General features: G+C 43.7%; 2 protein-coding genes and 2 pseudogenes across 3 annotated transcripts; 3 read left to right on the top strand and 1 right to left on the bottom strand.

Moving 5' to 3' along the window:
* The first annotated feature begins 6,296 nt into the window (after window positions 1-6,296).
* LOC102124883 (26S proteasome regulatory subunit 10B) lies at window positions 6,297-7,815 on the top strand. Its single transcript, XM_005561266.4, is given in 2 exon segments — window positions 6,297-6,636; window positions 6,639-7,815. Coding segments are annotated over 2 exon segments (1,140 nt in total). The 5' UTR covers window positions 6,297-6,308; the 3' UTR covers window positions 7,451-7,815.
* A 4,303-nt stretch (window positions 7,816-12,118) lies between these two features.
* On the top strand, window positions 12,119-23,623 carry LOC123567444 (3 beta-hydroxysteroid dehydrogenase/Delta 5-->4-isomerase type 1-like; annotated as a pseudogene).
* Window positions 23,624-43,637: 20,014 nt separating this feature from the next.
* LOC135971463 (glyceraldehyde-3-phosphate dehydrogenase pseudogene) lies at window positions 43,638-60,226 on the bottom strand (annotated as a pseudogene). The gene has a single exon (XR_010587697.2). The product of XR_010587697.2 is annotated as a glyceraldehyde-3-phosphate dehydrogenase pseudogene (transcript).
* Window positions 49,012-56,867, top strand: LOC102129873 (3 beta-hydroxysteroid dehydrogenase/Delta 5-->4-isomerase type 1-like). The gene is given in 4 exon segments (XM_073997902.1): window positions 49,012-49,060; window positions 49,063-49,169; window positions 52,870-53,040; window positions 56,067-56,867. Coding segments are annotated over 4 exon segments (1,128 nt in total).
* Window positions 60,227-66,615: the final 6,389 nt, after the last annotated feature.

The following is a 66,615-nucleotide window of genomic DNA, read 5'->3' as shown; positions in this document are numbered from 1 at the left end:
TCTTAGGAATAATAAAAATGTTGCAAAACAGGATCATGGTGATGGTCACACAAGTCTAAAATTGTACTGAAAATAATTTAACTGCACACTTAAAATAAGCGAATGTTATGTCAATTATACTTCAGTGAAGCTGTTTAAAAATAAAAGAAATTTAGTACTGTGGCCCCCATCAGTCTTGCCCTTTGTTTAATTTCTCAGTTTCTTTAGGGCTTTTATTTATTGGTTCCACTCAGAGACTCCAAGAGACACTGGCTGAAATCTGCAGCCTCCAGAACACTCAACAGCTGAGGGAATGTGCAGCCCCATCCTTAAGGCGATGGGGATGTGTAAGGTGTACTCTAGCATGTGCTACAGAAGACAAAGTTGTGTGATGCACCTGGGTGGTTTCAGATAGCGCTCCACAAGTCTTGGCAAGACCTATGGCCTGTAGCTATCAGAGAATAAGCTGCTATATCTTGCCACACAGGGCCAACCTTTTCTAGGCAAGTGGGTTTGAAGCATTCGTAGTCAGGTCCCAAGTAGCAGTTGAATGTCTACAACATGGGAGGAGGGCAAGACTGAGAGTCAGGTTTCAAAGCAAATCATGTACAGAATATTACTTCCAACAACTGCAGAAAGTATTCTTTTCAAGTGTTTATGGGATGTTCACCAACACAGACCATGTTGTGCTGCACCATAGAACAAGTCTCAATATATATCCAAGGATCAAAATCGTACAGGGTATATGCCATGGCTACAATAGTATTTAATTAGAAATTCAAAACAATAAGATATCTAGAAAATTCCCAATTTTAGAAAACAAGCAACATACTCTGTTGGTATGGGTTACTTGGGTCAAAGACAAACTCACAAGAAAAAATTCAAAACATCAGTAACTGAATGATGATAACCCATCAAAATGTTGGACACAGCTGACATAGTGCTTAGAGAGAAATTTACAACTTTAAATTCCTGTAGTGGAAATGAGCAAAGAACTAAAGTCAATTATATGTGCTTTTATAATAAGAACCCTGAAAAAAAAGAGTAAAACAACCCCAAAGTTAATAAATATAAGCCAATAATAAAAATAAAGAAAATCATGGAATAGAAAAATGAACAAACGATAGAGACAATCAATGGTCAATTCTTCTGTACTCTATGCACAAAAATTCAGTTCAGAATGATTTTATATTTAAATATAGATCCAGAACCACAGAGATCTTAGAAGAATAAATAAGAAAATGTAGGAATAAAATGAGAATTCTGTGGGAATAAAAATTAGAAAGCAGTTGCTTACCAGGAAGATTGGGGGGAGGGCAGGGAATTAGCTAAGAACAGGCAGAAAAGAACTTTCTGCAGTGAAGAAAATGACCTATACATTTTTTGGGTGCTACTTACATGGACATATATAACTGTCAAAGTTCATCAAACTGAGCACTTGAGATCTGGGCATTTTAATGAATATAAATTATACCTCTTTTTTTAGGTAGAGGAAAGTATCTTGGAGAGCTCATGGTGGTGAAATTTGGGCAGTTCTCAGGCATATGCTCAAGGATCGTTCACAGCATCTTCAGTTCATAAATTTGCTGAGAATGGTTTTGTACCCAAAAATACGGGAAAAGTTCAAACATCTATGATAACAGTCATTCGGGCATACAACCACAAATCCTCACTCTTCTGGTACAGTGTTACAGGCCAAGAAGAATGAGGGTTGTGACCAACTCCGTATACCACTGGAGGCTATATGAGCAAACAGAAAACTGTTCTCATGAAAGCAGGATGTTGGAAAACTGACAAACTACATCTGCTGCCAGAAGGGGTGCTGAGGGCAATCACGCCCCCAGTGCAGTGTTCCTTGTGATTATCTGTAGAAACATCTGAAGCCTATTGTACAAAGAAGAAATTATGTGTATCTGGGATAAATCAAGCAGCTGACCAGCCATTACCTCTCCCTCCCCGTTCTTTCTACCTAATAAATACAAAGGGCTATAGAAGCTCAGGGCTGCCTTTGCTCACTAGACGCAAGGAGGCCCCAACCCCTTGTTTTAAAAGATATCCTTTTGTCTTTGTCTTCATTTCTGCATTCATCCCCCTTCATTCACCCCATAGTAACTGACAGTGACAAGTGGTGCCTGGGACAGAGGCGTGAGTAAAGAAGGTGTGCTGGAGCAGAGAAAGTGAAACTGACAAGACGAACGAGAATCCCCAGGAAGAGTCTGCTGGCAGATAGAAGGTCAGTGCCTTAAAGAGGTACTGAGATACAAGGTCAGCACCCTAAATAGGTTCTGGGGTATAAGGTCAGTGCCCTAAAAAGGTACTGGGAGCGGGATGTTTTCTGAATCAGGGTAACATGGGGCAGAATGTTTCTATTCAGGAGCAACATTATGTGCATTTCCTTAAAGTTTTACTTAAACAATCTGGTGCTCAGGTTAGTTCTCAAACACTAAGATGCTGCAGGAGGTTATGCATAACCCATGGTTTCCACAGACAGGTACTCTTAATGCAGAAAATTGGGACAGAGCAGAAGAAGGATTAAAATGGGCTCATCAAAAAGGTCTTAAAGTTGATCCTTCTGGAGTTTAGTCCGTACTGTCCTCCTGCCGTTCTTTCTTTCTTATTCTGGTAGACAGCAGGAGTCAGGTTCTAAGTCTAAAAGTTTGAAAGAACATTTTGTTCCCCACCCACAGCACCAATTGAAAATAAAAAACAGGAGGAGGAGGATAAAAATTGGCCTATATCACCCCCTCCAGTAGCAGAAACATCTGTACTGCCTCCTTCAGTAGCAGAAATAGAGACCCCAATACAAAGAAATTTATGCTCTGCTACTATTGCTGGAGAGCCCTTAGGACCTTGCACTTTTCCCATTTCTGTAAGGCCCGATCCAAATAATCCGCAGCAGTTAATTCATGAACACACCCCACTAGAGTTTAAGTTGCTGAAGGAATTGAAAACTAGTGTAGTTAATAATGGAGTACAAAGCTCATTTACTTTAGGATTGCTAGAATCTATATTCGGTGCTATAAGCCTTCCACCATTTGATGTAAAGCATTTGACTTGCACTTGTTTGTCTGCTGGTGCATACCTGGCATGGAATTTAAATTGGCAAGAACTGTGTGCAGACCAGCCTGGACAGAACTGTGCTGCTGGACGTGGAAACATTTCAGAGGATATGCTGTAGGGTAATGGCCCTTATTCAGACCTAGAACATCAAATGGCACTCCCAGATGCTGCTTATAAGCAGTGTGCCTTGGCTGCTAAACATGCCTGGGCCACAATTCCAGAGGAAGGGGTCCCAATACAATCTTTTTTACATATCATGCAAGGATCGCAGGAGCCCTATGCACATTTTCTTGCAAGATTACAAAAGGCAGTGAAGCGTCAGATTCCTCATACCACGGCTGCAGAAACCCTAACCTTAACTCTAGCTTTTGAGAATGCAAACATGATTGTAAATGTGCACTGGCACCTGTGAGATGTACAAAAAACTTGGGAAACTTTCTCAAAGCTTGTCAAGATGTGGGAACTGAGCTTCATCACTCTATAATGACGGCTCAACCAATGGCCAGTTTAGTGGTGGACAAATCTAAAAAAATGCCAAGGGGCAAATCCTAAAATGGGAAAATGTTATAATTGTGGAAAAATCAGACATTTCAAAAAACAATACCATCAGACCTCTGGGCAGAAGGGATCTTACAATGCAGCTCCCCTACCCCTACCAGAAAAAAACACCAGGACTTTGCCCTCATTGCAATAAAGAAAATCACTGGGTTAGTCAATGCTGCTCAAAATTTCATCAGAATGGCACCCCCCTGTTGGGAAATGAGAAGGGGGCCTGAACCCAGGCCCCACAAACAATGAGGGCATTCCCAGTCCAGGCCACAACCCCACTTCAGGGAGGGGTTTCTGGAGGAACATTGATTCCCTATTCCCAGAAACACTCAGAAATGCAGGGCTCGATCTCCCAGTCAGAGAGAGGGTTATGTTAGTTGGAGAAGACAAACTCACCAAGATTCCCACTGATATTTGGGGACATCCGCCAACAGGATATATGGGATTAATTTTGGGCAAAATCTGTCTTAACTTACAGGGAATTACTGTAGTCCCAGGAGTTGCTGACTCTGATTATGAGGGAGAAATTCAAGTAGTAGTAATGTCACAAGACCTTTGGGGTTTGAACTGGGAGAATATATTGCTTAGATATTGTTTATTCCCTGCAAATTGCACCCTTCCCCACAAAAGGAAGAGCAAGTAATTCAAGGATCTGGGAGTACAGTTAGGAGGGAAATTTATATATCACAACCCATAGCATCTAATAGACCCACCTGTACAGTGAAAATTAAAGGAAAGAAGTTTTATGGGCTTATGGATACGGGAGCTGATGTGTCAGTAATATCTGAAAATAATTGGCTCCCATCCTGGCCCTTACAATTAACTTCTACATCCCTAGTGGGAGTAGGAACAGCTCAAAGTGTTTAACAGAGTGCTGAGATTTTACCCTGTCTTGAACCGGATGGACAGTCACGTACTTTTCAACCTTACGTTGCAAATATAGCTGTTAATCTATGGAGTAGGGATGTACTTACAGCATGGGATATGAAACTTACAAATAAAACTATTGACAATCCAGGATTTAAAATGTTAAAGAAAATGAGATATCAGAGCTGAAAGGGCTTAGGAAAGTCCCTACAGGGAAACCTTGATCCTATATCTATAACTGGGCAAGGCTAGGTCATCAGGATTTCTGACAGGGGTGATTGATATTTCTCCTCCACCCCCTGCTTTGCCACTAGAGTGACTGATTGACAAACCTGTATGGGTGGATCAATGTCCCCTATCTCAGGAGAAACTCACTCAACTCCATCAGCTAGTAAAAGAGCGATTGGATGCAGGACATATTGAAGAGGCAGTTAGCCCCTGGAATTAACCAATATTTGTAATTCCAAAAAAAAAGTCAGGAAAATGGCAATTGCTACATGATTTAAGAGCTATTAATGCACAGATTAAACCAATGGCTGCATTACAGTAAGGTCTGCCACCCTCAGCAGCCATTCCAAGGGATTGGCCTCTTATAGTTACAGATCTTGAAGATTGTTTCTTTACTACACCCTTACATGAGAAGGATAAGCCTCGATTTGCCTTCTCTGTGCCTTCTATTAATCAAAGGGAGCCTGTCTCTTGTTATCAATGGAGAGTTTTACCCCAAGGCATGCTTAACAGTCCTACGCTATGTCCGCATTTTGTAAGGCAGGCATTAAAGGAGGCTTAAAATGTTTCCTACGGCTTACATCATTCATTATATGGATGACATTCTTTTGGCCACTCCTAAGGAGTTATTACACCAATCATTCAGAGAAACAAAACAGACTTTGATTAAATGGAATCTCAAAATAGCTCCAGAAAAGGTGCAAACAACTTCCCCATACCAGTACTTAGGCACTACTGTTACTAAAAGAAGTGTTCGACCTCAGAAAGTAGTTCTCTGTAAGGACAGGTTGGAAACCTTGAACAATTTCCAATAATTTTTAGGGGATATTAATTGACTGTGCCCAATGCTAGGTATCACTTCTTATAAACTCAAACACCTTTATCGGACCCTCCAAGGAGATTCTTCATTAGATTCTCCTCGGCCTCTTACTAAGGAGGCAGAAGCTGAATTACAGTTTGTAGAACAAATCCTTCAGTAGAGACATGCCTCCTGGCTACAGGTGCAAAAGCCTTTGCTTCTGTTTATTCTTCCTACCGCCCATTCTCCAACAGGACTTTTGGGCCGGTTCATAGACGAGTCTGTAATGGTAATAGAGTGGCTCTTTTTATCCAATCAGACAGTAAAATCTTTACAACTTTTTCTTTAATTACTCAACATATAACAATTGGTAGGCATAGATCAAAAATGCTTACTGGATATGATCCAGACAAAATTATTGTTCCGTTAGATTCCCAACAACAGGTTGCAGCATGGGAAATGTTGACTGCAGGGCAAGTAGCTCTTGCAGATTTTGTGGGAATAATAGACAACCACTATTTATCAGACAAAGTTTTGCAATTTTACAAACTTCACCTTTTTATCCTCCCTGTAATTACTCATCACAAGCCTATTCCAAGAAGCCAGACTTATTTTACTGATGGCTCTTCCAAAGGCCCTCAGCTATTTAAGGACTCAAACAATAAAAACCCCTGGAGTTTCAGCTCAATGCTCAGAATTAATAGCAGTTATTCAGGTTTTATAGCTCACTGCTTCAACTCCTATTGTCTGTGATTCAGCCTATGCTGTAAATGTAGCCAGTCGCATTGAGACTGCCACTATTAAAAGGACCCTAGGGCTTCTCATCATGGCGGACCCTAGAGATAAGGCGCTTCAGGACTACCGCAAGAAGCTGCTTGAGCACAAGGAGATCGACGGCCGTCTTAAGGAGTTGAGGGAACAATTAAAAGAACTTACCAAGCAGTACGAAAAGTCTGAGAATGATCTGAAGGCCCTACAAAGTGTCGGGCAGATTGTGGGTGAAGTGCTTAAACAGTTAACTGCAGAAAAATTCATTGTTAAAGCTACCAATGGACCAAGATATGTTGTGGGTTGTCGTCGACAGCTTGACAAAAGTAAGCTGAAGCCAGGAACAAGAGTTGCTTTGGATATGACTACACTAACTATCATGAGATATTTAACATGTCTCATGAGGACCCTGGGAATGTTTCTTATTCTGAGATTGGAGGGCTATCAGAACAGATCCGGGAATTAAGAGAGGTGATAGAATTACCTCTTACAAACCCAGAGTTATTTCAGCGTGTAGGAATAATACCTCCAAAAGGCTGTTTGTTATATGGACCACCAGGTACGGGGAAAACACTCTTGGCACGAGCCGTTGCTAGCCAGCTGGACTGCAATTTCTTAAAGGTTGTATCTAGTTCTATTGTAGACAAGTACATTGGTGAAAGTGCTCGTTTGATCAGAGAAATGTTTAATTATGCCAGAGACCATCAACCATGCATTATTTTTATGGATGAAATAGATGCTATTGGTGGTCGTCGGTTTTCTGAGGGTACTTCAGCTGACAGAGAGATTCAGAGAACGTTAATGGACTTACTGAATCAAATGGATGGATTTGATACTCTGCATAGAGTTAAAATGATCATGACTACAAACAGACCAGATACACTGGATCTGGCTTTGCTGCGTCCAGGAAGATTAGATAGAAAAATACATATTGATTTGCCAAATGAACAAGCAAGGTTAGACACACTGAAAATCCACGCAGGTCCCATTACAAAGCATGGTGAAATAGATTATGAAGCAATTGTGAAGCTTTCAGATGGCTTTAATGGAGCAGACCTGAGAAATGTTTGTACTGAAGCAGGTATGTTCGCAATTCGTGCTGATCATGATTTTGTAGTACAAGAAGACTTCATAAAAGCAGTCAGAAAAGTGGCTGATTCTAAGAAGCTAGAGTCTAAATTGGACTACAAACCTGTGTAATTTACTGTAAGATTTTTGATGGCTGCATGACAGATATGGCTTAATATAAAAATAAAGTTAAAGAAAATAATGTATGTATTGGCAATGATGTCATTAAAAGTATATGAATAAAAATATGAGTAACATCATAAAAATTAGTAATTCAACTTTTAAGATACAGAAGAAATTTGTATGTTTGTTAAAGCTGCATTTATTGCAGCAAGTTACAAAGGAAGAGTGTTGAAGCTTTTCATATTTGCTGTGTGAGCATTTTGTAAAACATTGAAAGTTGTTTGAGATAGTGGTATAAGAAAGCATTTCTTATGACTTATTTTGTATCATTTGTTTTCCTCATCTAAAAAGTTGAATAAAATCTGTTTGATTTAGTTCTTCTACAAAAAAAAAAAAAAAAAAAAAAAAAAAAAAAAAAAAAAAAGACCCTAGACCCAGAGCTGTTTAACTCGTTTCGAAGACTTCAGCAAGCTATTCACTCTCGTGCTGCTCCTTTTCATATTTCTCGTATTTGTTCTCACACACAACTTCCTGGGCCACTATGTTTAGGTAATGACAGAGCAGGTAAACTGATTGGTTCTATATTTCAACAAGCTCAAGCTTCTCATGCATTACTGCATCAAAACACTTCTGCCCTTACTCATATGTTTCATGCACCTCACACCCAGGCTCAAGCTATTGTGCAAGCCTGCCCCACTTGTCAGCATGGCCCTGGTGATACACCTGTAGAAGGATGTAGCCCACGAGACTTAGCTTCAAATGAAATCTGGCAGATGATGTTACACATGTAGCAGCCTTTGGCAAACTTAGCTATGTTCATGTGACTATAGATACTTACTCTCATATGGTACATGCCACATGTCAAACGGGAAACAGCTGACCGTGTCCAATGACATTGTTTATCGTCATTTGCCCATATGGGGGTGCTTAAACAAATAAAAGCTAACAATGGACCTGATTGTGTTAGTCACGCTTTTCAAAATTTTTTACAGTTATGGGCAATCACTCATAAAACAGGAATTCCTTACAGTCCCCAAGGACAAGGCATTATAGAGTGGGCACATCAAACATCACAATGTATTTGAAAAGACAAAAAGGGGCAGTAGGAGACCAGCTACCACCTCAAACAAAATTACATTTAGCCTTATTTACTTTAAATTTTTTGACTCCTGGTACAGATAATGAGAGTCCAGCAGAACAACACTGACAAATATTACAGGGAAAAAAGAAAGTTTACCAAAGGTATTATGGAAATCCCAGGAAAAAGGACAATGGCAAGACCCAGTACATTTACTGATGTGGGGATGAGGGTATGCTTGTGTTTTTACAGGAGATGGACAAATCATGTGGGTGCCCTCAAGATGTGTGCGATCATGGAATGGGAGACTGGAGGGACCCATGGATCCCAAATCTGGGCCTGGTTCCCCCAGGACGAGCCATGAGCCAGTTGAATCTGAATGCAAAGACACAGCAAGGGCCAACCAGAGTCACACAGACATCAACCCCCATAACATGTGGACAGATCAATAAAATCACACAGGAAGCTGAGAAACTGCTGGAGCATCAGGGTCAGGCAAAAACCCCTGACTCCATGTTTAAGGCCATGCTAGCTGTAATATCCTATGCAGTATGTTTTCCCTGTGTAGAGGCAAAGGCATATTGGGCATATGTTTCCACCCGCCCACCAGAATGACCTGTACTCTGGTGTGACACTCCTCCTGAGATATATTATGATCAAGGAACACAGGCACCAGGATCCCTAATTCCCCCTGACATAGAGCAATTAGACTCTCAGAACAATGGTATCAATTATACGGCTCCTTTGGAGGGACTTCCTTTATGCATCACCCAGGATACATCGCTCAATCACAGTTGCCTTACAATTCAATCCCAGGCATGGTTGAGTTACCATGGAAAATATATGTACCTATTAGGCCTTAGCTCTATGAATATTACTGGTATAGCTAGTAATCACTCCTGGCCCAATTGCCCAAATTGTATTAATTATACAGAATGGGCTCCCTTTGATCATTCTAACCCCCTCCTTGGACCCAGTGTCTTGGCCCCCTAGCTAGACAACAGTCCATGCTAATGGAAGACATTATTGACTGGGGTCCCCATGGTCATTTTGTTGGGAGAGATGAGCATCAGACCTCATGGCAAGAACTTCGCTGGCACTGGTGGTGAAACTTTAACATCTCTTCACTACACCATCTTGGGATTCAATCCCAATCTCCTGTGCAAATTGCTTGATACCACGAAGGCTTTAGCCCACGTTTGCCTCAATGGCATTATCAAGGAAAGAGAGGTCCAATTCAGAAGTTGATATGGAAAGCAGCAGTCCCATTTATGAATAGCAGCGTTTGGGTGAGAACACTATTCAATACTAGTAACAGTAAATGCAGGTCTAATGTTACCCTTGTAGAAAATATTACCACTCAATTTACAATTTGTGTTTTTAATCCTTATGTTTTTCTAGCAGCAAAAAAGGATCAACTCCAGATGGACAATGCCCAGTTGACTTGTGATTCCTGTCAACTGTATCATTGCCTTAATCATAGCACAGTACAAACACACAGTATATCCACCCTAATAATTCTAGGTCACATTCCTGGATTACGAGTTCCTGTAAATTTGTCTGAGCCTTGGGTGGCCACCCACACATTACATCTCATAAAACTCTTTTTAACTCAGCTTACTCATGGTGCTCATAGAGCCTTAAGCATGATAATTTTTGCTATAGTCTCCTTAGTTACATTAATAACCTCTGTTGTGGTGTCCTCAGTATCAATGCACAGCTCCATTCAAACAACTCAATATGTAGAAAACTGGACTTGCACAGCCGACCAGGCATGGATGTTTCAAAATAAAAGTAACACCGAGATACAAACAGAAGTGGCAATGTTAAAGACTACTGTTCTGAGCTAGGAGAACAAGTAGAAAGTTTGCAGTTGCAGCAGGAATTGCATTGTCATTTTAACCATACTCATATTTGCATGACCAATTTGGAATATAACAAAAGTGAATATCCATGGGACCTTGTAAAGGCCCATTTACAGGGAGCTTTCACATCCAATGTTGCTTTTGATTTAATGATTTACAAAGTAAAATCCTTAACTTGAATAAGCAGACTCAAGTGTTTCAGCCCTCTTTAAAAGCTTGAACAGAATTCCAACAATGTTTAGAAAGCCTTAACCCTTGGAACTACTTCAAACAGCACCTCAATGCCTTTTTTATAACTCTTGGATTAATGTTACTATGTTTCTGGGGTTTTTTTGTTCATAGTCTGCAATATCAGCTGGACCACCAAATGGCAATTGAGAGCTGCACAACCTGCAATTACCTTTATTCAATTAATGCAAAAACAAAAAGGGGGAGATGTTACAGGCCGAAAAGAATGAGGGTCATGACCAACTCAGTATACCACTAGAGGCTATTTGAGTAAACAGAAAACTGTTCTCATGAAAGCAGGATGTTGGAAAACTGACAAACTACATCTGCTGACAGAAGGGGTGCTGAGGGCAGTCACACCCCCAGTGCAGTGTTCCTTGTGATTATCTATAGGAACATCTGAAGCCTGTTGTATAAAGAAAGCAATTATGTGTACCTGTGATAAATCAAGCAGCTGACCAACCATTACCTCTCCTTACCTGCCCTTTCTACCTAATAAATACGAAGGGCTGTAGAAGCTCAGAGTTGCCTTTGCTCACTAGAAACAAGGAGCCCCCTGACCCCTTGTTTTAAAACATATCCTTTTGTCTTTGTCTTCATTTCTGTATTCTCCCCACGTCGTTCATGCCATAGTAACCAACAGCGACAGTACAGGCCATATAATTAAGTGACTATCACTAGATAGCCTTCCTTCAATGATGTTCTTCATCTAGGAACCCAGAGTTCTCCAGGGTAAAACGGCAACTGAGGTTTTGGATATATTGAGTAAGAAAGAAAGTCACCTCCATAAAACTTAGTAATTGGAGCTGTCACCACTACAAATTTCTAAACTTTGCAAGACTGCAGCAGGATTTCAAATGATACTCTGAGAGAGGAGAGAATGAGCTCATGTGGATTTCCCTCCAAATGTATTTACTGCACAAAGGCAAAGTTCACATTACACTTGGAGATTTCTCTCAGTCTAGTTTAAGATCACAGATTGTGGATCCCAGACAACTGGTATCAACACACCAGTGTCCTGTTAAGGCTAAACCTAAGACTCTTTACCACACTGCAGCCTTAGAATTGGACTTCTCTTCCTGTTGCAGGGAAGAATTAGAGATATATATTAAAGGTCACTTTTCTTCTGAGAAAAGGGATGCTGGACGAGACAGGAGCAATGAGTGTGTGGCAGGAGTTCAAAGTGATAAGGTGAAAGCCAGGAGCCACAGAGCATAAAGCTCCAGGGCTGCCTTAAGGGATGAAGTGACCAGCACCCTGGCTCTTCTGTCCAGCTTTTTAACAATCTAACAGTTAGAGTTTCTTTATTTTCTTTCAGCTACTCCTGGAAATGGTGAAGACATGGAATTTTTGCAAAAAAATGGTGTGGAGGAAAATAAAGCCTCTGTGTGAGTATATAACCATTTGACCTCTTTTTTAACCCTCTCCAGGGTCACCCTAGAATCGGATCTGCTCCCCAGCATCTTCTGTTTCCTGGAGTGTGTTGTCTGCTACTTTGGATTGGCCATGATGGGCTGGAGCTGCCTTGTGACAGGAGCAGGAAGGTTTCTGGGTCAGAGGATCGCCTGCCTCTTGGTGGAGGAGAAGGAGCTGAAGGAGATCAGGGCCTTGGACAAGGCCTTCAGACCAGAGCTGAGGGAGGAATTTTCTGGTAAGCAAACTTGATTCATGGGTGTGTGGCTCCATTTTAAACTCTGCATGGGTGTGGGGAGGTGGACCTTTTCTAGCAAGTTACAGAAAGTTGTAGTCAAATCTAAGCCAATCCCACATCCACAGTCATCATAAAAAGAATATTAAATAGTATAAAATGGCATAGTGTGAAAGACACTGGATGGGGTGTCCAGAGACTGGATTCTGGCCCTGACCCAGAACTTGAGAGGCAGCCACTTTGGACGCCAGGCCCATTTTCTTCTCATCTAGAAAATCCCACAACAGTTATTTTTCTTGTCTACAACTGTTTTATGTTCTGAGGCTTTTTGTCTTGGCAATTGCTTTGCAACATTCACAAAGGATGCCATTGACTTGGAGACCTCACCAGTGGGTCCCTGCCTCTCTAGACCTCCCTGAGCTTTGTTTTGTTTTGTAGCATCCTTGGCATCTTTAGTGAAGGCCAAATAAAAAGAAGTGAAGGTATAGGCAAGTGTGTAAGTATGTGTGTGTGTGCCAGAGAGCGAAACAGAGAGAGAAAATGAGGGAGAGAGAAAATCAGAGAGAGAGAGAATGAGAAAGACAGAGAATGCATGAGAAAGAGTGAGAAAGAGAGAGAGGATAAGAGAGAGAGAGCATCAGTGAGAGAGAAAACTCGTGCACAAGTGCACAGCACAGAGCAGAGACAGTAAGAGGCAGTATGAGGCCAGATATGCCTCATTTCGATTTTTCATATATGGCTTTATTTTTTAACCATTTGTCTCTGTTGCTCAATCATCAAGAAATTGCAGAATTTGGTGTAGCAGATCCTTGTGCAAATAACCCCATGAGGGGTATAAAAGGGGTTGTATCCAACTGAACAATGAACCATCAAGGTCCTGAAACATAAAGCAACTTGCCAAGACCATCTAATTAATGTGTAGCACAGCTCAGACCAGAGCTTCCTTCAGAGGCTTCGTCACTTGACTCCAGAGCTGATGCTTGGCAAAGTGGGTCTTCAGTCTCTCCCTTTGCCTCCCTGGGTGCCCAATTCCCTGTCCTCCTCCCCAACCCAGGAGATTGGGTGGACTGTGTGTCTTCATGTGGGCTCTGGCAGTATAGAGACTCATGACCTGCCCTCAGAGAAGCCCCCACTTGACAACATTCAGGGACCACACCCAACACTCTGTTCCTCTTTTGCTCTTCTCAGACCTCTTCCAATTTCCTCCACCCTCTGTTTTAATGGTGTCTTTCACAAACAAATATTAACACAAGACCAAGATTAAATGTTTGTAATCCTTATGTGTCACCAATATTTACAATCTAACATGTAATACCAGAAAAAAGCAATGCTCAGCCTAGAGGAATTGTTCCTTATGGTGAAAAGGCAGGGGATATAACGGATGCACAGTGACCTGTACGAAGATAAAAACAGAGAATCCTTTCAGTGTTCTTTCTGTGCCAGGCACTGTGCTACATGTTTTACATGTGCTGACTCAATTGTTACTCATAGCAACCCTATGAGATTGTTAATATTATTATCCTCCTTTCTTACAGACTAGGAGACAGACACAGAGAGGTTAACTAACTCACTGGAAGTCCCAGAGTTAGAATATGGCAAACCTGGATTTGAGCCCCGAGAGTCTAGTGCAGCATCTGCACTCTTAAACAGAGTTAGTCTAGCAGCTTGAGGAAGGAGCGAACTATGGCTCCATCAAAAAGTCCCCATTCCTAGTTTCTAGATCCCTGTGAACTCGCTGAGGAAGAGCCTTTTCTCTTGGCTTTAGACTTCTTCAACTTTGAAAAGGCAATTCCTTTGAGCCAGTCTGTCTGAAGTTGGCAGCAAAGGGGAAGCAGAGGAAGGGAGCAGGAAGTGCAGAGGTGGAAATAGAACCAGAGAAAATTCCACTCTCAGGCTGTCACCCACCTCCTCCCCAGCAGCCTCTTCCCTGCCTCCCCCATTGCAGGGCCTCCTTGGAGTTGCCTGGCAATAGGAAGGGGCTGGGAGTAGACAAAACATGACAGAGGCATCAGGAGAGTAAATGGTCCCATCTGAACCCCTGGAAGGAATTGCTCCAGTCTTGAATTTTTCACTCTGAATTTTACTCTCACTGTTCTTTGGCCTTTGTTGCCAATTTCAGTTGAACTTTCTCAGAAAAGTTTATTTAAACAGCCAGTCCTGTACCTGGTGTACAGTGTACGAGGCTTGGAGGTGGGGTGGGCAAGTTTGAGTCTCCACTAGAAACATGACCTTAGATCTGTCCCTTAACCTCTCTGATCCTAAGTTTCCTCACCAATAAAGTGGGACTCAGAAAACCTATCTCATGAGATTGCTGTAAAAGGAAATAAGAAAGCTGTGAGTGGTATGCAGATTGTAAAGCACAAACAAGCGTAGAGTATTTATCCAAGCTCCATGTACCACAGTGTTCATGGCGTGGGCTAATTCCAGGTGACAACTTTACTGTTAGCATCATGTCTTGGGGATTTCAGAGGAGCCTGAAGACATTAAAGTTGTAACCACTGCCCTCGGTTAGACAGCTGGAATATTAGTTCATTGGTCGCTAACTTTCAGCATTGTTTTCTGCTTTTGATATCTTATAAGAGTTTTTCATGGAAATTCCTCATTTAGGCCCATCCACAATTCCCTAGTAATGGCTCCACTCTCCTCCCAATTGCCCAAGCAGGAAACCACAGGGGTGATTTTGTCTTCTTTTTCTCTCAGCCCAGATCCAGTAGGTATCAAGACCTTCAAGGTAAGGTCTGAAATTCAAACCTGTTGTATCTCTCCCCTCCTCTGCTTCCACTGCTAGACCCTGCTTCCGGTCCTCATTGAAACTTTGGCATAGATACTCTGGTTAATCTCTTAATTATCTTACTTTCTCATATCCCCTATACCAGTCCATTTTATATCCTCAAGCCAAGGTTGACTCTCCACATCATAATTCTGCTTCTGTTTCTCTCTCTCTCTTTTTTTTTTTGGAAACAGGGTTTGGCTGTGCCACCAAGACTGGAGTGCAGAGGCATGATCTCTGCTCACTGCCACCTTCACCTCCTGGGCTTCATTCATCCTCCTGCTTCAGCCTCCTGAGCAGCTAGGACTATGGGCACGCACCACTAAGCCTGGCTAATTTTTGTATTTTTAGTAGAGACGGGGTTTCATGAGGCTGTCCAGGCTGGTCTTGACCTCCTGGGTGCAAGCAATCAGCCCACCTCAGCCTCCCAAAGTGCTGGAATTACAGATGTGAGCCACCATGCCCTGCCTGGTTCTCTACTTATTCCAAATATAAATAAAGGGTTTCTCTGACGTGGTGCTGGAGACCCAAAATCATGATCCCGCATTACCTACAGAATTAAATTCAAACTTTTTCTTCTTATACCCAACTCTCCACAATCACTCTACTCTCTCTAAAAATTTTGGTGAGCTTTCCATGACTCTAGAAATGCTTATATTCTGGGCACACCTGAGAGCTCATTGCTCAGATTACTTTTCTGAAATGAGATGGGGTAGAAACAGATGTTTGCTCTTTCCCAATAAATTGCTACATATTCTGACTTCTGTGTCTTTGTTTACTTGTTCCTTCCATGGAATGTACACCCTGCACCCCAACACCATGACTCTAACCATTCCCGAACACCTATGTAACATCATCTTTATCAGGAAACTTCCAAGCCAGTTTCAGAAATGTTCCGATCACCTGACCCGTGTTCACACAGAGCTCCAGAACAAGACCAAGCTGACAGTGCTGGAAGGAGACATTCTGGATGAGTCATGCCTGAAGAGAGCCTGCCAGGACATCTCAGTCATCATCTACACTGCCTGTATCATTGATTTCATTGGTGTCCCTCACAGAGAGTCTATCATGAACATCAATGATAAAGGCACAGTAGCTTGGGAGAAAACGGAGCAAGATGAGAAAGATAAACAACAAAGGAAGGGAAGTCCCTCCACTGAACACCTGCTGTGCTCTGGGCCAAGTGTCTTTGCTGATCACTACCAACTGGGGGAGTTCAAAGCTGCTACCTTCAGTTTTTTACATGAGGAAACCAGTGCTAGAGATGGCAAGTAACTTGTCCAAGGCCCCCCAGGTAAGTAAGTAAGTAGGAGAATTAGACTTTAAACTCACTCCTGTGTGACTCTAAAGGCCACTCTTTCTATTGTGGCTCCAGTCAAAAGTCAACTAAACTCCAACTTCAGATTCTTGATATCCAGCCACTCTTTGCCTCTGTGGGACAGAATCAAACCTTCCAGGTGCCACCACAGTCATCATTTTAAATCTTGTATGTAGGCTGATGACATGCAATAGGGGTGTGGCTTGCTTCTTCAGTGTTTCACTGCTCAGACCTCTACGGGAGCATATAGAGAGGCAGGTTGTGGGACTCCGACTCTGCCTGGGGTGAATGTTTACAGTTCCTGAAACCCCAGTGGGTGTGTGTTACACGGTGCTCTTTTAGTCTTGCTCTTTTAGTTTTGACATCTATAGGCAGCTTGTTTTAACAAGCTACAGTAGACCCTCTACCTTATCGGAAATTCAGAGGGCTTTCTATATCTCGCGTTGTTGCTTTGGTTACCAACGCAATTGGATCACACCTGGGCTGGCAGAATGAGTGCAAGGTTTTATTGAGTGGAGGTAGCTCTCAGCAGCTGGGGGATGCCAGAAGGCGAGGGTTTTTCTCTGGAGTCAGCTGCTGAATTACCTAACTCTTAACCTACTGCCCCAGGAAAACTCCACATCATTTTGCCAGTGGGTGTGTTTCTCCCAAAGTCCAGCTGCCCATGTATTCCTCTGCTGATGTGTTCCTCTGCTGATGTGTGCCCCTCCTGACATCCAGCATCGTCTGTCTTCTTCTGCCAATCTGCTTCTCTCATTGCCCAGCAGCTTGTGCATGTGCCTGTTGGGGTCTTGGGTGGTTTTTATAGGCACAGAATGGGGGCATGGCAGGCCAGGGTGGTCTTGGGAAATGCAACATTGGGGCAGAAAATGCTTGTCCTCATCTAGGTTCCTGGAAGTGGAGGCCTAGCCAGAGACCACACTCTCCTTCACCCAGCACTTCCCTTCCCCACTCCCATATCATTTAAAGGGACCATGCTCTTCCCTTCCCAGCACTTCCATATCAAGAACTTTCAGAGCCCTCCTGCCCACCTCAAAGAAATTCTCTCAAGAGAACTAGCAAAGCTGGTTCACAGAGGTCTGTCAGGACAGAATTATCCAGCACATGCTTTCTCACAATATTTTCTTAACAAAAGAGTCTCCCAGTATGCAAAATACCATCTCTTCATCTCACTGCAGGGCCTGCTATTACAGAGCCGTTTCATGCTATGTGCCCAAAGTGCACCTTCATTTAATCCTCATCCCTTAAAGTCTTGGTGGTCTTCCTGAATTGCAGCTTTCCAAACCACTTTAAATTCAGACACATTTCCTTAAGGAATCTTGTCATGCAGTCTCACCATCTGATTCCCAGAGTCCAGTCTCTTCAGCACCACAACACCCAACCGTGGGCCTGGCCCTCCACATTCAATCTACTCTGATGCCTTTTCTAACTGAACTAATTGATTTTGAGTCTCCAGCACCGTCAAAAAAAAAAAAAAAAAAAAGAAAGAAAAGAAAAGAAAGAAAGATAGAAAAATCCCTTCCAGTTTCTATTTACGCATACCTTTCAGTACCCCTAGAGTACAAGTGGGGTGTTAAGAATAACCAGTTTTTCATTTGAATTCTTAACTCTCCACAGCTCCCAATGACAAGAACTGTGAAATGACAGGAGAAGTGTTAGAGGCATCTGTTTCCTAAACCATTATCACTCCAAGGCTTAGAAAACATTTCACAATGTTGGTCATTTCCCCCTTGAAAGTAAACTACTTTCTCTGCCACCAGATTAATTGTTGAAAATATGAGGCTGTCTCTCCAGAAACTCAAATTCCACAGAGACTTTAAACTGGGCCAAAAAAAAGAAAAAGAAAAAGAAAAAATAATAATCCTTACCTAGGAAATTCCTTGCTTCTTCAAGGGAAGGCACTCCGAGCACCTCCATGAGCTTCACTTCCACACAGCTCAGGGGATGCTGCCAGGTCCTCCCAGTGCAGGTGTTACCAGCAGAGGGCACACTCTTCTCCCCAGTCCTCCACCAGGCTCCACAGGAAATGCCAGGGTAGGGCTTAAGGGAAGGTTTATCACCCTGACTTTACATAACCAGGTAAACAGAGTCACAGCCAGAATTGGAAGCAGCTTTCCCAGGGAACACACAATCAGGAAAAGAGTGTGGGTTTCCAACACCTCCCCACAAGCCACTGTTTGCTCAATGACTCCAGGAATGGTCCTTGTGACTAAGTTTTATCAGTCCACTCAAAATGAGAAAAATACCAGCAATTGTATGTATATTTAAGAGTATATTTAAGAGTGTATATTGCTTATATACAACTGTGTATGGGTATGTGTGTGACATAAATTCTTCCACTGCCCTTTTCTGCCTAAGGACTGGGACTGTCCATATTCTCAGAGTATAGCTTCCTGATTTTTCAGTTTTTAATAATCTGCCTTTAATGATACTGATGTCACATTACAATTTTTCACATCATTATTTGACAAAATATAAAGTGATAACTCTAGGTCCTTTGCCAAAATTACAGTACACACACACACACATACACACACACACACATCCATACACCCAAAAGTCTAGAAATTCTTGCTCTCCAGAACCCATATGTCAGTTTCTTTTCATTTTGGTGTTTTTCCTATGGCTGTAGCATGGCCCAGTCTCAGTCAGAGTCACAGAAGAATGGACCCCGAGTCTGTTATAACCACTGCACTTGAGAATGAATATCTATGCATGTGGTTGGGGCGCCTTAGTTATATTTCCTGACACTGACAGCATGCTTTTTGTTGGTAGTTACCCAGCTTCTGTTGGAGGCCTGTGTCCAAGCTACTGTGCCAATCTTCATCTACACCAGTACCCTAGAGGTAGCCGGGCCCAACTCCTAAAAGGAAATTATTCAGAACGGCCATGAAGAAGAGCCTTTGGAAAACACATGGTCCACACCGTACGCATACAGCAAAAAGCTTGCTGAGAAGGCTGTGCTGGCGGCTAATGGGTGGACTCTGAAAAATGGTGGCACAATGCACACTTGTGCCTTAAGACCAATGGTTATCTATGGGGAAGGAAGCCCAATCCTTTCTGCTGGTATAAATGAGGCCCTGAACAACAACGGATCCTGTCAAGTTTCAGCAAGTTCTCCAGAGTCAACCCAGTCTATGTTGACAACGTGGCCTGGGCCCACATTGTGGCCATGAGGGCCCTGCAGGACCCCAAGAAGGCTCCAAGTGTCCAAGGACAGTTCTACTATATCTCAGATGACACACCTCACCAAAGCTATGATAACCTTAGTTACACCCTGAGTAAAGAGAGAGGCCTCTGCCTTGATTCCAGATGGAGCCTTCCTTTAGCCCTGATGTACTGGAAATAGTGGTTCCCTGCTGGAAATAGTGAGCCTCCTACTGAGGCCAGTTTATACCTATGGACCACCCTTCAACCGCCACACAGTGACATTGTCAAATAGCGTGTTCACCTTCTCTTACAAGAAGGCTCAGCGAGATCTGGCGTATGAGCCGCTCTACAGCTGGGAGGAAGCCAAGCAGAAAACCGTGGAGTGGGTTGGTTCCCTTGTGGACCGGCACAAGGAGACCCTGAAGTCCAAGACTCAGTGATTTAAGGATGACAGAGATGTGCATGTGGGTATTGTTAGGAGATGTCTTCAAGCTCCACCCTCCTGGCTTCATACAGAAGGTGACAAGGGCACAAGCCCAGGTCCTGCTGCCTCCCTTTCACATAACAGCCAACTTATTGTCTTCCTCATGTCCTCAAAACCTGCCCAGTCCCTGGCCCAGCCAGAAGCTTTCTGTCCTAATCATATACCAGAAGAAAGACGATGTGATTTGCTTTTTCCAAAACTCAGTGGCTGATTCTGAACAATTGTGGTCTCTTTTAACTTGAGGGTCGTTTTTAACTACTAGAACTCCATTTCTCCTCTTAAACGAGAAAGAATCTTTTCTTTCAAATCTCCTACTTCTTCACACAGTTCAATATAAAGAGTAATAAATGTTTTAATGCTTAACCTGGAGGGAGGCGTAGTTTCTGTTAATACATAGTTCCCTCCTTTTCTTTTCATTTCCAGGTATCACCATCTTTAACTTAGGAGAGTAGTATGAAGCCAGGGTTGTGGGGTGGGCAGAGTAGTGGGAGCATCCGGAAGGGCGATGAAGACTGAATAAGCCCTGCTATGTTTCAGGCATGTACAACATGACCTACATATGACATATATTCCCTTACTCAGTACTCATCAGAAACCTATCATGTGGGGGTGACTATTCCCATTTTACCATTGAGGAAACCTGTTCACAGTTACACTAACAAATTAGTGGCTAGGCCTGTTACCAGGAAGTTGGCCTTGAAAGTCCTTATCTTTCCATGGAATTATGCAGCCTGAACTGGTCTTACCAATGGTATAGCAGAGCACTGGAGCATGGGGTGCTGATACTTGGGATAGTCCCAGCTTTTTGGGGTTACCTCTTTCTTGACCAGTCCGGTACAGGGGAATCTCTAGAACCCAGGAGAATCCCTGAGGGGTGTCTGAAAGAGTTTGCATGTCTTTCTTAACGGCCCTTAGCAGGGCAGAGAGAAGCAAAATTGCACCAGGCCTCCACCAGCTTCAGTGCCAATTTCCTTGAAGGTCTCTAGAACACACTGGCTATACGTGTGTTGGCCATTCTGATCATACATAACCCTGCATTTCACCCTTTCAAATCACACAATGAGCCACACCATGGGTTCCTGGGCAAGTAAATAAAACAAGTGTGAACTTCCCCCAAAATATACTTTCTACTCAGCCCAAAATTAGAAGTCTACTATCGCACATCCCCAGGTTTAACTGTCTCTCTCTTCTTTCTCCTTCTCTTCTTTAAATCATATCCTTTCTTCTTTTATTCTTCCACATCCTTAGCCTCTTTCTTCCCTCCATCTCCTCTTTAATCACTGGTTCTCTCATTCTTCTCAATTTCCCTGAAGAGTGGAGGCCAATAAAGACAAGTTTGGTGACTTCCAGTGATGACATAGTCATTAACCAATCAATGAAAACACTGTCAAAAGAAACACTGTCATGTGCACCAGGGACAGAGTTGAACTGAAGCAGATGAGTAGGTTGCTGTGGGTCCAGAGTGTGGGGAGAGGAAGCTGTCTCCCTCTGGACCTTTGTGTATCACAGCAATGATAAGAGTCACACCCAATATCAAGATGGCTTTTTTCTTACACAGGAAATTAACAGATCATTACTCAGTTGAATTTGATTACCACAATGGAGTTAGTTTCAGTGTTCATTCTGAAAAGAAAAGGGAACCATATTCTGGCCCAGATGAACAGGTTACCACCATCTTCAAAACCCCAAGGAACAGATGATCAGCACCAGCATCAGGGGGGAATGGCCCCAGGCAGTGTGGTAATGTGAAAAATGCAACACCCAGTGGTCACTTCCAAGATGGCCAAATAGGAACAGCTCCGATCTGCAGCTCCGAGCGAGATCGATGCAGAAGACGGGTGATATCTGCATTTCCAACTGAGGTACCTGGTTCATCTCACTGGGACTGGTTGGACAGTGGGTGCAGCCCACAGAGGGCAAGCTAAAGCAGGGTGGGGAGTTGCCTCCTCTGGGAAGCACAAGGGATCGGGGATTTCCCTTTCCTCACCAAGGGAAACCGTGACAGACTTTCGTGGAGAAAAGGTACACTCCTGACCAAATACTGTGCTTTTCCCGCAGTCTTAGCAACCAGCAGACCAGGAGACACCCTTCTATGCCTTGCTCAGTGGGTCCCATGCCTATGGAGCCTTGCTTACTGCTAGCGCAGCAGTCTAGAGGAAGATATACTGGCAATGCTGTAGCTTGACGGAGGGGAGGGGTGTCTGCCATTGCTGAGGCTTGAGTAGCTCACAGTGTAAACAAAGAGGCTGGGAAGCGTGGACTAGGCAGAGCCCACTGCAGCTTAGCAAGGCCTACTGCCTCTATAGATTCCACCTCTGGGGGCAGGGCATAGTAGAACAAAAGGCAGCAGACAGCTTGTACAGACTTAAATGTCCCTGTCTGACAGCTCTAAAGAGAGCAGTGCTTCTCTCAGCACGGCATTTGAGATCCAAGAACAGACAGACTACCTCTTCTAGCAGGTCCCTGACCCCTGTGTAGCCAGACTGGAAAACACCTCCCAGTAGGGGCTGACAGACCCCTCAAACAGGCAGGAGCCCCTCTGGGATGAAGCTTCCAGAGGAAGGATCAGGCAGCAATACTTGCTGCTCTGCAGCCTCCACTGGTGATACCCAGGCAAACAGGGTCTGGCGTGGACATCCAGCAAACTCCAACAGACCTGCAGCTGAGGGGTCTGACTGTTAGAATAAAAACTAACACATAGAAAGGAATAGTATCCACATCAACAAAAAGGACTTCCACACCAAAACCACATCTGTAGGTCACAGTCACCAACATCAAAGACCAAAGGTAGACAAAACCACAAAGATGGGGAGAAACCAGAGCAGAAAAGCTGAAAATTCCAAAAAAACAGAGTGCCTCTTCTCCTCCAAAGGATCACAGCTCCTCACCAGCAAGGGAACAAAACTGGACAGAGAATGAGTTTGACGAGTTGACAGAAGTAGGCTTCAGAACTTTGGTAATAACAAACTTCTCTGAGCTAAAGAAGCATGTTCTAACCCATTGCACGGAAGCTAAAAGCCTTGAAAAAAGGTTAGATGAATGGTTAACTAGAATAAACAGTGTAGAGAACATATTAAATGACCTGATGGAGCTCAAAACCATGGAATGAAAACTTTGTGATGCATGCACAAGCTTCAACAGCCAATTCAATCAAGTGGAAGAAAGGATATCAGTGATTGAAGATTAAACTAATGAAATAAAGTGAGAAGACAAGATTAGAGAAAAAAGAGTGTAAAGAAATGAACAAAGCCTACAAGAAATATGGCACTATATGAAAAGACCAAATCTACATTTGACTGGTATACCTGAAAGTGACAGGTAGAATGGAACCAAGTTAGAAAACACTGTTCAGGATATTATTCAGGAGAACTTCCCCAACCTAGCAAGGCAGGCCAACATTCAAATTCAGGAAAAACAGAGAACACCAAAAAGATGCTCCTCGAGAAGAGCAACCCCAAGACACATAATCATCAGATTCACCAAGGTTGAAATGAAGGAAAAAATGTTAAGAGCAGCCAGAGAGAAAGGTTGAGTTACCCACAAACGGAAGACCATCAGACTAACAGTGGATCTCTCAGCAGAAACCCTGCAAGTCAGAAGAGAGTGGGGGCCAATATTCAACATTTTTTTTTTTTTTTTTTTTTTTTGAGACGGAGTCTCGCTCTGTTGCCCAGGCTGGAGTGCTGTGGCCAGATCTCAGCTCACTGCAAGCTCCGCCTCCCAGGTTTACGCCATTCTCCTGCCTCAGCCTCCCGAGTAGCTGGGACTACAGGCGCCTGCCACCTCGCCCGGCTAGTTTTTTGTATTTTTTAGTAGAGACGGGGTTTCACCGGGTTAGCCAGGATGGTCTCGATCTCCTGACCTCGTGATCCACCCGTCTCGGCCTCCCAAAGTGCTGGGATTACAGGCTTGAGCCACCGCGCCCGGCCTCAACATTCTTAAAGAAAAGAATTTTCAACCAGAAACTCATATTCAGCCAAACTAAGCTTCATAAGTGAAGGAGAAATAAAATCCTTTACAGACAAACAAATGCTGAAAGATTTTGTCACCACTAGGCCTGCCTTACAAGGCTCCTGAAGGAAGCACTAAACATGGAAAGGAACAACCACTGCAAAACCAGCCACTGCAAAAACACGCCAAATGGTAAAGACCATCGACACTGTGAAGAAATTGCATCAATTAATGGGCAAAATAATCAGCTAACATCATAATGACAGAATCAAATTCAAATATAACAATAATAACCTTAAATGTAAATGGGCTAAATGCCCCAATTAAAAGACACATACTGGCAAATTGGATGAAGACTCAAGACCCATCAGTGTGCTGTATTCAGGAGACCCATCTCACGTGCATAGACACACATAGGCTCAAAATAAAGGGATAGAGGAAGATCTACCAAGCAAATGGAAAGCAAATGGAAAGCAAAAAACAAAACAAAACAAAACAAAACAAAACAAAAAAAACAGGGACTACAATCCTAGTCTCTGATAAAACAGACTTTAAACCAACAAAAATCAAAAAAGACAAAGAAGACCACTACATAATGGTAAAGGGATCACTTCACCAAGAAGAGCTAACTGTCCTAAATAAATATGCACCCCATACAGGAGCACCCAGATTCATAAAGCAAGTCCTTAGAGACCTGCAAAAGAGACTTAGACTCCCACACAATCGTAATGGGAGATTTTAACACCCCACTGTCAATATTAGACAGATCAACTAGAGAGAAGGTAAACAAGGATATCCAGGACTTGAACTCAGCTCAGCACCAGCGGACCTAATAAAAACAGCTACAGAACTCTACACCCCAAATCAACAGAAAATACATTCTTCTCAGCACCACATGACTTCTCTAAAATTGACCACATAATTGGAAGTAAAACACTCCTCAGCAAGTGTAAAAGAACAGAAATCACAACTGTCTCTCAGACCACAGTGGATTCAAACTAGAATTCAGGGTTAAGAAACTCACTCAGAACCACACAACTACATGGAAACTGAACAGCCTGCTCCTGAATGACTACTGGGTAAATAACAAAATGAAGGCAGAAATAAAAATGTTCTTTGAAACCAATGAAAACAAAGACACAACGTACCAGAATCTCTGGGACACATTTAAAGCCGTGTGTAGAGGGAAATTTATAGCACTAAATGCCCACAAGAGAAAGCAGGCAATATCTTAAATTGACACCTTAACATCACAATTAAAAGAACTAGAGAAGCAAGAGCAAACAACTTCAAAAGCTAGCAGAAGGCAAGAAATAACTAAGATCGGAGCAGAACTGAAGGAGACAGAGACACAAAAAACCTTCAAAAAAATCAATGAATCCAGGAGCTGGTTTTTTTTTTTTTTTTTTTTTTTTTTTTTTTTTTAAGATCAATAAAAAAGATAGACTGCTAGCAAAACCAATAAAAAAGAAAAGAGAGAAAGAAAATCAAATAGATGCATTAAAAATGGTAAAGGGGATATCACCATTGATCCCACAGAAATACAAACTACCATCAGAGAATACTATAAACACCTCTATGTGAATAAACTAGAAAATCTAGAAGAAATAGATAAATTCCTGGACACTTACACCCTCCCAAGACTAAATCAGGAAGAAGCTGAATCTCTGAATAAACCAGTAACAGGTTCTGAAATTGTGGCAATCATTAATAGTCTACCAACGAAAAAAAGTCCAGGACCAGACTGATTCAGAGCTGAATTCTACCAGAGGTACAAAGAGGGGCTAGTACCATTCCTTCTGAAACTATTTCAATCAATAGAAAAAGAGAGAATCCTCCCTAACTCATTTTATGGGACTAGCATCATCCTGATACCAAAGCATAGTAGAGACACACAAAAAAGAGAATTTTAGGCTAATATCCCTGATGAACATCGATGCGAAAATCCTCAGTAAAATACTGGCAAACTGAATCCAGCAGCACATCAAAAAGCTTATCCACCACGACCAAGTCGGCTTCATCTCTGGGATGCAAGGCTGGTTCAACATATGCAAATCAATAATCATAATCCATCGCATAAACAGAACCAACAATGAAAACCACAGGATTATCTCAATAGATGCAGAAAAGGCCTTTGACACAATTCAACAGCCCTTCATGCTACAAACTCTCAATAAACTAGGTATTAATGGAAGCTACCTCAAAATAATAGAGCTATTTATGACAAACCCGCAGCCAATATTGTACTGAATGGGCAAAAACTGGAAGCATCCCTTTGAAAACTGGCACAAGACAAGGATGTCCTCTCTCACCACTCCTATTCAACATAGTGTTGGAAGTTCTGGCTAGGGCAATCAGGCAAGAGAAAGAAATAAAGGGTTTTCAATTAGGAAAAGAGGAAGTCAAATTGTTTCTGCTTGCGGATGACATAATTGTATATTTAGAAAACCCCATCCTCTCAGCCCAAAATCTCCTTAAGCTGATAAGCAACTTCAGCAAATTCTCAGGATACAAAATCAATGTGCAAAAATCACAAGCATTCCTATACACTAATAATAGACAAAGAGAGAGCCAAATCATGAGTGAACTCCCATTCACAATTACTACAAAGAGAATAAAATACCTAGGAATCCAACTTATAAGGGATGTGAAGGACCTCTTCAAGGACAACTACAAACCACTGCTCAACAAAATAAAAGAGGACACAAACAAATGGAAGAATGTTTCATGCTCATGGGTAGGAAGAATCAATATCATGAAAATGGCCATACTGCCCAAGGTAATTTATAGATTCAACACTATCCCCATCAAACTACCACTGACTTTCTTCACAGAATTGGGAAAAAACTACTTTGAAGTTCATATGGAACCAAAAAAGAGCCTGCATAGCCAAGACAGTCCTAAGCAAAAAGAGTAAAGCTGGAGGCATCACGCTACCTGACTTCAAACTATACTACAAGGCTACAGTAACCAAAACAGCATGGTACTGGTACCAAAACAGACATGCAGACCAATGGAACAGAAGAGAGGCCTCAGAAATAACACCACACATCTACAACCATCTAATCTTTGACAAAACCCGACAAAAACAAGCAATGGGGAAATGATTTCCTATTTAATAAATGGTGCTGGGAAAACTGGCTACCCATATGCAGAAAGCTGAAACTGGATCCCTTCCTTACACCATACACAAAAATTAACTCAAGATGGATTAAAGACTTAAATGCAAGACCTAACACCATAAAAACCCTAGAAGAAAACCTAGGTAATACCAGTCAGGACATAGGCATGGGCAAAGACTTCATGACTAAAACACCAAAAGCAATGGCAACAAAAGCAAAAATTGACAAATGAGAGCTAATTAAACTAAAGAGCTTCTGCACAGCAAAAGAAACTATCATCACAGTGAACAGGCAAACTACAGAATGGGAGAAAATCTTTGCAATCTACTCATCTGACAAAGAGCTAATATCCAGAGAGTTTACAAAGAACTTGAACAAATTTACAAGAAAACAACAAACAACCCCATCAAAAAGTAGACAAAGGATATGAACAGACACTTCTCAAAAGAAGACATTTATGCAGCCAACAGACATATGAAAAAATGCTCATCATCACTGGTCATCAGAGAAATGCAAATCAAAACCACAATGAGACACCATTCATGCCAGTTAGAATGATGATCACTAAAAAGTCAGGAAACAACAGATGCTGGAGAAGATGTGGAGAAACAGGAACACTTTTACACTGTTGATGGGAGTGTAAATTAGTTCAACCATTGTGGAAGACAGTGTGGCGATTCCTCAAGGATCTACAACTAGAAATATCATTTGACCCAGCGATCCCATTACTGGGTATATACCCAAAGTATTATAAATCATGCTACTATAAAGACATATGCACACGTATGTTTATTAAGGCACTATTCACAATAGCAAAGAGTTGGAACCAACCCAAATGTCAGTCAATGATAGACTGGATTAAGAAAATGCAACACAACCATAAAAAAGGATGAGTTTATGTCTTTTTGCAGGGACATGGATGAAGTTGGAAACCATCATTTTAAGCAAACTATCACAAGGACAAAAAACCAAACACTGCATGTCCTCACTCACAGGTGGGAATTGAACAATGAGAACACATGGACACAGGGCAGGGAACATCACACACTGGAGCCTGTCAGGGGTGAGGGGCTGGGGGATATATAGCATTAGGAGAAATACCTAATGTAAATGACAAGTTGATGGGTGCAGCAAACCAACATGGCACATGTATACCTATGTATCAAACCTGCACGTTGTGCACATGTACCCTAGAACTTAAAGTATAAAAAAAAATTAATTAAAAAAAGAAAAATGCAACACGCCTCCTTCCCCTGCACAAAATGCAAGAGCCAACATTTCTCCAGCTCTTGTAAGGCAAGTACAACATCCATATGTTAATGCAAAATACCATAGGAACCAAAGGAAAGTGCTGGAATCAGGGACAAGAGCCCTTCCCCTGGTTTTTCAGCCTAGTGAAACGCTAGGCTTATGAAACCACCAGGGCAATTTTCACAGGGAAAGGAAAGAAGAGGACATATCTCCAGCGGGCAGTGAGGGGTGATCAGCGAAAGAGGCGAAGAGGCCAGATCAGTCAGCAGTCTCAACTAAACAGGTACAAAGGCTTCAGAGTGTTGTGGCCAACAAAATGTGCCATCCCTTCTTACACCGGAGGGTGCCAGGCAGAGCTCCTGCACCAAGCCCGGCTGCACCTCACATGATGCACCACATGGGGGCGGAAAGGCTTGGAGGGAAAAACAAGGAAGCCTGACCTGGCAGGTACTTTTGGGTCCTTTTTCTCCACCTGGGTGGCTCTGCAGGGTACCTGACAAAGGAATGAATCAAAGCACAGGCAAGTGCTCAGCCAACAGCTTAAGGGCTAGGTGTCTATGAGTACTGAGAATGGAGCTGAGCTGAAGTCACTGGGAAAAGCCGCAGGACCCAGTGGGGCTTGAATGAGGCCTTGAATTCCTCAGGGCAGGCAATAGGCACAGCCCGAGCAGTGGTGCAGAGGAGGACGGGGGGCATAAGGAGGCCCCCCGCGCCTTCTGGAAAGTGTGTATAGAGGGCAGATGAGAGAGCTCGGGTGCCAGACTAAGCCACAGACTAGATAGGCAGGTTCCAAGGGCCAAATATACGTTATTATATCATATTCTCCACTTTCCTGTATGTTTAACATAGGTTATAATTTTTTAATAAGTTAAATTTGATGGGGAACAAATATGCAAACTAAGAAAACACATTCACAGTCTGGCCCCAGGATTAAGGCCTCTGATTTTCCACTTCTGCTTCCAGTCTAGCGGTCCAGTGTGGGAGATAAAATAGGAGACATGTTAGGTGCTGTGCACAGTAAATGTGAAGAGTGCCATTAGAAAGGAAAATGCTTCCAGGAGATCCATTCATAGGGGATTCATGGGGTCCTTGCATTTGGGCTAAATATCAGAAGATGGGTAGGATTTCAACAGACAGGAATGCGAGGAAAAGTATTCCAGGTGGAGACAATGGAGTCTGCAAAGACCCAGGATGGGAAAGGGGTCACTTTTACGGACCAATGAGACCAGACCAGAGAGCACTACGCCAAGGTAGAAATGGAAGAGACACCTGGAAAGACATGCTAGGCACACACAGGATCACCCAGGGCCACACCTGGAGACACCCTGCCTGCTTCCCTCACTGACCTCAGAGTAGGAGTTCTGTGTCCCCATTAAAGATGACTGGCCGGGCACGGTGGCTCACGCCTGTAATCCTAGCAGTTTGGGAGGCTGAAGCAGATGGATTACCTGAGGTCAGAAATTCGAGACCAGTCTGGCCAACATGGCTAAAGCCCATCTCTACTAAAAATACAAAAAAATTAGGGGGCATGGTGTTGGTGCCTGTAATCCCAGCTACTTGGGAGGCTGAGGCAGGAGAATTGCTTGAATTCGGGAGGCAGAGGTTGCAGGGAGCTGAGATCACACCATTGTACTCCAGCCTGGGCGACAGAGCAGGACTCTGTCTCAAAAAAATAAAATAAAGTAAAATAAAATAAAATAAATAAAACCAAGAAACAAACAAACAAACAAACAAAAAGACTTGATTAAATTACTTCACACATACAACATGTCTCACGTTCTCTCAAAAACTGGACTTTACGGGAAAAGAATGTCTCCTCCAGCAATGAATATTGATGGTGATGCTAAAAGTTGGGACATCATTCACTATGCAATGGGAACTGTTTAGCTGTCCCTGGAAGATTACCTTGGCAGCATGTTGTAGGATGGACTGAAAGAGATGAAGAGGATACTTCAAGAATCTAGGTAAGAAATGAAGGCCTGATTTAAGTGTTGGTAACAAAATGGAATACAGGGGCAACTGAGGTAGGCCCGAGGCAGAATGGCCGCTAGTTTAGACAAGACTGGGTGTGGGCACAGAATTCTCATGCACCCACTTTTTCAAGCCAGAAACCTGAATGGCAGCCCCCTACTCCTCCCACCTGTCATTCAGCACTACCAACTTTACCTCCACAACACCTCTTGAATGTGTCCTCTTCCTCCCTGGCAACATCATTCCGACTTTTACTCCCCACAGGCCTCCCTGTCTTAGAGAGTCACTCATGAAACCGATCCTCAGCAGTGTTGCCAGAGTTGTGTCTCTAAACTAGTCTCACCATGCCACTCCCTTCCTTAAAACCAACCACTGGGTGGAGCTCCAGGACTGTCAGGATGAGCCTGAGGGCCTTAGCATAACACAGAGGGCCTCTGAAGCCCTGGACCCTGCCTGACACTCCAGACTAATTCTCACCAATCCCTGCCCTATCCCCAGATTCTCCTACTTCGTACCTCAACAATTTTCCAAACTCAGCGCTTCCTGCATGCAGCATGCTTTTACATCTACCCAGGCCAGTGCACGGCATTCCTTCTGCTTAGAGGGTCCCCAGCTCTCCTGCCAGCACATCCTTCCCAGCTCCTTATTCACCATCCAAAGCACCTCTTTTACAGCCCCTGTGCTTTCTGCATATCTAGTTGCACTGCCATTAATTTTTCATTTATATATCCTGTTCCCCACCCCTACACTGACATGTCCTGAGGACAGTAACTCACCATGTCATCTCTCTGTCCCCAGTGACTGACACAAAATAGACACATGGGCTGATGGAGAGATAGATGGATGCGTGGATGGAAAGATGAAACACCAACAAACTCAAATGCTAGGATGGAGAGAGGAGGTGATGGGGAGTCGGGGAGCAGAATGCTTTGAATGACAAAGCAAGAAATAATTCAAAGATGAATTTTCAAGGTGTCGATGAAACTGAAGAAGCTGGATCATCATGATGAGAGCTGGGAAAGAGAAAAGCCACACAGTGGGTGTGGTGCTGAGAATGAACTCATTTGTGTGATATGAAAAGTGAGTGGGGTTGTGAGAGGCCCATAAGCAGGGAAAGGGAAAGGCTGATGAAGGTGAAGCCCAGCTGCCAAAGTTATAAAGGGACTGGCAATTAGATCCAAAACTTGAAATTGTGCAAGGCCCAGAATATTTTTATACTACAAAAAAAAGGAAAATCTGCTTTTGAAAATTGAATTCAGAAGAGAATCTCCCACTCTTAGTTGACTCAAGTGAGGACCACACAACCCCTCTGTCTACATGTGCTTCTTAAGACATCGGGGGACTCTGGTGGAAATTGGAAGGGAGTTCTTTTCCTTTATCTTGGCCCAGGATCCCACCCAATGGGAATGAGCAGGGAATGGAGTCGGCGATCTGAGGCATGAAAGAGGTTCACTACAAGGAAGTGGAGGGGGAAGGCTGGATGAAAAGAAAGTGGCTTGGCCACTCTGTCCCCAAAAGCAGGGGGCACTGGGGTCAGTTGCAGACTCCAAAACAGTCAGTAATCCATTCTGGAAACCTGAAGCTCCCTATTGAACAGCATAATCTTTCCTCAAGAAATGGAAGAACCAGCACTAATGAAGTCAGCCCTTCTTCCAAAACAGGTACTGGCGACAGAGGGGTGGGCGTGAGATGGGCTCTGGGCCTATTGTCATCTTAGCATGAACCCTGGCCACTGAAGTAGGAATACCCTTCTCATGAGCCCGGCCCTAACTCCCTCCCGCACCAGCTGGAGTCTGTCAAATCCCTGGTGTAGCTCTGAGCAGAGAAGCTCTCTGGGCACAGGGCCGGTGAGGTCACCCAAGCCTGTGCTTAACACAAGGGGCTGCCATGGGACCCCACATTTCATTTTGCACTGATCCCTGTAAAATACACAGTCAGTCCTGATTATGAGAAGTTCTTTCAGCAGCAGGCAAAATACCTATTGCTGACCTTTTGTGGTTAAATAGAAAAGGTTTCCTGGCTCCTACAGGGCAGATCAACATCTTTGTGGAGTTCAGATTTTAGAGCAAAGAAAGCTTCATCAGGCATGGCGGGGCACACCTGTATTCCCAGCCACTGGGAGGCTGAGGGGGAAGATCACTTGAATCCAGGAATTCAAACAGACTAGACTTCATCTCTAAAATTTTTTTTAAACTGAAGTTAAAGAAGGATCCAGGGACCTTTATTCCAGTTTTTAACTGTGGGCTCCTTTCCTTCTTTCATTTTACCGATGAGAAAACTGAGGCCTGGGAAGTGAGATGACTTTCCCAACGTTCACCTAGGCCACTGTCTGTAATGGTGACCCAGGATTTGCTATCTTTAAGGTAAAATATTTATTAAGGGAAAAAAAAACTGGGATGAGAGACATTTGGAAAGAGGACAGAGGGCAGGTTTAACCAGAATTCCGCTGTCTAAACCATCTCTCTTGCCCATATAACCCAACCTCTCATCTGAACATCAGCTCATGGACATGGAAGCTGCATAAATGGAGACAGGCTGGTGCTTCATGATAAAGAAATAAAATTATCTGGGGGTGAGATGGACTAAGGAAAGGGGGCAAGGAGGGCAAAAAACAAGCAAGTATTCTTTTCTTTTAGAAGAATATTTTTGCAAATGAGTGAAGAGTGAAAATCCTGGGTTCTCGTTTCAATTTTGCCATTGAAGTTAAGCAAATCTCTTCACCTTCCTGGGTCTGTTTCCTTTCCTGCAAAATGAAGGTTTTATGGCTCATTTCTAAGGTCTGTTGCCAGTGACATTGGGCTGTAAAAGTGTAAGATGATTTGCATCCTCTGGCACCTGCCCACTTCCGCAGCTAAACTTCATAATAACACGAGCCTCCATGTGCTTATTTGTTTGTGTGATGCCAAAGCTATTTGAGAAAGTGGTTTCCCAGCCATCCCCTGGCTCTAGTGGCACCTGGCACCTCACTGGGAAAGGGGCATCATACCTCTCACAGGGTTGTAAAGGATCAAGAAGTGGGGCCAAGTAGGAACCGATTCCCTCCCTCCCTGATATCTGATGACCACTGAACTGCAGAACTTAATGCTGACTTAAACATGACCTTTTGTTTTGGCATTAAGCTATAGATGTTTCCCAAGTAGGTTTTAAAACTCTTAGACAATCACTAGAAATTTAAATTGGCAGGGCCAAAAGAGATAGTGCCTAGTGAAGAGGAAACGGAAACCCAGAAAGTCATGCTTTGCTCAACACCACTGCCAGTTCATGCCAAAGCTCTGCCCTGCACACTCTACTCACAGCACACCCTCAAAGGAGATGCAGAACTAGTTACTTTTTTCTTCGTGTCCTCAGGAAAGGGAGGCCACGCCTTGTCACTCCCTCATCACCCTGCCCCAGGAGCTGGAAATCCCAGAGGACACAGTCCATATGCACCGCAACTGCCTCTCTTCCTTCTGGGGTCCCAGGAGCTATGATACGAGACTTGAGGACGCCCCTCAGCAGCCCCTTCCCTGCAGCACTGAGCAGGAACACCTTGTAACCACCTTGCCTCCTAACATTCACACAAGCCCCTGAATCTTACGAGAGCCTTCATGTTTGTCATTTTGTTTGATTTTTCCCACACCTTATACCTGCATCTTTCCACTGCACAGATGAGAGCAAGATCAAGAATACCTATAGGGCTTGGTCTAGGCTGCAGCAGCACTGAACAGTGGCTGTGTGAGCCCAGGGAATCTCTGGCTGTGAAGTCATGTCTGTGATTTCCACCAAATCTACTAACTTCAACACAGAAATCAGCAGAGCTACTTCAGCTGAAACCTTGAAGTGACCCTTGTTTCAGACAATCGCTAATGCTACTCTTGACAAGAGAAATGTCTAGCCAGATCCTTGACAAAGTGAATTAGCTTTTCCAAGGTCATACACTGTCCCTTCCCTCACCCAACAAAGCCAGGTACAGTGGACATTGCTTGATTTGCAGCAGTGGTGGGAACCCTGACTTATAGTTGCAAAGTCCTTGGCAGAGAATCTGCTTAACACTGAGCCTTTGTTGAATGCACCTTTGTGCCCTAGCATAACATATGAAGCCTTGACATGAAGTTGCCCCCGTCCACCTCCCACCCCCTGCAGCCCCAGGGGCCAAATCCTTAAAGTCATACTTATAGTTGGCAAAATAATTCACCCCAAGGAGGTTGGGCAGGCAGGAAACAAAATCAGCCTTCACCTTCGCCCTTAAATGATGTTGGAATGTGTAAGCATCTCTACTTCTCTCACATCTGTCTCTCTAGCATTGAGCACTATGCCTGGAACATGCCCACTCAGCTGAGGGGTGAACTTCCCAGGGTCTCTGCTCTTAATGAGTCATAGCCTTGGGGCTGGGGAAGGCCAGCTCTTCACAGATGACATCAGAACACCCAGGCAGAACCACTCCCTACTTCAGCCCTTGATGCTTTCAGAAAAGCATCTCATTGGAGTGTCTTCAGTGAATAAAAAGAATGCATGGAACTGCTTCCAGTGCATCTGTGGTCTCCAGGAGTCTGTCAATTCTTTTACTTGTGATGAACATACTTCAAATATATGTGTGGGAATGCCAGCCTGAACACCACACAAACACCTATACCTTTTTCAAACTTCTTAAACAGAGGGAAACGTGGTATATGGAACGACTTGCCACCCACCTCACTGGCTTCCAAAGCTGAGCAATCCGGGCTGCTGGATTGAGGCAGGGCACCCACTGGAAGCAGAGAGCACTGAGAAAAGTGGCCTGGATCTCACAGGAGCAGCTGGAAATTGAAACCCATTGGAATGTGCTTTGGATTAGTGAACATGACCTTAAAACCACAGTCTGGCAGCAGAAAACTGCAGGTCACTTGTGGCTGTGACAGTGAGACAGAGGAGCAAGGACTAGACAGTCCATTCTGGAGACTGGCCAGGTGTGCTCCTCCCTTCCCACCAGGGGCAGAGAGGATGGAAATTATGTGATTGCCAAGGGCAGCTGAGAAAACAAGTCATGCCTGGGGTTTTATTTGTTAAGTGAACTGAGTTGGGGGAATGAAGATCTGAGAGAAAGGGAAGAAGGCAGACTGTGAGTGGTGAAGACGGTGAAGGCCAGCAGCAGCCTTCCACACCTATTCCATTGTCATCTGATGGACAGCCAAGACAGGCACTTTTCCTGGCTCTTACTTATGGTATTGTCTTCACTATTTGGCACAGTCATGTGAAAGGTGGGCCTACCAGAAGCAGACAAAGCCTGTTGTACCTTGCACTGCCCTTTGCCTCCATAATTCTGGGGGAGGAGAGAATTTGAGCCTTATATATTATACTTACTGTAATCCCGAAGAAAGAAAGGGGGTCCCTAATTGATCCTACAGAGTTCTCTCCCTCTTTGCCCATTAAAATCACCCAGGGAGTTTCTACAAAATTACAGGTACTTAGGCCTCACTTCAACTAATTGCTCTCTATATTTAAAAGACAAACAGAAAAGCTCTCCAAGGTTAAGAAAATCTGTAGCTTAAACTAATCAAACCTCAAGAATTCCACGCAATCGGTATAGTTTCTTTAATTGGAATGTGGGCAGAGGCTCACTCACATCAAAGATAGAGATAGTTGAGCACAAAGGCTCATGACTACAATCTCAGCACTCTTGGTGGCCAAGCAGGAGGATCACTTGAGCCTAGGATTTCAAGACCACCCTGGGCAACATAGGGAGACCCTATCTCTACAGAATTAAAAATTTGTTAAAAGTCTAGCCAGGCATGGTGGTGCATACTTGCGGTCCTAGTCACTCCTGAGACTGAGGTAGGAGAATCTCTTGGCCTGGGAAGTGGAAGATCGCGCCACTGCACACCAGTACTCTGGGTGACAGAGCAAGATCCTGCCTCATAAAAACAAACAAAAAAAGAAGGTTAGAGAAAAAAATATATATATATCTAAATGAATAGCCTCAGCACTGGCTTTTCCAATGACTCTCTTGCTGCTTGCCAAACTATGTTCTCCATACAACAGCCTGAGAGATTTTTTAAAGTAAACTCAAATCCTATGTCTCACTTATATAAAACCTTTCTGGGGCTTCCCATTCCATTTACAACAGACTCTAAACTGATCTCCAGCTCTCCCGGACACTGCATGATCTGCTCATCCTTCCAGCTCGTGTCCTCATCACACTTCCTTTTACTCACAGTGTCCCAGCCAGATTGGTCTCCCTTCAATTCTGTAAACATGCAAGACTTTCTTGTCTCTGGATCTTCACATTTATCATTCCCTTTACATAAAATGGTGTGCCTCATCTTCTCACGGTTGGCTGTCTATTGACATGTAGATCTCAGCTGAATTGTCACTGCCCTAATGAGATGAAAGATCCCTGACCATCCTCTCCAGAATAGGCTCTGCTTCATTCATCACATCACACTGTTTCTCCCCTCCTAGCTGTTACCACAACCTGCAACTAACTTATCTATTGTCTGTTTTATTGTTTATCTGTACCTGCATAGGGACCTTAGACTGTCTTGCTTCCTGCTACATTCCCAAGAGCCTAGAATCATGCCCAATGTCACAGAGAGCCCCATAAATATTTATTAAATAAATTAATCCATGAAGGCAAAGCTGGATCAAAATACATCAGCATATCTGGAGAATTATAGCAGTCAGGGGAGGAAAACAGTGAGTTAGGATGGAACGCAGCAGAATGGGTCACTACCTAAGCCAACAGACCTGAAAAGTCTTCTATCATTCCTCGACTGGACACTTTCCTGCATGAACCCATGCCACAGTGCAGGTCCACTTTTGCCCAGATTAACCCACAGAGCCAAGAGCTGGGTCAAGGAAACATTTGCATGGAAAATGCCAAAAGAGAAAGCAGTCCCATAGCAGTCTCCCTGGTAATAACTTCGAAGGCCTATTTGCTTAATCCAAATATACATAGAGTGCCTTCACCACCCACATATTTAGAAAGGGAAAATGAAGTATGGTCATATAGCTCTGCTTGTCTATAACTGCAGTTCAGATCCCAAAATTTAAAACAAGTGAACAGCCAAACTTTCAAAACAGCAGTCCCTTTACAAAAAAATAGTTCGTTAAGTGTGTGACTCAAAGAATTCCCATTGATTCTTCTCACAACAAAAGATCTTAATAGGGCAGATCAGTAATGACTGAAACAGCCAGTGGATTATAATGTTTTGCACATACTGTGCAAAACTATGGAACTTTGCACTCTGGACAGAAGAGCTATACCTATAAAAATTTCCCAACAGAAATCATACTCTCTATCTATGAAACAGTGCAGTAAAGTTAAATCAGTTGAAAGGGAAAAAAGCAGGTGTCATTAGAATACTTGGAAGAGTAGTGGATATTTTGGAGAATCATGGTGATTGAAAAGAAGTGCAGAAGGTTAAACTGGATAAAATTTTTATTGGGTTGGTAAAAAGAAAAGGGAAATTGACCATGCTCCCAGAGTTAGGCCTTAACTTTTTATTTAGGTGTCAAATTGGCTGCTGCACTGGTGGGCTGATAATTTGTGGCCAAGGAGGGGTCTTTAATCTGGCAACCAGGATGGAGTGCTTGTGCTGAAAGTTTAGGGAAATACTAAGAAAACACATGTCTAGGGGTGACTGTCTGGCTGACACAGCAGTCACAGCTGCATTGTGGAACAGGATGCCTAGATGACCATCAGCCTTGAAGATTAATTTCAACACCCTAATTTGAGTGACTTTTAAAAAATGGAAGCTTCATGATTTAGTCTATTTGTGCTAGTATAACAAAATATATCGGATTAGAAAATGTACAAATAACAGAAACCTATTTCTTATGTTCCAGATGCCGGGAAATACATGATCAATGTGTCTATGAGTTTCATGTCTGGTGGGAGCCCAGTGTCTCCTTCCAAGACAGCATCTTGTTGCTGCATTGTCTGTGTCCTCATGTGGCAGAAGAATGGAAGGGGTCAGCTAGTTTCCTCAAGCCCTTTTATGAGGTCACTAATCCCATTCATGAGGGCCCTGTCCTCATATGCTAATCGCTTCCTAAAGGCCCCAACTCTAAACACTATCACATTGGCAATTAAGTTTCAACATATGAATTTGGAAGGAACACAATCAGACCATACAATTTCACAAGATCAAGAAGGAACAAAGGTGACAAAGGTGACAAAGGTGAATTTGGTATAGCCTAACTCATGCACTGCTGCAAGGGACTTTGGGAATATTTTTTACTTTGAGTCACACAGCAAAAACCAGAGACAAGAAAGAACAGGGGAGCAAAGGAAAGCCTAAAATATTCATTGTCATGACCTAGGATGTTACAGGATTTTATGGCACTTGGACTAATGTCTATTCTGTGCAATTCACTGACCTCCAAGAAAAGTAGCAGAAAGAGAGTTTTCAGATAAGAATTTCAGGGACCCTGGAAACAAATTAATATTGACTAGCCCAGTTCTTCACCAGTACATGAGAAAGGAGATATCTTTATTTTGGTCATATTGGGTAGTTTTAGTGGATACATGGAAACTTTCTCAATATGACAGTGATTAATGTCTAAGAAATCTCTTACCCAGGAGTCTCCAAGAACATGGCCTCAGACAATGGGCAGACTCATGAGAGAGCTGTCCCACCAGCCACGTCCCACAGCAAATGACCAATTCTAGGCAGACTTTGCTCTCCTCTGGTCTGTTCCCCAACCCTAATACCCCTGTCATCCATCAAGAGTCAGCCTCATGGACAGTGGGGCTTGGTATACTTACTTGAAGCGTACTCTCTGGAATTTCACTTCTAGATCGCAGAACTGTTTTGTAGATACCACCTTTCTCAGCCCCCTTCTATTTGTGTTGTTTATAACTATAGTCTCATGATTCTCCTCACATCAGAAAAAGATAAGAACATTTTAGTGCTAAATTGTTCTTTGTGGATAAGTAAATAAATAAATAAATCCTTGAATACAAGACTTGAAATCAGAGAAAACATAAGATCCAAACACCCAATCACAGTCTTCTAAATCAATTTTTTTCATGCTTTTATGCTGGTTAGTGGTCAAGTTGCAAAATTTCCCAAAGGTGCCTTTATTACAGGCACTTCAATGCAAGCATAGTGGCCAGCTTAAGGTCACCTCTTCAATCCTGAAATCACCAGCTAAAGACTTGTGGGAGTCAATAGAGATTGGTTTGGGGTAAGAGTAAAACAAATCACATGAGTATATGGTATTAAAGCAATGTGGTATACAGACAATGATATTATCTTACTTTACAAGAAAATGTAGTAGAAGCTATCTTTTTATACATCTATCTGGTGATTACTGTGCTCCTGGACACAAATGTGTGTAATTTTTTAAGTTGCATCTGGCTTAGAGGTCTACATCAAAAATTCCAAGGGAAATGAGCAGGAATCTTATCAAGATAATACCAAAAGGCTGTTTTCCATTGCTTAGAAATGTGTGAAAAGGAATGTCCACAGTAAACTGAAGAGATGCATAGAAAATCTCAGAAGGAATCTCTTACCTCCTAAAAATGTCTTACATTTGGAATGCAATCTGATGCAAAGATAGGCAACAGACATGAACAGACACCCACCAAAGAAGATATACAAATTACAAGAAAGCATATGAAAAGATACTGAACATCGTATGACATTAGAAAATTGCAACCTAAAACAAAAATGAGATACCACTGCACACCCATTAGAATGGTGAAAATCCTCAACACTGACAAGAACTAATGCTAGCAAGAATGTGGAGCATCAGGAATGCTCATCCGCTGTTGGTGGGGATGCAAAATGGTACAGGCACTTTGTAAGGCAGTTTGACAGTTTCTTATAAAACTAAACATATTCTTACCATATAATCCAGCAATCATGCTTCATTGTATTTACACAAATAAATTGGAAACTTATGTCCACACAAAAACCTATTTCTAGGTTAGATCTTTATAGCAGTTTTATTCATGATTATCAAAACCTGGAAGCAGCCAATTTGTCCTTCAATAGCTCAATGGATAATGAAATATTATTCAGTGCTAAAAGAAAAAAAGTGCTATCAAGCCATCAAAAGACATGGAAGAAACTTAAATGTATATTACTAAATGCAAGAAGTCAACATTAACAGGCTACATACAGTGTGATTCCAAGTATATGACATTCTGGAAAAGGCAAAACCTTGGAGACAGTAAAAAGATCAATAGCTGTCAGAGTCAAGGTGCACAGAGGGATTAATAGACAGAAGCAGAAGATTTTTAGGGCAGATGACACTAAAATGGTGGTTATATATCAGAATACATTGGTCAAAACTAAGAATGTGTGAGACCAAGAGTAAACTGTGGACTTTGAGTGATGAAGATGTGTCAATGCAGATCAATGATTGTAATAAATGCACCATGTGGCGTAGGATGGTGACAGTGGGGAAGTCTGTGTATATGTGGGAGTGGGAGTATATGAGAACTCTCTGCACTTTCCCTCAATTTTGTTGTGAAGCTAAAACTATAATAGAAAATAAAGTCCATTTTAAAAACTAAATGAGATAATATATGTAAAGCACCTGATACACAGTAAGGGACTCAATTAATATATTAGAGCTCATATGTAGAGCTTTCTATGTGCAAGGAGATGTCCCATATGACCTCTTGGTCTGATCTCAACTGATTATTCCATAAAATAAATATCTGGAGTAGACTTGTAGGGGTCAAGTGTGTGAAAGTTTAAAATATTTTGTCAGATACTCACCAAAAATTTGCATAAACTTACAATTCCACGAATAACACACCTGTCTCCCCACATCTTCACCAACACTTAGTAACTTCAGTGAATCTAATATTTGCTAAACCACTTGTGGTTTTCAAACTGAGTTTAATGAAGGGATAATGTTCTTCGTAATGCAAGAGAAATCCCCAAGAAAAGAAAGCAGCTTGTTAAAAGTATGTCAGTCTACCTTTTTTCTTCTTAAACATTGGAGTTCCAAGAGCTCTTGACTTGATTGGCACAAAGTTCCAGTTTCATCTGAAGACTCAACTGGGGAAATATCTACTTTCAAGCTCACTTACATAGGTATTGGAAAATTCACTTCCTCGAAGCTTATTGGACTGGGAACCTCAGTTCCCCTTTGACTGTTAGCTACCCTCAGTTCAATACTGTATTGTCCTGTCCAGCATGGCAGCTTGCTTCATCCAGCCCAATGAGAAAGAGAAAATATAAAACAAGATGCAAATCACTACCTTTTCTAACCTAACATGGAAGTAACATTCCATCATTTTTGTCCCATTATACTGATTAAAAGCAAGTTACTAGGTTCAGCCCACACACAAGGGAATGAATACCAGGAAGCAGAGATCACTGGACTCACCTTAGAGGCTGGCTACCATACCATCATAGTCAGACTCCAGAGGAAATGGTTGAGTGACATCTATCCGACCTCCCCCCAAAAACAACTGACAAACAGAGAATTCAGTAAGAATTAAAAAAGACATTTTGCTAAAGCTTTCTCCTTTCTCATTCTGAAGGTCTTGCCTAGAAAGACAGCCAAGTTGAGCTCATATAACCCAAAACTTCTGGCCCTAGTTCTCCCTGTATGGTGGAGGGGATGGCCCATTGTTCCTTACTTCTGAAAACTGGTTTTTTAAGTACACTTCAAATACCTGGGATCCTACTCATATCTGTGCTACAGATAGGAATAAAATTGCATCTCCTTGGCAAACAGCTTTGGCCTGGGCAATGATTTCAGCCTCTCATTAGTATGGGAAACTTTCCAGTATTTTCATCTTTGTGGTCACTGTTCTCTTCTATTTCCTTCTATGTATTAGTCCATAAGCACTAAGTTTCAAAAGCACTAAGACATTCTAGAGTCTTGATTTTTTCACTCATCTTTCCATTCGTTTATTAAATAAACATGTATTAAGTTCCTATGATATGTCAGATGTTGTGCAAATGTTTATGGTAATAAAAATATGTATGAGACATAGACACTTTATTTCGTCAAACACTCAACAATGTTTGAACATTTGCTCTGTACAAGGTGCTAAGGATCAGTAAAGGAGTAGTACAGTTTAAGACAACACAACAAGAACAAACTCTTCACTCCACTGGCTGTAACACCTTTTTACTGAGATCTTCATGGTACAACTTCTTGAACAGGTGTTTTTTTGTTTTGTTTTGTTTTGTTTTGTTTTGTTTTTGAGACGGAGTCTCGCTCTGCTGCCCAGGCTGGAGTGCAGTGGCTGGATCTCAGCTCACTGCAAGCTCCGCCTCCCGGGTTCACGCCATTCTCCTGCCTCAGCCTCCCCAGTAGCTGGGACTACAGGCGCCCGCCACCTCGCCCGGCTAGTTTTTTGTATTTTTTAGTAGAGACGGGGTTTCACCGTGTCAGCCAGGATGGTCTCGATCTCCTGACCTCGTGATCCGCCCGCCTCGGCCTCCCAAAGTGCTGGGATTACAGGCTTGAGCCACCGCGCCCGGCCAACAGGTGTTGTTTTTAAGAGTCACTCTTTCCACATTTTTCTTCTCTTCCTCAACACACAAATGAATTGTGTGTTGGACTTTCCAGTTGAACTTCCAACCCAACTATTTGTGGAAATTGCTCTAAACAAATTACTTACAATGTTGCCAAAATCAATAATCGTTTATTTTCCTATTGCATTTGATGTGACAGCAGCACCCAACATAGTGAACCAAACTCTTCTTGAAACACTTTCTTCACTTGACTTTCACAAGGCCATGTCCTCCTAATTTTTCTCCTTGCTGCCACCAACTCCTACTCAGCATATTTAGCTGGCCCCTCCTTCTCTGTTCAACTTCCAAATGTTGATATGTGTATTCCAGGATTCAGTCCAGAAACTTCCCCTGTTATACATGAATATTCTTACCCTAACTTATTTCATCTAGTCCTATGCCTTTAAAACTTATTCTATGCTTCTCATGACCTCTCTGGGACTCAAGCACAAGGGGTGTAATTATCCTAAAGTAAACCAGGAGTTTAGTAAGCCGGCCAAAAAGAGGGATTTTCCTTTTCCCAGCATGAGAGACTGTGCTTAGTATAGATCCCTGTAAAATGGGTGGCTTTCTCCCCTAAGAAAAGGTAAACGCTTTGTGTGAGCCCCAAGGACTCTAGATGCCGGGCAGTTGATTTTTCCAGACAATCTTGTGAACAGCTGACACCTAAGTCTAGAATGTTTCACACCAACAGCCTGTGTGTTCCCCCATTGATAAAGCTGTGTCTTGTGCTTACGTGATAAAAAATTATAACAAGGGAGACTAATGTTCCCACACTGGAATGCAGACTCCCATTGTGAGCCCAGCATTTCCTGACCATTTATGCATCAGTATAAAATAGGAGGATGGAGAAATCATGCTGTCTATTCTTTTGGTGATCAGTAATCTTTGTGAGTCTTCCTAATATTGCATTTTTTTTTTTCTGAGTACAGACAGGGGACTTTATTGGTGGTACATGACAAGGTGGGGTTCCCTAGGCACCTCCCTCTTCAGGGGGTCTGCACTAAACTGTGTGGAGGAGAGATTCTCAGTGTTGGGGGGGACTGAGTGTGGCAGGGACTCCCCAGCAGCTGAGGGCCTCTGTTTTCCTCTCATGCCATCGCTGGGGCTGGTGGTCCACAGGTCTTACTCCTTGGAGGCCACGTGAGCCATGAGGTTAACCACCCTGTTGCTGTAGCCAAACTCATTTTCACATCAGAAAATGAGCTTAACAAAGTGGTCATTGAGGGCATTGCCAGTCCCAGGATCCAAGGTGAAAGAGTGGGTGTCAGTGGTTAAGCTGGAGGAGACAACCTCGTTCTTAGTGTAGCACAAGATGCCCTTATGGGGGCCTTCTGATGCTGCTTCACCACCTTCTTGATGTTATCATATTTGGCATGTTTTTCCTGAGGGCAGGTCAGATTTATGACCAACATGTTTGTGGTGGGGACCTGGAATGTCATGCCAGTGCTCTTCCCATGCAGCTCATTGATATACTTGCCCACAGCCTTGACAGTGCCAGTAGATGCAAGGATGATGTTCCTGTGGGCCCTGCAGCTGTCATGCTACAGTTTCACAGAGGGGCCATCCACAGTTTTCAGTCATAGCACTGACTGTGGTCATGAGTCCCTTCACTGTATTAAACTTGTCATGAATGATCTTGGCCAGCGGTGCTAAGCAGTTGGTGGTACAAGAAACATTGCTGATGATCTTGAGGCTGTTGTCGTATTTCTCATTGTTCATACCCATCACAAACATGGGGGTGTCAGCAGAGGGGTTAGAGATGATGATCCTTTTAACTGTCCCCTGCAAATGAGCCACACACTTCCCCATGGTAGTGAAGATGCCACTGGAGTCTACGATGTGCTTAGTACCAGCATTGCCTTATTTGATTTTGGTGGGATTTAGCTTGAGGAAGATGGTGGTGGGATTTCCATTGATGACAAGCTTCCCATTCTCAGCCTTTACAGTGCGATGGAATTTGCCATGGGTGAAATCATATGGAACATGTAGACCATGTAGTTGAGCTCAATGAAGGGGTCATTGATGGTGACAATATCCACTTTACCAGAGTTATAAGTAGGCTTGGTGACCAGGCACCCAACAGGGCCAAATCCATTGACTCTGGCCTTCACCTTTACCATGGTGTCTCAGGGATGTGGCTGGCACTGCACAAGAAGATGTGGCTGTCTGTTGAATGGGAGAAGCAGAGAGCTGCAGCATATTATTTAACCCACAGTTATCATATTGAGAAATTCTTCACACACTCTGATGCCAATAGGTGGTGACTTGGGTGGGCATCACTTGACATAGCAGGCTGACATTCCCTGAGCATGTGGACAGTTCAGTTGTCTCAGTGTCACTTGTTTAAAAGACAGTCTTTTTCCCTATTGAATTTACTATTGTTAAAATCAATTGGCCATATGAATTTAGGCCATTAACTCACACATAGGCAAAAATTCCCTCAAAATAAATTATAGGCCTAAATTTAAGGGCTAAACTGTACACCTCTTAGAAGAAAACATAGATTAACATATTCATGATCTTGACTTAGGCAAAAACCCAACTTTTCATGGTTAAAAAGTAGTTGAAAAATGAAACAGGATCAAAACTAAAAATGTTGGCATTTAAAAGCCATCAATAAGAAAATGAAGAGATAACCCATAGACTGAGAAAAAAAAAATCAAATCATATATTTGATAAAGGACTCATGTCCAGAATACGAAATGCACTTACAACTAAGCAACGAAAAGATAAATAACCCAATTTTAAAATAGGCAAAATATTTCAATAACCATTTCATCAAAAAGGTGTAGGAAGAGTCAACAAAGTACATGAAAAGATGATCAGCATCATCAGTCAGCAGGGAAATGCAAATCAAAACTACAACGAGACACCACTTCCCCACTAGAGTGCTATAACAAAAAAGGACAGTAACACCTGGAGGAAGTGAAATAACAATGATGTGGAAAAACTAAAATACTCACGCATTGTTGATGGGACATGCAGCCATGTTGGAAACCAGTTTCACAGTATCTTAAAATGTTGAAGATACATTTACCATACGACCTAGCACTATCACTCCTAGCTATTTACCCAAAAGAAAAAAACCTATGTTCACACAACACATGAATGTGAATATTCATAGCAACTTTATCCATAACAGTCCATAAAGTTGAAACACTCAAATATTTATCAACCGATAAATGAATAAACTAATGGGAGCTATCCATATAATTTAATAGGATTTGGCACCTAAAAGGAATTAAATATTGATCTGTGCTGCCACATACATGAACCATAAAAGTATATTAAACTAAATGAAAGAAGACAGATACAAAAGACAACATATTGCATTATTCCATTTATACGGTCTCCAGAAAAGGCAAATCTGTAGAGTCAGAAAATCAATTAGGAGGTGCCTGGAGCTGGGGACTGGGAAAAAGTGGTGGTGATTGATGAACATGAGGGATTTCTTAGGAATGATAGAAATGTTGCAAAACAGGATCGTGGTGATGGTCACACAAGTCTAAAATTTTACTGAAAATAATCTAACTGCACACTTAAAATAAGCAAATGTTATGTCAATTATACCTCAGTAAAGCTATTTAAAAATAAAAGAAATTTAGTACTGTGGCCCCCATTAGTCTTGCCCTTTGTTTAATTTCTCACTTTCTTTACGGCTTTTATTTATTGGTTCCACTCAGACACTCCAAGAGACACTGGCTGAAATCTGCAGCCTCCAGGACTCTCAACAGCTGAGGGAATGTGCAGCCCCATACCGAAGGCAATGGGGGATCTATAAGGTGCACTCTAGCATGTGCTACAGCAGGCAAACATGTGTGATGCACCCGAATGGTTCAGATAGTGCTCCACATGTCTCAGCAAGACCCAGGGCCTGTTGCTATCAGAGAACAAGCTGCTACATCTTGCCACACAGGGCCAACCTTTTCTAGGCAAGTGGGTTTGAACCATTGGTAGTCAGGTCCCAAGTAGCAGCTGAATGTCTACAACATGGGAGGAGGGCAAGACCTAGAGTGGGGTTTCAAAGCAAATCATTTGTAGAATATTATTTCGAATAACTGTAGAAAGCATTATTTTCAAGTGTTTACGGGATGTTCACCAACACAGACCATATGCTGCACCATAAATCAAGTTTCAATATATATGCAAGATTCAAAATCATACAGAGTATATGCTATGGCCACAATAGTATTAAATTAGAAATCCATAAAAATAAGATACCTAGAAAATTCCCAATTTTAGGAAACAAGCAACGTACTCTGTTGGTATGGGTCACTTGGGTCAAAGACAAACTCACAAAAAAGAATTCAAAACATCAGTAACTGAATGATGATAACCCCATGCACCAAAATGTTGGACACAGCTGACATAGTGCTTAGAGAGAAACTTACAACTTTAAATGCCTGTAGAGGAAACGAACAAAGGACTAAAGTCAATTATCTATGCTTTTATAATAAGAACCCTGAAAAAAAAGAGTAAAACAACCCCAAAGTTAATAAATATAAGGCAATAATAAAAATAAAGAAAATCATGAAATAGAAAAATAAACAAACAATAGAGACAATCAATGGTCAATTCTTCTGTACTCCATGCACAAAAATTCAATTCAGAATGATTTTATATTTAAATATATATCCAGAACCACGGAGATCTTAGAAGAATAAATTAAGAAAATACAGGAGCCGGGCATGGTGGCTGATGCCTGTAATCCCAGCACTTTGGGTGGCTGAGGTGGGTGGATTACATGAGGTCAGGAGTTCAAGACCAGCCTGACCAATATGGTGAAACCCTGTCTCTTCTAAAAATATAAAAATTAGCCAGGCGTGGTGGTGCATGCCTGTAATCCCAGCTACTTGGGAGGCTGAGGCAAGAGAATTGCATGAACCCAGGAGATGGAGGTTGCAGTGAGCCAAGATTGTGCCACTGCACTCCAACCTGGGTGACAAAGCAAGATTCCAACTCAAAAAAAAAAAATATATATATATATATATATGAATAAAATGAGAATTCTGTAGGAATAAAAATCAGAGAGTAGTTGCTTACCAGGTAAATTGGGGGTAGGGGAGGGAATTAACTAAGAACAGGCAGAAAAGAACTTTCTGCAGTGAAGAAAACGACCTATACATTTTTTGGGTGCTACTTACATGGGCATACATAACTGTCAAGATTCATCAAACTGAACACTTGAGATCTGGGCATTTTAATGAATATAAATTACACCTCGATTTTTTTAAGTAGAGTAAAGTGTCTTGGAGAGCTTACAGTGGTGAATTTGGGCAGTTCTCAGACATACTCTCAAGGAGCATTCACAGCATCTTCAGATATTTGCTGAGAATGGTTTTGTACCCAAGAATATGGGAAAAGTTCAAACATCTATGATAAGAGTCATTAGGACATACAACCACAAATCCCCACTCTTGTGGTACAGGCCATATCATTAAGTGGTTAACACTAGATAGCTTTCCTTCAATGGTGTTCTTCATCTAGGAACCCCAGAGCTCTCCAGGGGAAAGTTACAACGGAGGTTTTGGATATATTGAATAGGAAAGTAAGTCACGTCCATAAAACTTAGTGATTAGAGCTGTCACCATCGCAAATTTCTAAACTTTGCAAGACAGCAGCAACATTTCAAATGACACTCTGCGAGAGGAGATAATGAGCTAATGCAGATTTCCTTCCAAACATATTTACTGCACAAAGGCAAAGTTCACATTACACTTGGAGATTTCTCTCAGTCTAGTTTAAGATCACAGATTGCGGATCCCCGACATCTGGTATCAACCGACCAGTGTCCTGTTAATGTTAAACCTAAGACTCTTTACCGCACTGCAGCCTTAGAATTGGACTTCTCTTCCTGTTGCTGGGAAGAATTAGAGATATATATTAAAGGTCACTATTCTTCTGAGAAAAGGGATGCTGTAGGAGGTGGGAGCAATGAGTATGTGGCAGGAGTTCAAGGGGATAAGGGGCAAGCCAGAAGCCACAGAGCAGAAAGCTCCAGAGCTCCCTTAGGGGATGAAGTGACCAGCACCCTGACTCTTCTGTTCAGCTTTTAACAATCTAACTAACAATAAGAACTTCTTCATTTTCTTTCAGCTACTCCTCGCAATGGTGGAGACATGGAATTTTTGCAGAAAATGGGGTGGAGGAAAATAAGACATCTGTGTGAGTATATAACCATTTGACCTCTTTTTTTAGCCTTCTCCAGGGTCACCCTGGAACCAGATCTGCTCCCCAGCATCTTGTTTCCTGGAGTGTGTTGTCTGCTACTTTGGATTGGCCATGACGGGCTGGAGCTGCCTTGTGACAGGAGCAGGAGGGTTTCTGGGTCAATCATCCTCCCCTTGGTGAAGGAGAAGGAGCTGAAGGAGATCAGGGCCTTGGACAAGGCCTTCAGATCACAATTGAGGGAGGAATTTTCCTTGATTCATGGGTGTGTGGCTCCATTTTAAACCCTGCATGGGTGCAAGAAGGTGGACCTTTTCTAGCAAGTTATAGAAAGTTGTAGTCAAATCTAAGCCAATCCTCCACCCACAGTCTAAAAAAAAAGAAAAGAAAAAAAAGAAAATTAAATAGTATGAAATGGCATGGTGTGAAAGATTCTGAATGGTGTGTCCAGAGACTGGATTCCGGCCCTAACCCAGAACTTGAGAGGCAGCCACTTGGACACCAGGCCCCTTTTCTTCTCATCTAGAAAATCCCACATCAGTTTCTTGTCTACGAAAGTTTTCTTGTCTACAACTTTTTTATGTCCTGAAGCTTTATGTCTTGGCAATTGCTTCGCAACATTCACAAAGGACACCATTTACTTGGAGACCTCACCAGGGGGTCCCTGCCTCTCTAGACTGCCCTGAGCTTTGTTTTGTTTTGTAGCAACCTTGGCACCTTTGGTGAAGGCAAAATAAAAGGAAGTGAAGATATGGATGAGTGTGTAAGTGTGTGTGTGTGTGAGAGAGAGAGAGAGCAAAAGAGAGAGAGAAAATGAGGGGGAAAGAAAATCAGAGAGAGAGAATGAGAAAGAGAGAGAATGCATGAGAAAGAGTGAGAGAGAGAGGTAGAGGAGAGAGAGAGCATCAGTGAGAGAGATAGACAGCATGCACAATTGCACAGCTAAGAGCAGAGACAGAGGAAGGGGCAGTATAAGGCCAGATATCCCTCTTTTCGATTTGTCATCTAAGGCTTTAGTTTTTAACCATTTGTCTCTGTTGCTCAATACCCCAAGGAAATTGCAGACCTTGCTCTAGCAACTCCTTGTGCAAATAACCCCAAAAGGAAAGTAGAAAAGGAGTCATATCCAACTGGACAATGAACTATCAAGGTCCAGAAACATAAAGCAACTTGCCAAGATCATCTGGTTAACGCGTAGCAGAGCTCAGACCAGAGCTTCATCCAGAAGCATCATCACTTTACCCTGGAGCTGATACTTGGCAAAGTGGGTCTTTGCCTCCCTGGGTGCCCAATTCCCCGTCCTCCTCCCCAACCCAGGGGGTGGGTGAACTGTGTGTCTACACCTGGGCTCTGACTGTGCAGAGAGCCATGCCCTGCCCTCAGAGAAGCCTCTACTTGACAGCACTCATGGACCACCACACCCAAAACTCTGCTCTTCTTTTGTTCTTCTCTGACCTCTTCCAATTTCCTCCACCTTCTATTTTCATGGTGTCTTTCATAAACAAATACTAACACAAGACCAAGATTAAATGTTTCTAATCCTTGTGTGTCACCAATATTTGCAATCTAACACCTAATACCAGAAAAAAAGCAATGCTCAGCCTAGAGGAATTGTTCCTTATGGTGAAAAGTTAGGGGATATAACGGATGGGCAGTGGCCTGTATGAAGATAAAAACAGAGAATCCTTTCAGTGTTCTTTCTGTGCCAGATACGGTGCTACATGTTTTGCATGTGCTGACTCATTTGTTACTCATAGCAACCCTATGAGATTGTTAATATTATTGTCCTCCTTTCTTACAGATTAGGAGACAGACACAGAGAGGTTAATTAACTCATCGAAAGTCTCAGAGTTAGAATATGGCAAAACTGGATTTGAACCCTTGAGGTCTAGTGCAGCATCTGTGCTCTTAACCAATAGTTCTTCTAGCAGCTTGGGGAAAGAGGGAGTTATGGGTTCATCCACAAAGTCCCCTTTCCTGGTCTCTAGATCCCTGTGAACTCACTGAGGAAGAGCCTTTTCTCTTGGCTTTAGACTTCTACATCTTTGAAATGGCAATTCCTTTGAGCCAGTCTGTCTGAAGTTGGCAGCAAAGGGGAAGCAGAGGAAGGGAGCAGGAAGTGCAGAGGTGGAAATACAACCAGGGAAAATTCCATTCTCAGTCTGTTACCCATGTCCTCCCCAGCAGCCTCTTCCCTGCCTCCCCCATTGCAGGGCATCCTTGGAGTTGCCTGGCAATAGGAAGGGGCTGGGAGTAGACAAAACATGACAGAGGCATCAGGAGAGTAAATGGTCCCATCTGAACCCCTGGAAGGAATTACTCTGGTCTTGAATTTTTCACTCTGAATTTTACTCTCACTGTTCTTTGGCCTTTGTTGCCAATTTCAGTTGAACTGGCTTAATCTTACTCTTTCTCAGAAAAATTTGTTGTAAACAGCAGTCCTGTACCTAGTGTACAGGGTACGAGGCTTGGAGGTGGGGTGGGCAAGTTTGAGTCTCCACTAGAAACGTGACTTTTGATCTGTCCCTTAACCTCTCTGATCCTAAGTTTCCTCATCAATAAAGTGCGACTCAGAAAACCTATCTCATGAGATTGCTGTAAAAGGAAATAAGCAAGTTGTGAGTAATATGCAGATTGTAAAGCACAAACAAGCGTAGAGTATTTATCCAAGCTCCATGTACCACAGTGTTCATGGCGTGGGCTAATTCCAGGTGACAACTTTACTGTCAGCACCATGTCTTGGGGATTTCAGAGGAGCCTGAAAACATTAAAGTTGTAACCACTGCCCTCAGTTAGACAGCTGGAATATTAGTTCATTGGTCGCTAACTTTCAGCATTGTTTTCTGCTTTTGATATCTGATAAGAGTTTTTCATGGAAATTCCTCATTTAAGCCCATGCGCAATTCCCTAGTAATGGCTCCACTCTCCTCCCAATTGCCCAAACAGCAAACCACAGGGGTGATTTTGTCTTCTTTTTCTCTCAACCCAGATCCAGTAGGTATCAGGACCTTTAAGGTAAGGTCTGAAATTCAAACCTGTTGTATCTGCCCTCCTCTGCTTCCACTGCTGGACCCTGCTTCCAGACCTCATCGAAACCTTGGCACAGATACTCTGATTAATCTCTTAATTACCTTACTTTCTCATATCCCCTATTTCAGTCCATTTTATATCCTCAAGCCAAGGTTGACTTCCTACATCACAATTCTGCTTCTGTTTCTCTGTCTCTCTCACTTTTTTTTAATAGGCTTTGACTGTGCCACCAAGGCTGAGTGCAGAGGAATGATCTCTGCTCACTGCCACCTTCACCTCCTGGGCTCCGTTCATCCTCCTTCCTCAGCCTCCCGAGCAGTTAGGACTATAGGCAGGCACCACAACGCCTGGCTAATTTTTGTATTTTTAGTAGAGACAGGGTTTCATGGGGCTGTCCAGTCTGGTCCTGACCTCCTGGGTGCAAGCAGTCAGCCCACCTCAGCCTCCCAAAGTGCTAGAATTAGAGGTGTGAGCCACCATGCTCTGCCTGGTTCTCTACTTATTCCAAATATAAATAAGGGGTTTCTCTGACGTGGTGCTGGAGACCCAAAATCATGATCCCGCATCACCTGCAGAATTAAATTCGAATTTTCCCCCTTATATCCAACTCTCCACAATCACCCTACTCTCTTTCAATATTTTAGTGAGTTTCCCATGACTCTAGAAATGCTTATATTCCAGGTACACTTGACAGCTCATTGCTCAGATTACTTTTCTGAAATGAGATGGGGTAGAAACAGATGTTTGCTCTTTCCCAATAAATTGCTACATATTCTGACTTCTGTGTCTTTTTTTGCTTGTTCCTTCCATGGAATGTACACCCTCCACTCCAACACCACGACTCTAACCTTTCCCGAACACCTATGTAACATCATCTTTATCAGGAAACTTCCAAGCCAGTTTCAGAAATGTTCCGATCACCTGACCCGTGTTCACACAGAGCTCCAGAACAAGACCAAGCTGACAGCGCTGGAAGGAGACATTCTGGATGAGTCATGCCTGAAGAGAGCCTGCCAGGACATCGTGGTCATCATCCACACCACCTCTGTCATAGACGTCATCGGTGTCACTCACAGAGAGTCTGTCATGAACGTCAATGAGAAGGGTACGGTAGCCTGGGGAGGAGATGAAGCAAGGTGGGGGATTAAGGATCACAAAGAAGGACAGGAAAGGAAAAGAAGTCCCTCCACGGAACACCTGCTGTGCTCTGGGCCAAGTGTCTGCTAACCATTACCAACTGGGGGAGTTCAAAGCTGCTATCTTCAGCTTTTTACATGAGGAAACCAGTGCTAGAGATGGCAAGTAACTTGTGCAGGGCCCCCCAGGTAAGTAAGTAAGTAGGAGAGTTAGACTTTAAACTCACTCCCGTGTGACTCCAAAGGCTGTGGACACTTTTTCTATTATGGTTCCAGTCAAAAGTTGACTAAACTCCGACTTCAGATTCTTGATATCCAGCCACTCTTTGCCTCTGGGACAGAATCAAACCTTCCAGGTGCCACCACAGTCATCATTTTAAACCTTGTGTGTAGGCTGATGATAATGAAATGGGCAAAATTCCCTCGTCCCCCTCAGGAGGCATGCAATGGGGGTGTGGCTTGCTTCTTCGGTGCCTCACTGCTCAAACCTCTACGGGAGCATACAGACAGGCAGGCTGTGGGACTCCAACACCATGGCAGTGTCTGGGGTGAATGTTTACAGCTCCTGAAACCCCAGTGGGTGTGTGTTACACGTACTCTTTTAGTCTGGCTCGTTTAGTTTTGACATCTATGGGCGGCTTGTTTTAACCAGCTAAATTAGACCCTCTACCTTGTCGGAAATTCAGAGGGCTTTCTGTATCTCGGGTTGTTGCTTTGGTTACCAGGGGAATTGGATCACACCTGGGCTGGCAGAATGAGTGCCAGGTTTTGTTGAGTGGAGGTAGCTCTCAGCAGCTGGGGGATGCCAGAAGGGGAGGATTTTCCCATGGAGTTGGCAGCTCAACTGCCCAACTCTTCTCCGACTGTCCCAGGGAAACCCCACATCACTCTGCTGGGCGGTGTGTTCCTCCTAACGTCCAGCTGCCCATGTGTTCCTCTGCTGATGTGTTCGTCCGTTGATGTGCCCCTTCTGACATCCAGTCCCTTCTGTCTTCTTTTGCCAATCTGCTCCTGTCATTGTCTGGCAACTTGTGTGTGTCCTGCTATGGTCTTGGGGTTTTTTATAGGCACAGAATGGGGGCATGACAGGCCTGGGTGGTCGTGGGAAATGCAACATTTGGGCAGAAAATGCTTGTCCTCATCTACGTCCCTGGGAGTGGAGCCCTAGCCAGGGACTACACCCTCCTTCACCCAGCACTTCCTTTCCCCACTCCCATACCATTTAAAGGGACCACGCTCTTCCCTTCCCAGCACTCCCATATCAAGAACATTCAGAGCCCTGCTGCCCACCTCAAAGAAGTTTTCTCAAGAGAACTAGCAAAGCTGGTTCACAGTGGTCTGTCAGGACAGAATTATCCAGCACATGCTTTCTCACAATATTTTCTTAACAAAAAGGGTTTCCAGGTGTCCAGAATACACAATCTCTTCAGCTCACCACAGGGCCTGCTCTTACAGAGCCATTCCCAGCCAGGTGTCCAAAGTGCACCTTCATTCAATCCTCATCCCTTAAAGTCTTGATGGTCTTTCTGAATTGCAGCTTTCCAAACCACTTTAAATTCAGACACATTTCCTTAAGGAATCTTGTCATGCAGTCTCACCATCTGATTCCCAGAGTCCAGTATCTTCAGCACCACAGCACCCAACCGCGGGCCTGGCCCTCCACATTCAGTCTATTCAGAAAACTTTTCTAAAGCAGCTAATTGCTTTTGGGTATCCAGCACCATCTCAATAAAAAATCTTTCCAGTTTCTACTTACGCATACCTTTAAGTACCTCTACAGTGCAAGGAGGGTGTTAAGAGTAACCAGTTTTTCATTTGAATTTTTAACTCTCCACAACTCCCAACAACAAGAAATGCGAAATGACAGGGGAAGTGTTAGAGGCATCTGTTTCCTAAACCATTATCACTCCAAGGCTTAGAAAACATTTCACAATGTTGGTCATTTCCCTCTTGAAGGTAAACTACTTCCACATTTTCTCTACCACCAGATTAATTGTTGAAAACATGAGGCTGTCTCTCCAGAAACTCAAATTCCACAGAAACTTTAAACGGGGCCAAGAACTAAAAAAATAATAATAAAATAAGAAAAAATAATAATCCTTACCTAGGAAATTCCTTCCTTCTTCAAGGGAAGGCACTCCGAGCACCTCCATGAGCTTCACTTCCACACAGCTCAGGGGATGCTGCCAGGTCCTCCCAGTGCAGGTGTTACCAGCAGAGGGCACACTCCTCTCCCCAGTCCTCCACCAGGCTCCACAGGAAATGCCAGGGCAGGGTTTAAGGGAAGGTTTACACCCCCACTTTACATAACCAGGTAAACAGAGTCACAGCCAGAATTGGAAGCAGCTTTCCCAGGGAACACACAATCAGGAAAAGAGTGTGAGTTTCCAGCATCTCCCCACAAGCCACTGTTTGCTCAATGACTCCAGGAATGGTCCTTGTGACTAAGTTTTATGAGTCCACTCAAAATGAGAAAAATACCAGCAATTGCATGTATATTTAAGAGTATATTTAAGAGTGTATATTGCTTATATACAACTGTGTATGGGTATGTGTGTGACATAAATTCTTCCACTGCCCTTTTCTGCCTAAGGACTGGGACTGCCCATATTCTCAGAGTATATCTTCCTGATTTTTTAGTTTTTCAATAACCTGCCTTTAATGGTATTGATGTCACATTATAATTTTCAACATCCTTACTTTGCAAAATATAAAGTGATAACCCTAGGTCCTTTCCCAAAATTAAAGTACACACACACACACATTCATACACTCAAAAGTCTAGAAATTCTTGCTCTCCAGAACCCATATGTCAGTTTCTTTTCATTTTGGTGTTTTTCCTATGGCTGTAGCATGGCCCAGTCTCAGTCAGAGACACAGAAGAATGGACCCCGAGTCTGTTATAACCACTGCACTTGAGAATGAATATCTATGCATGTGGTTGGGGCCCCTTAGTTATATTTCCTGACTCTGACAGCATGCTTTTTGTTGGTAGGTATCCAGCTTCTGTTGGAGGCCTGTGTCCAAGCTACTGTGCCAATCTTCATCTACACTAGTACCCTAGAGGTAGCCAGGCCCAACTCCTACAAGGAAATCATCCAGAACGGCCATGAAGAGCCTCTGGAAAACACATGGTCTGCTCCATACCCATACAGCAAAAAGTTTGCTGAGAAGGCTGTGCTGGTGGCCAATGGGTGGACTCTGAAAAATGGTGGCACCTTGTACACTTGTGCCTTAAGACCAATGGTTATCTATGGGGAAGAAAGCCCAATCCTTTCTGCTGGTATAAATGAGGCCCTGAACAACAATAGGATCCTGTCAAGTTTCAGCAAGTTCTCCAGAGTCAACCCAGTCTATGTTGGCAACGTGGCCTGGGCTCACATTCTGGCCATGAGGGTCCTGCAGGACCCCAAGAAGGCCCCAAGTGTCCAAGGACAGTTCTACTACATCTCAGATGACACGCCTCACCAAAGCTATGATAACCTTAATTACACCCTGAGCAAAGAGTTCGGCCTCCGCCTTGATTCCAGATGGAGCCTTCCTTTATCCCTGATGTACTGGATTGGTTTCATGCTGGAAATAGTGAGCTTCCTGCTCAGACCCATTTACATCTATGGACCGCCCTTCGGCCGTCACATAGTGACATTGTCAAATAGCGTGTTCACCTTCGTTTACAAGAAGGCTCAGCGAGATCTGGCGTATGAGCCGCTCTACAGCTGGGAGGAAGCCAAGCAGAAAACCGTGGAGTGGGTGGGTTCCCTTGCGGACCGGCACAAGGAGACCCTGAAGTCCAAGACTCAGTGATTTAAGGATGACAGAGATGTGCATGTGGGTGTTGTTAGGAGATGTCATCAAGCTCCACCTTCCTGGCTTCATACAGAAGGTGACAAGGACACTAGCCCAGGTCCTGCCTCCTCCCTTTCACACAATGCCCAACTTATTGTCTTCCTCACGTCATCAAGACCTGCCCAGTCCCTGGCGCAACCAGAAACTTTCTGTCCTAATCATATACCAGAGGACAGACAATGTGATTTGCTTTTTCCAAACCTCAGTGACTGATTCTGAAAAATTGTGGTCCTTTTTTTTTATTTTTTATTTTTTATTTTTTGAGACGGAGTCTTGCTCTGTCTCCCAGGCTGGAGTGCAGTGGTGCGATCTCAGCTCACTGCAAGCTCCGCCTCCTGGGTTCACGCCATTCTCCAGCCTCAGCGTCCCGAGTAGCTGGGACTACAGGTGCCCACTACCACAACACCCGGCTGATTTTTTGTGTTTTTAGTAGAGACAGGGTTTCACCGTGTTAGCCAGGATGGTCTCAATCTCCTGAGCTCATGATCTGCCCGCTTCGGCCTCCCAAAGTACTGGGATTACAGGTGTCATCCACTGTGTGAGCCACTGCGTCTGGCTTGTGGTCTCTTTTAACTTGAGGGTCGCTTTTAACTACTAGAGCTCCAATTTTCCTCTTAAATGAGAAAGGATTTCATTTCTTTTCTTTTAAATCTCCTATTTCTTCACACGGTTCAATGTAAAGAGCAACAAATGTTTTAATGCCTAACCTGGAGAGAGGCATGGTTTCTGTTAATATATACTTTCCTCGTTCCTTTTCATTTCCAGGTATCACCATATTTTACCTAGGAGAGTAGCATGAAGCTGGGGATGGGGGGTGGGCAGAGTCGCGGGAGGGTCAGGAAGGGCGGTGAAGACTGAATGAGTTCTACTATGTTTCAGGCATGTACAACATGACCTACATATGACATATATTCCCTCACCGAATACTCATCAGAAACCTATCAGGTGGGGGTGACTATTCCCATTTTACTGGTGAGGAAACTTGTTCACAGTCACACTAACTGATTAATGGCTAGGCATTCTACCAGGTACTTGGCCTTGAAAGTCCTTATCTTTCCACGGAATCAGACAGCCTGGACTCATCTTGTCGGTGGTACAGCAGAGCACTGGAGCATGGGGTGGTGATACTTGGGAGAGTCCCAGCTTTTTTTGGGTTACCTCTTTCTTGCCCAGTCCACATGCAGGGGAATCTCTAGAACCCAGGAGAATCCCTGAGGGGTGTCTGAAAGAGTTTGCATGCCTTTCCTAATGGACCTGAGCAGGGCTGAGAGAAACAAAAAATGCATCCAGCCTCTATCAGCTTCGGTGCCAATTTCGTAGAAGGTCTCTAGAACACTCCTGGCTATATGTGTGTTGGCCATTCTGATCATACATAACCCTGCATTTCACCCTTTCAAATCACAATGAGCCACACCATGGGTTCCTGGGCAAGTAAAGAAAACAAGTGTGAACTTCCCCCAAAATATACCTTCTACTCAGCCCAAAATTAGAAGTCTACTATCCCACATGCCGAGATTTAATGCCTCTCTCTCTTCTTTCTCCTTCTCTTCTTTAAATCATATCCTTTCTCCCTTTATTCTTCCATATCCTTAGCCTCTTTCTTCCCTCCATCTCCTCCTTAATCACTGGTTCTCTCATTCTTCTCAATTCCCCTGAAGAGAGGAGGCCAATAAAGACAAGTTTGGTGACTTCAGTGATGACATAGTCATTAACCAATCAGTGAAAACACAGTCAAAAGAAACACTGTCAGGGGCATCAGGGACAGAGCTGAACTGAAGCAGGTGTGGAGGTTGCTGTGGGTCCAGAGTGTGGGGACAAAAGCTGTCTCCCTCTGGACCTGGGTGTATCACAGCAATGATGAGAGTCACACCCAACATCAAAATGGCTTCTTTCCTACACAGGAAATTAACAGATCATTAATCAGTTGAATTTGATTACCACAATGGAGTTAGTTTCAGTGTTCATTCTGAAGAGAAAAGGGAACCATATTCTGGCCCAGATCAACAGGTTTCCACCACTTTCAAAACCCCAAGGAACAGATAATCAGCACTACCATCAGGGGGGAGTGGCCCCAGGCAGTTGGGTAAGGTGAAAAATGCAACATCCCTCCTTCCCCAGCTGTGCACAAAATGCAAGAGCCAGCATCTCTCCAGTTCTTGTAAGGTGTGCTCACGATCCATATGTTAATGTCAGGTACCATGGGAATCAACGGAGGGTGGTGGAATCAGGGACAAGAGCCTTTCCCCTGGTTTTTCAGCCTAGTGAAACCCTACACTTATGAAACCACCAGGGCAATTTTCACAGGGAAAGGAAGGAAAAGGACAGAGCTCCAACGGGCAGCGAGGGGAGTTCTAAGAAAGAGACGAGGGGGCCAGATGAGTCAACAGTCTCAACTGAACAAGCACAAAGACCTCGGAGTGTTGTGGCCAACAAAATATGCCATCCCTTCTTACACCTGAGGGCACCAAGCAGGCAGAGCTCCTGCACCAAGCCCCACTGCACTTCACGTGATGCACCACACGGAGGCAGCAAAGGCTAGGAGGGAAGAACAAGTAAGCCCGACCTGGCCGGGATTTTTGAGTCCTTTTTCTCCACCAAGGTGACTTTGCAGGGTACCTAATACAGGATTGAATGAAAGAACGGGCCAGTGCTCAGCCACCGGCTTAAGGGCTAGGTGTATATGAGTACTGAGAATGGAGCTGAGCCGAATTCACTAGGAAAAGCCACAGGAGCCAGTGGGTCTTGAATGAGGCCTTGAATTCCTCGGTCCAGACAGTGAGCATAGCCCAAGCAGTGGTGCGGAGGAGGACGGGGGCATGAAGAGTCCCCTCGCCTCCTGGAAAGCATGTACAGAGGGCAGATGAGAGAGCTCGGGTGCCAGACTAAGCCACAGATTGGATAGGCAGGTTCAAAGGGCCGGGGTGGGCCCCAGAGCCTGTGATGGACTGGTGAGAACTGGCAGGAAAGTGGCCGGAGGCCAAATCTTATGATGTGAAATCCTGTGATTTCTAAATATTAGTGACTAACTCTAAATTTGAAAAAGCAGTGTGAAGATCTGCTTCGGGAGAGGGATGTGTGGGCTAGTTAGTGTTCAAAGTGTATCTGCAATAATTTATATCTTAAAACGTGGTGGCGAGGTGTCAGCAGCAAATCTGTTCATTCTTGGCGATAAGTCCCAAATATACATTATTAGATCATATTCTCTGCTTTCCTGTATGGTTAACATAGGTTATAATTTTTTAATAAATTAAATTTGGTGGGGGAAAAATAAGCAAACTAAGAAATCACATTCACAGGCTGGCCCCAGGATTTAAGGCCTCTGATTTTCCACTTCTGCTCCCAGTCTAGCGGTCCAGTGTGGGAGATAAAATAGGAGACATGTTAGGTGCTGTGCACAGTAAATGTGAAAAGTGCCAGAAGAAAGGAAAATGCTTTCGGGAGATCCATTCCCATAGGGGATTCATGGGGTCCTTGCATTTGGGCTAAATATCAGAAGATGGGTAGGATTTCAACAGACAGGAATTCGAGGAAAAGTATTCCAGGTAGAGACAATGGAGTCTGCAAAGACCCAGGATGGGAAAGGGGTCACTTTTACGGAACAATGAGACCAGACCAGACAGCACTACGCCAAGGGAGAAATGGAAGAGACACTTGGAAAGACATGCTGGGCACACACAAGATCACCTGGGGCCACCCCTGGAGATGCCCTGCCTGCTTCCCTCACTGACCTCAGAGTAGGAGTTCTGTGTCCCCAATAAGGACGACTTGGGCCAGACACAGTGGCTCACGCCTGTAATCCCAGCAATTTGGGAGGCTGAGGCAGGTGAATCACCTGAGGTCAGGAGTTCAAGACCAGCCTGGCCAACATGGCAAAAACCCCTCTCTACTAAAAATGGAAAAAAAATAGCCAGGCAAGGTGTTGGTGCCTGTAATCCCAGTTACTTAGGAGGCAGAGGCAGGAGAACTGCTTGAACCCGGGAGGCAGAGGTTGCAGTGAGCCGAGATTGCGCTAGTGTACTCCAGCCTGGGTGACAGAGTGAGACTGTCTCAAAAAAAAAAAAAAAAAAGACAACTTGACATTCAATTACTTCACACATACAACATGCCTCATGTTCTCTCAAAAACTGGACTCTACGGGAAGAGAATGTCTCCTTTAGCAATGAATATTGATGGTGATGCTAAAAGCTGGGACATCATTCACTATGCAATGGGAATTGTTCAACTGTCCCTGGAAGATTACCTTGGCAGCATGTTGTAGGATGGACTGAAAGAGATGAAGAGGATACTTCAAGAATCTAGGTAAGAAATGAAGGCCTGGTTTATGTGTTGGTAACAAAACAGAATACAGGGGCAACTGAGGCAGGCCCGAGGCAGAATGGCCGCTAGTTTAGACAGGACTGGGTGTGAGCACAGAATTCTCATGCACGCACTTTCTCAAGCCAGAAACCTGGATGGCAGCCCCCCACTCCTCCCACCTATCATTCAGCACTACCAACTTTACCTCCACAACGCCTCTTGCACGCATCCTTTTCCTCCCTGGTAACATCATTCCTACTTGTACCCACCACAGGCCTCCCTGTCTTGAAGAGTCACCCATGAAACCGATCCTCAGCAGTGTTGCCAGAGTGCTGTCCAAACTAGTCTCACTATGTCATGCCCTTTCTTAAAAGCAACCACTAAGGAGAGCCCCAGGACTGTCAGGACTGTCAGGGTGAGCCTGAGGGCCTCAGCATAACATGGAGGGCCTCTGAAGACCTGGGCGCTGCCTAACACTCCAGACTAATTCTCATCAATCCCTGCCCTAGCCCCAGATTCTCCTACTTTGTGCCTCAACAATTCTCCAAACTCAGCGCTTCCTGCATGCAGCATGCTTTTACATCAACCTAGGCCAGTGCACGGCATTCCTTCTGCTTAGAGGGTCCCCAGCTCTCCTGCCAGTGCATCCTTCCCAGCTCCTTATTCACCATCCAAAGCACCTCTTTTTACACCCTCCATGTTTTGTGCATATCTAGTTGCCCTGCCGTTAATTTTTCATTTATATGTCCTGTTCCTCACCCCTTCACTGACATATCCCGAGGACAGTAACTCACCATGTCATCTCTCTGTCCCCAATGACTGACACAAAATAGACACATGGGCTGATGGATGGAAGGATGAAACACAAGCAAACCCAACTGTTGGGATGGAGAGAGGAGGTGATGGGGAGTCGGGGAGCAGAATGCTTTGAATCACAAAGCAAGAAATAATTCAAAGATGAATTTTCAAGGTGTTGATGAAACTGAAGAAGCTGGATCATCATGATGAGAGCTGGGAAAGAGGAAAGCCACACAGTGGGTGTGGTGCTGAGAATGAACTCATTTGTGTGATATGAAAAGTGAGTGGGGTTGTGAGAGGCCCATGAGCAGGGAAAGGGAAAGGCTGATGAAGGCGAAGCCCAGCTGCCAAAGTTATAAAGGGACTGGGAATTAGATCCAAAACCTGAAATTGTGCAATGCCTAGAGCATTTTTATACTACAAAAAAAGGAAAATCTGCTTTTGAAAATTGAATTCAGAAGAGAATCTCCCACTCTTAGTTGACTCAAGTGAGGACCACGCAACCTCTCTATCTACATGTGCTTCTTAAGACATCGGGGGACTCTGGTGGAAATTGGAGGGGAGTTCTTTTCCTTTATCTTGGCCCAGGATCCAACCCAATGGTAATGAGCAGGGAATGGAGTCAGCGATCTGAGGCATGAAAGAGGTTCATTATGAAGTGAAGAGGGAAGGCTGGATGAAAAGAAAGTGGCTTGGCCACTCTGTCCCCAAAGGCAGGGAGCACTGGGGTCAGTTGCAGACTCCAAAACAGTCAGTAATCTGTTCTGGAAACATGAAGCTCCCTATTGAACAGTGCAATCTTTCCTCAAGAAACGGAAGAACCAGCACTAATGAAGTCAGCTCTTCTTCCAAAACAGGTACTGGCGACAGAGGGGTGGATGTGAGATGGGCTCTGGGCCTATTGTCATCTTAGCATGAACCCTGGCCACTGAAGTAGGAATACCCTTCTCATGAGCCCGGCCCTAACTCCCTCCCGCACCAGCTGGAGTCTGTCAAATCCCTGGTGTAGCTCTGAGCAGAACAGCTCTCTAGGCACACGGCTAGTGAGGTCACCCAGGACCTGTGCTTGGCTTAAGGCGCTGCCATGGGACCCTACATTTCATTTTGCACTGATCCCTGTAAAATATGCAGTGAATACTGATGATGAGAACTTCTTTCAACAGGAGGCAAAATACCTATTGCTGACCTATCGTGGGTAAATGAAAAAAGCTCCCTGGTTCCTACAGGGCAGATCAACATCTTTGTGAAGTTCAGATTTTCGAGCAAAGAAAGCTTCATCAGGCATGGCGGGGCACACCTGTATTCCCAGCTACCGGGAGGCTAAAGGGGAAGATCACTTGAATCCAGGAATTCAATGCCGGACAAGACTTCATCTCTAAATTTTTTATTAAATTGAAGTTAAAGAAGGATCTAGGGACCTTTATTCCAGCTTTAACTGTGGACTCCTTTCCTTCTTTCATTTTACCAATGAGGAAAGTGAGGTCTGGGAAGTGAGATGACTTTCCCAATGTTCACCTAGGCCACTGCCTGTAATGGTGACCTAGGATTTGCTACCTTTCAGATGAAAAGGGGGGCTGAAGGCATAGAACTAGGAGGTTGCCCTACCAACATATTTATAAAGGGCGGGGAGGACCTGGGATGAGACACATTTAGAAAGAGGGCAGAGGGCAGGTTTAACCAGAAATCAGCTGTCTAATCCATTTGTCTGGTCCATACAGCCCAACCTCCCATCTGCACGTCAGCTTGTGGACGTGGGTGCTGCATACATTAAGACAGGCAGAGGCTTCGTGGCATAGAAATAAAAGTAGCTGGGGGTGAGAGGAACTAAGCAAAGGGGTCAGGAGGGCAAAAAACAAGCAAGTATTCTTTTGTTTTAGAAGCAGAATATTTTTGCAAATAAGAGTGAAGAGTGAAAATCCTGCGTTCTCATTTCAGTTTTGCCATCGAAGTTAAGTAAATCTTTTTACCTTCTCGCATCTGTTTCCTTTCCTGCAAAATGAAGGTTATGGCTCGTTTCTAAGGTCTGTTGCCAGTGACACTGGGCTGTAAACATGTAAGATGATTTGCATCCTCTGGCACCTGCACACTTCTGCAGCTAACCTTCATGATAACACAAGCCTCCATGTGCTTATTTGTTTGTGTGAAGCCAAAGTTATTTGAGAAAGTGGTTTCCCAGCCATCCCCTGGCTCTAGTGGCACCTGGCACCTCACTGGGAAAGGGGCATCATACCTCTCATAGAGTTGTAAAGGATCAAGAGGTGGGGCCAAGGAGGAACCGATTCCCTCCCTCCCTGATATCTGATGACCGCTGAACTGCAGAACTTAATGCTGACTTAAATATGGCCTTTTATTTTGACATTAAGCTATGGATGTTTCCAAGAAGGTTTTAAAATTCTTTGACAATCACTAGAAATTAAAATGGGCAGGGCCAATAAAGACAGTGCCTACTGAAGAGGAAACAGAAACCCAGAAAGTCATGCTTTGCTCAACACCACTGCCAGTTCATGCCAAAGCTCTGCCCTGCACACTCTACTCACAGCACACCCTCAAAGGAGATGCAGAACTAGTTACTTCTTTCTTCATGTTCTCAGGAAAGGGAGGCCATGCCTTGTCACTCCCTCATCACCCTGCCCCAGGAGCTGGAAATCCCAGAGGACACAGTCCATATGCACCGCAACTGCCTCTCTTCCTTCTGGGATCCCAGGAGCTATGATACGAGACTTGAGGACGCCCCTCAGCAGCCCCTTCCCTGCAGCACTGAGCAGGAACACCTTGTAACCACCTTGCCTCCTAACATTCACACAAGCCCCTGAATCTTACGAGAGCCTTCGTGTTTGTCATTTTGTTTGATTTTCCCACACCTTATACCTGCATCTTTCCACTGCACGGATGAGAGCAAGATCAAGAATACCTATAGGGCTTGGTCTAGGCTGCAGCAGCACTGACAGTGGCTGTGTGAGTCCAGGGAATCTCTGGCTGTGAAGTCATGTCTGTGATTTCCACCAAATCTACTAACTTCAACACAGAAATCAGCAGAGCTACTTCAGCTGAAACCTTGAAGTGACCCTTGTTTCAGACAATCGCTAATGCTACTCTTGACAAGAGAAATGTCTAGCCAGATCCTTTTCCAGCCCCTTGACAAAGTGAGCTAGCTTTTCCAAGGTCACACACTGTCCTTTCCCTCACCCAACAAAGCCAGCTAAAGTGGACATTGCCTGATTTGCAGCAGTAGTGCAGACTCTGACTTAGAGTTCCAGAGTCCTTGGCAGAGAATCTGCTTAACGCTGAGCCTTTGTTGAATGTACCATCTTGCCCTAGCATAACATGTGAAGTCTTGACATGAAATTCCCCCCTGTCCACCTCCCACCCCCTGCAGCCCCAGAGGCCAATCCTTAAAGTCATACTTATAGTTGGCAAAATAATTCACCCCAAGCAGGTTAGGCAGGCAGGAAACAAAATCAGCCTTCACCTTCACCCTTAAATGGTGTTGGAATGTGTAAGCATCTATACCTCTCTCATGCCTGTCTCCCTAGCACTGAGCACTATGCCCGGCACTTGCCCACTCAGCTGAGGGGTGAAATTCCCAGGGTCTCTGCTCTTAATGAGACACAGCCCTGGGGCCTGTGGAAGGCCAGTCATACACAGATGGTATCAGAACACCCAGGCAGGGCTGGGCGCGGTGGCTCACGCCTGTAATCCCGGCACTTTGGGAGGCCAAGGCGGGTGGATCACAAGGTCAGGAGATTGAGACCATCCTGGCTAACACGGTGATACCCCATCTCTACTAAAAATACAAAAAATTAGCCAGGCGTGCTGGCAGGGTCCTGTAGTCCCAGCTACTCGGGAGGCTGAGACAGGAGAATGGCGTGAACCTGGGGGGCGAAGCCTGCAGTGAGCCGAGATCATGCCACTGCACTCCAGCCTGGGCGACAGAGGGAGACTCCATCAAAAAAAACAAAACAAAACAAGAACACCCAGGTAGAACCACTCCCTACCTCAGCCCTTGATGCTTTCAGAAAAGCATCTCAGTGGAGTGTCTTCAGTGAATAAAAGAATGCATGGAACTGCTTCCAGTGAATCCCTGGTCTCCAGGAATTGGTGTCTGGCAATTCCTTTACTCAGGTTGGAAATCCTTCAAATATATGTGTGGGAATGCCAACTAGAACACTGCACGTACACTGACACCTTTTTCAACTTTCTTAAAATCATGGGGCAACGTGGTATATGGAACACCTTGCCGCCCACCTCACTGGCTTCCAAAGCTGAGCATTCCTGACTGCTGAAATGAGGCAGGGCACCAGCTGGATGCAGAGAGCATTGTGAACAGTGGCCTGGATCTCAAGGGAGCAGCTGGAAATTGAAACCCATTGGAATGTGCTTTGGGTTAGCAGAGATGACCTTGAAACCACAGTCTAGCAGCAGAAATCTGCACTCTACGGGGTACTTGCGGCTGTGATAGGGAGAGAGGAGCAAGCACTAGGCAATTCGTGCTGGAGACTGGCCAGCTGTGCTCCTCCCCTCCCACATGGGCAGAGAGGACGGAAATTATGTGAATGCCAAGGGCAGCTGAGCAAAGGAGTCATGCCTGGGGTTTTGCTTTATTAAGTGAGCT

Source organism: Macaca fascicularis, chromosome 1, assembly GCF_037993035.2.
Source record: "Macaca fascicularis isolate 582-1 chromosome 1, T2T-MFA8v1.1".
NCBI lineage: Eukaryota > Metazoa > Chordata > Mammalia > Primates > Cercopithecidae > Macaca > Macaca fascicularis.
This window is presented reverse-complemented; position numbering and strand designations above follow the sequence as displayed.